This window comes from the organism of the source record quoted next, unplaced genomic scaffold, assembly GCF_019419815.1.
Source record: "Pyrus x bretschneideri cultivar Hongxiangsu unplaced genomic scaffold, Pyrus_bretschneideri_v1 Contig3, whole genome shotgun sequence".
Taxonomy (NCBI): domain Eukaryota; kingdom Viridiplantae; phylum Streptophyta; class Magnoliopsida; order Rosales; family Rosaceae; genus Pyrus; species Pyrus x bretschneideri.
Genome location: NW_025999612.1, coordinates 154,482 through 226,570, shown reverse-complemented (window position 1 = coordinate 226,570; position 72,089 = coordinate 154,482). Strand labels below are relative to the sequence as shown.

Genomic DNA, 72,089 nt, shown 5'->3' with positions numbered 1-72,089 from the left:
CCTACATGACTAGATAGCTTGACCCCAACAATGCCGTGGACACTCCAATGGAATGCCGTTGACATAATCAAAGATCAAGGACCTAACCATTAGACATCAATGATGCCTCAGGTCAAAGGACTACTTTGCATATTGCAACTATTAAGTTCTCACATGACATGTATGTTCGAACTCTCGTTTGATCGTTGTTCAGTGTACTCGATTACTCTTTCGAGCACCTATGTGTTTGCCTTAGTGTCTGATGTGAGAATTATACGCGCACAAATTAAACCCTCTTTTCGTCAATTGTAGTAAGTATGTAAGTAGGGATCGTTCTGGACCGGGGATTAGGAAGGATTGTTAATCTCTTGGAAACTGACTCAAAAACGTAAAAACAAGATAAAACATTAAACTAGACTCAAAGAATGTGAAACTAAACGTTAAAACACTAAGACAAACCAAAAGACTCAAAATGCTTTAAAAACACAAACTAAATTGATTTCTAACTAAATTGAACAATTAAGTAAAGGGGGATTGGATTTGGACGAATTTAAACTAAAAATGGAAACTTGGAAATAAAACAAATTGTAAATATGGATTTGACGGAAATGAATGGATGGGAAGCTAGCTAAGGGGTTCATCTCCACATATGTTATACTTGCATGCAAAACGATGTCTAATTGCTTTTCAATAAACCATGAATTCTCAACGCCCCGGGTTAATTAGGTCCGCTTAAATTAACCGTCAAGTTTTCCTTAAGTTAATGAATTGGATGATTGCATACGACAATCCAAAGCATTCCTCACAAGTTCCCTACATGAATTGCATAATAGAGATACAAGCAAGAATCATTAAGCATCATGAAAACTATAAGTGTTGACGAGGCATTCGTTACTATGATTGCATGAAACTTATGCCAAGAATATGTTTAACACGATTGTTTATAAGCAACCTCCACTACTTGTGAATATAAGTTCATAACTATTACGTGAAACTCACTTATATTCTAGCGTCAAATTCATGCATGAAAATTAAGCGTTCATTCTTAATAAACATACATAAATAGGTTATCAATCAAACAGTTAAACAAATTGAATTCACAACTTATGAAACGTAATTAAAAGTAATCAAATCATATTACAAACATAAACATGGTTTCGAATCACCCCCTAGCTAAAGGGGGTTTATTTCCTCATACGTACAAAACAAAGAGAATTGAAATTAAACATTGAAATCAAAGAAACGCCTAAACATTCCAACAACTCAATCTTGAATTGTATGAACGTTTAGGCCCTCTTATCTTCCTCTTTATTGTAGCATAAGGTCTAGGGATAGTTGGTTGGGGGGATGGAAGTGTTGGGAAATTATGGAAATGGATGAGGAGTGGTGGAAATGGAAGATGGTTTTTTTGGATTCTAAGGGAGAGAAACTCACGGCTAGGGAAGTGTTTATGGTGTGTTGTGTTGTGAATGAGATGATTTGAATGAATGGGAATGCAAGGGTATTTATAGGAGGAGTGGAGATGTATATGGCTATTTGTTTAAGGTGTTTGTGGTTGCAATGATGAAGAATTGCATGTGGAAATAAAAGGGAAAATGTGGTGAAATGATGAAGTAGGAAGGTGGAAATGCATGTGAGATGTTGGAAAGGAAATGGGAATATGAGTAGGCCATGGCATGGGAGTTGTTTTGTTGGTGTAAATGTGCCATGGTTGCAATGATGAAGAATAAAGGGTGCATGTGGGGTGAAATTGAATGAATGCAAAGTGAATGAATAATGAAATGAGTTAAAGAGGGAGAATGTGGTGAAATGATGAAGTAGGAAGGTGGAAATGCATGTGACTTGTTTGTGGAATAAAGAATGAATGGTGGAATGATGAAGAGTTGCATAAAGAATGCATGTAGGGTTAGCTAGGTTGGCTTTGTTTGGGTGCATGTGTGTTAATGGTGGTTTTGCATGTGAATTGATGGATTGTTTTTGATGGAATGGATGGTTCTTTGCATGGCTTTTGAAGTGATTGTGGGCTTTGGAATTGGAAGGAAATGCATGGCCTTGGGGTTGGTTTAAGAGAGAATGGGCTAGGCCCTTTGTTTTATGTCCAAAATGAATACAAGGCCTTCAAATTCGTCCAACACTTTGGCTCCAATCATATGCTATCCATTCCAAGCCCAATTTTGCTCCAAAATGCTCCAAAATGCATCTTTTTGCTTCCTTAGCCATATGAACCTAAAAACACACGAAAATGGCTTAAACTACTAAAACAACTATGAATTAACAACATAGATGCACGAAAACAAGCTAAGTAAGTCGCCTAAATATGCTCCTATCAGTGTCCAACACCAAATGACTTGAGACTAGTTCGTACTCACGCTTGAGTCGACATAACACATACTAACCTTAGCGGATTGTCAATGCCCAATTGGCAATCCTATGGCTAGGAACGTTTTAGGAATGAACATAAGAGAAATGTCTCGTTAATTTAACTAACTTAAATCACTTGTCTCTTAGATCAAATACATTCCTTGGATTCCCTTATTGCTTAAACAGAAGATACAATAAATAGTGATTAACAATAAGTTTTGCCCTTCATTAAACATATAAAAGTTTAATACATTAAGTATTCCAAAAAGCTATTACATCAAATGAGTGGCTTTGTGGGCATACTTCCAACAATCTCCCACTTGCACTCAAAGCCATCTTCCCATGTATCTAATACCCATCTTTTCCATATGACGGTCAAGCTGGATTTGAGACATTGGCTTTGTTAGTGGATCTGCTACGTTATCGGCTGAAGCAACTTTGAGGATGTTGACTTTCCCATATCTTCTAATGATATTAAAGCGCCTATCAAAATGCTTGTTCTTTTGATGTGCCCTGGGTTCCTTGGCTTGAGTTATCGCCCCATTATTATCACAGTACAAAGTTACTGGTGACGTAATGGTTGGAACCACTCCAAGTTCAGTGATGAACTTCTTCATCCAGAACGCTTCTTTGCCGGCTTCAGCTGCAGCGACATATTCAGCCTCTGTCGTGGAATCAGCAATTACACTTTGTTTCTTGCTTTTCCAGCTGACAGCCTCACCATTCAGAGTGAATACATATCCGGAGTTGGAACTTCTATCATCGACGTCAGATTGGAAATCTGCGTTTGTATAGCCTTCCACTCGCAACTCTGTCGCTCCTCCATAAACGAGGAACATGTCCTTAGTTCTTCTTAAGTACTTAAGGACCGTCTTGACAGCTGCCCAGTGTTCTGATCCTGGGTTAGATTGATATCGACTAGTAATGCTCACAGCATATGCGATATCAGGCCTTGTGCATATCATGGCATACATGAGACTTCCTATGGCAGAAGCATAAGGAATAGTATTCATTTGCCGTATCTCTTCAGGAGTCTTAGGTCCCATGGACTTAGAAAGGTGAATTCCATGTCTCACAGGAAGAAACTTTCTTAGATTGTTCCATCTGGAACCTACTTAGCACCTTATCAATGTACATAGATTGGGATAATCCAATTAATTTTCTGGATCTATCACGATAGAGCTTCATCCCAAGTACATAAGATGCATCTCCTAAATCTTTCATGTGGAAGGTTTTGGACAACCACACTTTTACAGAAGAAAGTACTGCAGTGTCATTCCCGAATAGTAATATGTCATCTACATATAACACTAAGAATACAACTGCTTCCCCAACGACTTTTTGATAAACACAATTGTCGTCTTCGTTTTGAGTAAAACCAAACGATTTGATTTCAGTATCAAAACGAATGTTCCAGCTCCTGGAGGCTTGCTTAAGTCCATAAATGGACCTCTGAAGCTTGCATACCTTAGTCTTTTCAGACTTGGACACGAAACCTTCAGGTTGAGCCATATAAAGCTCTTCCTCTAGGTAGCCGTTCAGAAAGGCTGTCTTCACGTCCATTTGCCAGATTTCATAATCATGGTACGCAGCTATAGCAAGCAAAATCCGAATGGACTTAATCATGGCTACAGGAGAGAAAGTTTCTTCATAGTCAATCCCTTCTCGTTGCCTGTAACCCTTGGCTACTAGTCTAGCCTTATAAGTCTCCACGTTCCCATCAACGCCTATCTTCCTCTTGAATACCCATTTATTTCCAACAGGTACTATACCTTCTGGAGGGTTTACAAGAGTCCAGACCTGATTTTGATACATGGAATCCATCTCGGATTTCATGGCCTCATGCCATCTCTTTGAATCAATGTCAGACATTGCTTCTTTGTAGTCCCTAGGGTCCTCCTTTGTGTCATTGTCACCCAGAAAGTACAATTCCGCAAAGTCATTGTCTAAGCCATACCTCTTAGGTGGCTTACTAACCCTTTCAGATCTACGTGGAGCTTGGGGTCCAGGAACAGGGTTGTCAATATGTCTTGTGCTTGTTTGTGTTTCATCTTTAATCTCATTAATTTCCATCGTTTTACTTATAGTTTCTTTGAGAACAAATTCGTCCTCTAGAAACTTAGCAGTTCTGGCGACAAAGACTTTCTGGCCGTCAGGATGGTAGAACTCATATCCCATAGTTTCTCTAGGATATCCCACAAAATAGCACCTTTCTGATCTCGCTTCAAGCTTAGTAGCTTCAAGCTTCTTGACATATGCTTCACAACCCCAAATCTTAATGTGATTAAGACTTGGCTTTCTTCCATGCCATATCTCATAGGGCGTTTGTGAAACTGATTTGGAAGGTACTCTATTAAGCAAGTAAGCTGCTCTATATAGAGCGTATCCCCAGAATGTTACTGGCAGATCAGCGAAACTCATCATGGAACGAACCATGTTCATCAAGGTTCGATTTCTCCTTTCAGAAACTCCATTAAGTTGTGGAGTTCCCGGTGGAGTCCACTGTGATTTTATTCCACACTCTTTGAGATAATCTAGGAATTCATTACTCAGATATTCACCCCCTCGATCTGATCTTAGGATTTTTATCTGTTTCCCAGTTTGCTTCTCAACTTCATTCTTGAATTCTTTGAACCTTTCAAAAGATTCTGACTTGTACTTTATAAGATACACATAGCCAAACCGAAAGTGATCGTCGGTGAATGTGATATAGTAGGAGAAACCTCCTCTCGACGTAGTAGACATAGGTCCACATACGTCAGTGTGGATTAACCCTAGAATTTCAGTGGCACGCTCTCCTTTCCCAGTGAATGGAGATTTGGTCATCTTCCCTTTCAAACAGCATTCACAAGTACCCATCTGGTCATTACCTAATGGGCGGACATATCCGTCTTTCGACATCTTGCAAAATCTTTTCAAGGTTCACATGTCCAAGTTTAAGATGCCACATCCTTTCTTGGTTAACTTCTTCTCTAGCCCTTTTGGGTTTTGAGGTATTCCCGCTTTCAATACAGTGCATCCCACTATTTGTCTCTAGGTGAAAAAGTCCCTCTATCATATTACCATGAGAGATAATACGACCGTTCAAGTATAAAGTGCAACTCATTTTGTCAAACAATACTGAGTGCCCATCTCGTAAAAGCTTAGAGATAGAAATCAAATTCTTTATACATGAAGGAAAATATAAACAATTTTTAAGTTCCAGGACTTCCCCAGAGGGTAGTGCCTATTGCTTTTGCAGAGATTTTAGCGCCGTTCCCAACTCGCACAACCATCTCCTCATTGCGTAGTGTCTTGCTCCCTGCTAGTCCCTGCATCGTATTACAGATATGTTGACTAGCGCCTGAATCAAATATCCAGGAATTGGAGCTCACTGTAAAAGCATGTTCTATGACCGAAATAGTCTCTTCAAAAGTTCGTGTCATAAGGCTCGCAATGCACACCCTGTATTTCTTCTTCCAACGTTCATCCTTTCCACAATGAAAGCATGTTCCTTTGGATTTCTTTGCCTTCTTCTTACGTAACCTTTTCCTTGTTTTTGCATTCTCACTCCCACTGTCCTTTTTGAAACCTTTTTCAAATTTACAGCACATGTCAATCATCTCGTTAAAAGTATGATCGAATCTATTCACTTTATAGTTTACAATAAACTTAGTGAAATCATCCGAGAGATATGCAAGGAAAAAGTCTTGGGCCATTTTGTCAAGTATAATGGTGGGTAGTATTTTAGGCATGTCGTTAACTACATAACATAACATAAATCGTATTAGATTGTTGATTAACTACTTGATTGGGTCTTGAATCAAATAGTACCACCCACTATTTTTGGCAAACTCCACATCCCTCAATGGAATTCGAGAGTTATATTGAACTCTTAGCGGGGCATGGGAGACTCACCATTACCAAGCCCACCTCACGATGATACGATGTTGGTTAGCAAAAATAATGATGAGAGAATAACGCTTTACTCATTTACAACGTTTGTAATTACCCATCTTGTTTGGCCTCTAGAGAATGTTGCCTCACGATGATACGATGTTGGCACTATTGCACTTAGTTAAGTTATTCCCACCATGCTTAGTTCGTGTAGGGGTTCAAGAATAACCTCACGATGATACGATGTTGGCTATCCTCGTTGCCTACACTTACCTCATCATATGTTTATGGACTCCTCCTGAGTGCAAGCATGCACTTTGTACTCCCCCATGATAGGGTGAAGCCGGTGTACAAGTCACAAACGATTGGAGCCCACCACGGTTGAAGGCCTACGAAGAAATGTTCAAAACATCTCTCGTTTATCAACTTAATATTCGTTTGTTGAGGGAGTAGTTTTGGGCTACATCAAAAACATTTTAATCATATTAAAAGAACATGGCCCTATCATAACTATTGGTCCAAGTTAATATGATTTAGTAGCATATAATACTCCCACTGTTTCGTTTGAAACAAGCGAGACTATATGGAACTACTAACGAACGCATTGCATCCTCATATGGACTATATAGTCATATTAGGTTTTAGGATGATTATGAACCGTTTGATTTGATCCAACACGAGCCTTGTGTTGGACCTTGGGTTTAAGGTAGATAGTTGTTGATTTTAGTTACGCGTTTAATCCAATTAAACCGTTATTTCCTATTAGGCGTTGGACCCAACTATTCCAATTTGCATACATATAAACAAAGAGGAATACATGAAATAATAAGAAGGGCTTATGCCCTTTTACAACACAAATAATGGGCTTATGCCCTTTACAACAAATTGAAGGACTTATGCCCAATACAACAACTTGAATTAATCAAATTACATTCAAATCTACATTACTTAAAAAACCCAAGCATTCATAATGTAAATCGGCCAATCACATAGCTCAATTATCGAGGCATTTGGTTCATAATCACCCTTTTCTTAATCAATCAAATTAACTAAGAAAGCAACTTTAAACAATTGGTTTTTGGATCCATAGAATTGATTTAAATGGAACTAAATATAATGAAAATCCAATTCTCATTAAAGAGACAAAACAATTTTTGTTCTCATTTTATTTGGGCCATTTTGCAAAAACACAAACTTTTGGACCAAAATACAAATACACAAAAGTATCAAAACTTTATATAATTGCACAAAAGTACCCCACTAGAGGGGTGGCCGGCCAAGGATAGAAACATTGAGATTTTTGATAAAAAAAAATTTTGTAAGTGGATTTTGGTGGGTGAGATTAAAGATGGTGGGGATGGTTTGAAAAGAAAATATATCTTTGATATAATTAAAGCCATTTAATCATTTCTTACCAACAATCATCACCCATCAACTAATATTCAAAAAATATATCTTTGACATAATTAAAGCCATTTAATCATTTCTCACCAATAATCATCACCCATCAACTAATAATCAAAACTTTATGTAAAACATAAAACTTTTGAATCAAAACTTCAAAACTTTTTGTTCTTGGTAAGAACTTCAAGAAATATGAAGAACATGCATGAAAACTCATAATAGCTCCATGGATGTTTTCTTTCACAAAAAACTCAAATTTTCACAACTCAAAAGAGGGTTAATATCCTAGGGTACTTAGGGGTTCCAAAAAGCACTTTAAAACCATTTTAACAAGCCTAACATGAACCCAAAAAATCACCCTTTGGATTTGGCCGAAAATCCCAAAATACTTGGCACCAAATTTTAGTTCCAATATTCATGCTTGTATGAACTACATCTACAACATTTGAGATGCTAAATTTTCAAACAAAATTTATATTCAAAGCAAGAACAAAGCTTGTAACATTTACAACATTTAAATCACATATTATGAAAAATCACAAAACCCAAAAGGATCCACCATAAACTAGGCCTAGGCTCTGATACCACTTGAAGGAAAAATTTTGTCCTAGCTAAGAACATGTAAGAACATTTGAAAACATATGCAAACTAATAACACTTTAAAGTAGGCATGCATTCAAAAACAATTCATAAAACCCATGACTTTCAAAGCCTAGTATATGGTGAACCATAAGACTCTTTAACAAAATTAAAGAGAATAAGAATTTAGAGATTCTTTACCCTTGAAGCTCATCCTTGATTGCACAAGGGATTCACCCAAGTGGAGGGCCTTCAAGTCACCTCCTTGCTCCTTGGATCTTCCTTGTGATTTCCTCCCTTTTAGTGCTCCTTTTCTTCTTTGAGGATTTGAGGATTTGTGCTCCAAAACACCAAAGGTTTGGTGTCTCTAAGTCTCCACACCAAAGATGTAGTGTGAAGATGAAATGGATGACTTAGGGAAGAAAAGATTGCTAGATGTTCCTCCCCTAAGTGGCCGGCCTCTATGTAGAAAATGAGAGAAAATGTTTCACCCAAATTCTATTAGAAAACCCTAATTAGAAACAAAGCTTTAAAGATGACTTTATACTTCATCTCTTAGGTTAGTGGCAAACTTGCAATTAAGCAAGTTCCCACTACCCTTGATATGGCCGGCCCTTCAAGTGTTATTGGGCTTAATTGCCCATTTTGTTTTAGTTGTCATACAACTTAAACATAATGGGCCTTGTGGACCAAAACGTTTTTGTGCCTCGAAGCCCAAAACTAACTTAAACGCCCAATACGAACGTTTCGTATAATTAATTAACTATTTAATTAATCTTGACCATTCTTCAATTAAACCATTTAATCGCTTATCCATTTCATATAATTTCTTCACTTATATCCTTACTCGGTGTACGATCCATTAGGTTCCAATTAGCGAGGTAGTGGGCGATGTTACTCTTAACGATCGATTGTGAATTGAAACCACATTTCAATTCTCCCTTAAAATTAGTGTTTGCTAATCTTTAGGGCTTCCACAAACCATGGGTGACGCCTAGCAGCATGTCATGGTTACCCAAGCTAAGTAGAAGTGGTTGGAGAACCTATCTAGTTACAACTACAATGCAATACGGTCCTTCTCTAATACAATACTCTTAATCACATTGTTTAAGTGATAGTTTGTTTCATGTCTACTATCCAATGTGATACTTCTCTATATGATTCAATTGAATAAGATTTGGAACAAGCTTCCTAAGTCATATTCATATGCTTTGGCCAAAGACTCTCGAATAATATCTTAGAGTATTCTCCTTCCACCATGGAAGGTTAGAGATCCCTTGTTGTGCATTCATATGCCTACATGACTAGATAGCTTGACCCCAACAATGCCGTGGACACTCCAATGGAATGCCGTTGACATAATCAAAGATCAAGGACCTAACCATTAGACATCAATGATGCCTCAGGTCAAAGGACTACTTTGCATATTGCAACTATTGAGTTCTCACATGACATGTATGTTCGAACTCTCGTTTGATCGTTGTTCAGTGTACTCGATTACTCTTTCGAGCACCTATGTGTTTGCCTTAGTGTCCAACACCAAATGACTTGAGACTAGTTCATACTCACGCTTGAGTCGACATAACACATACTAACCTTAGCGGATTGTCAATGCCCAATTGGCAATCCTATGGCTAGGAACGTTTTAGGAATGAACATAAGAGAAAGGTCTCGTTAATTTAACTAACTTAAATCACTTGTCTCTTAGATCAAATACATTCCTTGGATTCCCTTATTGCTTAAACACAAGATACAATAAATAGTGATTAACAATAAGTTTTGCCCTTCATTAAACATATAAAAGTTTAATACATTAAGTATTCCAAAAAGCTATTACATCAAATGAGTGGCTTTATGGGCATACTTCCAACATTGGAGCCATGCCATCACATTCAAGATGTTGGATTGTTGGAGCGTTTCTAGGTGTATTCTAGTCTTTGTTTTCAATGTTTAAATTTAATTATCTTTGCTTTGCGAAAATGAGGAACTAATTTCTTTTTAGCTAAAGGTGAATTCAAAGCCATGAACATATATGTGATATGAATTGATTTCCTCCAGTTATTGTTTTGTAAAACATAAATGCGATTTACTTATCTATTTGATTGATAACTTATTCTTGTATGTTGATTAAGGGTGCACACTTAGTTTGCATGCATGAATTTGATGCTAAAATATAAGGGAATTTCACCTAATAGTTATGAACTTATATTTATAAGTAGTGGAGGTTGCTAGTCACAATCATGTTAAGTAAATCCATGACAGAAGTATCATGCAGTTCATAGTTAAGAATGTTATGTCAATGTTTATGATTTTCACAAAGCTTAATAATCTTTGATTGTATCTCTATTATGATGTTCATGTAGGGAACTTGATAAGAATAATTTGGTTGCCGATGCGTATTCCATCCAATTCAATGAATTTAGGAAAATCTGAAAATTAATTTGTGCTTTTCACGATTAATTTGGGGCATTGTCATTCATGGTTTAAAGGAATAATAACTGGAAATCAATTTATATGCATATGTGTCATGTGTGGAGAAGGACCCTCTAGCTATCCATTCACCCATTTTAACACCCAATTTCGTCCAAAGTTGTTTAGAGTCTTTAATTTACTTGTCTTTACTTTAAATTCGTCAAAAACTCAATCTCCTTTTCTTTGTTGTGTCAAATTAGTTAGAATCTATTTAAATTGGTGTCTTTTTAGTGTTTTGAGTCAACATAAGTTAGAATTCGTCCAAATTACTCCTTAGGTCCTATTTTGAGTCAATTTAACTTAGTTTGTGTGTTTTGAGTCTATTTAGCTTGTTTTGAGTTGTTAGAGTCTAGTTTTCTATTTTTGAGTCTAGTTTAGTGTTTTAGAGTTTAAATTGTTTAGATTAGCATCCCTTTTAATCCCTGGCCTAGAACGATCCCTACTTACATATACTACAATTATAGGGTTTAATTTGTGTGTTATTATATATCACATCAACCACCACTTCCTGCACCTGTAAGTTTCTCGCCAATTAGAATCCTTCCAAGACCGCTAATGCCAACGCCTTCGCCATCGCAGCCTTAAAAGCATGCACCCATACACATTTCACCGCCATGCATTTGGAGTTTCAATCTCTAGCAATAACCCCAACTTGTCCACATATGGAATCCATTTTCCAACATGCATCAACATTCAACTTGATCCAATTAACAGGGGGAGGAGACCACAGAGAAGGGCAGAGCATAGCACGAGATAGCCCCGAGCTAGTCATGGCCATCAGACTCCGGGTATTAGAAGCCTCTTGAAAGATAACCAAAGCAGTAGCTATTGAGCGCAAGGTTCTAAAAGGAGAAAGAGATATCCCATTAAAAACAGCTTCATACCGTGACTTCCAAATGAACCAACATGAGAAGGTGACTTGAGCCAGAATATAGTCAAAATTCTCCTTACAACCCAAAAATTGATTGACAACCAAGCATAACCAATCAGACAAGGTGGTTATAGAGCTTCGATTAATTTAAAGATGAAGAGGATTCTGCAACCACACCTTGGTAGCCCATGAACACAGAAGGAGTACGTGCTCCATGGACTTATCACTCTCTGCATAAGTGGGACAAAGGGAGGACTCGGAGCATCGATGACAAAACAAGTTGAGTTTGGTGGCATAGGCATTCCGTAACGCCCTCCAAATGAAGTGCCGTATTTTTTGTAGTACCTTGCAACCCCAAATCCAAGCCTATACCCAAGAGTCAATACTTCAGGAAGAAGACGAGCGGTCATGATTATGTTGGGGTAGCTAGCTTTGACACCATCTATAACCTGATTTAACCGAATAAGAACCATGCCTTTCAAGAGGCCAAACAAGCTTATCCGGAGAGAAGCGAGGACCCACATGGATTCGAGAAATAGCCCCACAAACCATCTTTGGGACTAGATCTACAAGCAAGTCCAAATTCCACTCCCTAGTAACCAGATCAATTAGTTTTGCAACCCTATAGTCATTATTAGTATCCCCACTCATGGGAGGGATGGGATGCCCCTCTGTTAAGCCAGGGATCTAATTATCCAACCAAAAACGAACTTGCTGCCCTCCTATAATCTGCCAATTAACACCCTTTAGAATAACATCCTGACCATCTAAGAGACTCGCCCATGCCTATGCCCACGAGGCTTTACAACCTTTTTTAGCCTCTAGGAAAGAATCATTTGGGAAGTACCTGCCCTTCAAAACCTGAGCCCAAAGCGAATCGGGGTCATGAATCAACCGCCAACAAGCAAAGCAAGATTAAAATCTTTAAAATTACGAAATCCCATACCTCTCTCCTTCTTTGGCCTCCCCATGTCATTCCAATTGATCCAATGTAACCCATGGTCCTTATTAGCTCCTGCCTACCAGAACTTTGCCACAACCGCATCGATCTCTTTACATAGACCTTCCGGGAGCCGAAAAACACACATGGGGTACATAGGAATAGCTTAGACCACTGCTTTAATGAGGACTTCATTCCCCACTTGGGATAAGAACCGACGTTTCCAAACTGAAATTTTTTCTATAACCCGATCCTTTATATACTGAACAACCATCCGCTTCGACCTCCCCCAGATTGTGGGAATACCCAAGTAATTACCTGGGTCCTCCACCTTTGGCATATCTAAAATATTACAAAGCTCCGTCGCCAAAAGGGCTTGGATATTTGCTCCAAAATAAACAACTGATTTCTGGCAGTTAATTTGACCAAAAGCTCTGCAATACACATGAAGAATAGTGGAAAAGTTCCTACAATTCAGCTTGGAAGCCCTCATAAAAATGAGGGTATCATCCGCGAACAGAAGATGTGAGAGCACTGGCCCCAAAGTGAAAATTTGAATGCGCTCCAAATAACCTTGTTGAATCGCTTTTTTAATCACCAAGGAAAGAACTTCACTGGTAATGAGGAACAAGTAAGGGGAGAAGGGGTCCCCCTGCTGAAAACCCCTGGTGGGTTTAAAAGCTTTCCCTGGTCTATCATTAATCAAAATTGAGAACTCCACAGTCTTCACACAGTATATCACCATGTTTATCCATCTCCGGTGGAAGCCCAGATGCTCCATTACGGCCTCCAGAAAATCCCACTCCACCCGATCATAAGCCTTATTCATGTCAAGTTTGATCCCCATTTCAAATTTAGTCTTTGTCTTCTTTAGCTTCAAAAATTGGAAAATTCCATGAGCCAAGATAATATTGTCCTGGATTTGCCTGCCTTTGATGAACGTATTTTGACTTGGTGAGATAATATCATCTAGCAGGGGCCTCAATCGATTTGCCAAAATTTTTGAAAGTATTTTGTGATAATAATTACATAGACTAATAGATCTGAAATGACTAACAGCTTCCGGGTTAGGGACCTTTGGGATCAGAGCAATGTTGGTGAAATTGATTTGGGAAGGGCAGCCATCCCCCACTAAACACTCAGCCACGATACCATGGATCTCAGCAACAATAATATCCCAAAAAGAATGAAAGAATATGCCTTGAAAGCCATTAGGCCCAGGCGCTTTAGACCCACCCATGTTAAAAACTGCTTCTTTGATCTCCAAATCAGATATGGGACTACACAGTGTAGCATTTGTAGCTTCAGTAACCACCGAATCCAGACAGTTTAGAATGTCACCCCAATCATGTGGCTCCTCAGTTGTAAAAAGATTTTTAAAATGGTCATCAATCGTCCTTTGGACCCCTACAGGATCCATCTGCCAAATCCCCTCCTCATTCCGGATTCTAGAAATTTTGTTCCTACGACTCCTAATCACAGTAGACTGATGGAAAATGGTGGTATTCAAGTCACCGGCTTGCAGCCATCGAATTCTTGATTGAGCAACCCAATAGGTTTCTTCTTGGGCCTCAAGATGATTAAACGTTTCCATTACCTCACCAATTTCTCTATTGTTCACCTCCCAGTTTAGCTAGAGATGCCCAAGGTGAGAGTTCAACTTTTGAAGTTCAAGTTTTCTTCCCCTAAATTTGTCTGCACTCCACCTAAGAAGACCATTTCTAGTAGAGCACAATTTAGATTTCCACCCATCCAATCCCCTACCAACACCTTCCACATTCCAACATCTGGCAATCGTCTTTCTACATCCCTCATATGTACACCAGAAAGCCTCAAACTAGAACATCAGTTTAGATTTTTGAATCGACGGGTCAGTATTAAGAATCAGCGGGCTGTGGTCCGATGCCCTAACACTTTCATGAAGCATCACAGAATTTGGCCATTTACACTGCCAACTCCCGTTAATCAGCCGACGATCTAGTCTTTCCTGCATTAAGCTACCTGATAGGAGCATATTCATGCGACTTAAATGGCTTGTTCTCGTGCATTTACGTTATGTTTCTTTAGTTATTTTAGTCATTTATGCTTCTTTTGTGTGTTTTAAGGTTTTAGTGTCAAAGTATGCAAAAAGAAGCAATTTGGAGCATTCTAGAGCATTTTTGGGCCAAGATTGGATAGTGCAAGCATGGAGGCATGAGGATGGATGAATTTGAAAGGCTTGAATTCAGTTATGGAGTAGTTTGGGGCATTAAATGGATTGCATATGCTTAAAGCCATTCCACAACTTTTCCTAGCTGTTTTGCACATGCATTCCCTTCAAATAAATCAGCCACATGCACCCATAATCATTCAACCAATTTTGCACATGCATTCATCATCATGACCTAGTTGTCATTCCACTTTAATCCACATGCATTCCCTTCAAATAAATCAGCCACATGCACCCATAATCATTCAACCAACTTTGCACATGCATTCATCATCATAACCTAGCTGTCATTACCCTTTAATCACATGCATAAATCAGCCACATGCATCTCCCATCACCATTCCAGATTTCCACCAAGTTCCTAGCTGTCATATTCCCTCCTTTTCACATATAAATAAGCATCCATTGCAGCCACAATTCATTCATTCCCATTCATACACAATACATTCTTCCATTTCAGAAATTCCTTCATTCAAACACACATCCACACCATCAAACTATCCTTAGACCTTGTGCTACAACGAAGAGGAGGAGAAGAGTGCCTAAACGTTCATACAATTCAAGTTTGAGTTGTTGGAATGTTTAGGTGTTTCTTTTCCTCGATCACAATGTTTAATTTCAATTCTCTTTGTTTTGTACGTATGAGGAACTAAACCCCCCCTTGGCTAGGGGGGGATTCGAAATATATGTTTATGCTTGCATTTTGATTTGATTACTTCTAATTGCGTTTCATAAGTTGTGGATTCAATTTGTTTAACTGTTTGATTGATAACTTATTTACGTATGTTTATTGAGAGTACACGCTTAATTTTCATGCATGAATATGACGCTAGAATATAAGTGAGTTTCACCTAATAGTTACGAACTTATATTCACAAGTAGTAGAGGTTGCTTATAAACAATCGCGTTAAACGAATTCTTGGCATAAGTTTCATGCAATCATAGTAACGAATGCCTCGTCAACACTTATAATTTTCATAGAGCGTAATGATTCTTGCTTGTATCTCTATTATGCAATCATGTAGGGGACTTGTGGGGAATGTTTTGGGTTGTCGTATGCAATCATCCAATTCAATAACGTTAGGAAGATTTGAAGGTTAATTAGTGCATCACGGTTAACTTGGGGTGTTGAGCATCATGGTTTATTGAAAAGCAATTGGAAATCGTTTTATTATGCAAGTGTAACATGTGTGGAGATGAACCCCTTAGCTAGCCATCCCATCCATTCAATTCCATCACATTCATCTTTACAATCTGTTTTTAATTACAATCTGTGCATTTTAGTTAATTTCGTCAAAAACTCAATCCCCCTTTACTTTAGTGTCCAATATAGTTAGAAAGTGTCTTAGTTTGTTTTTCTAAGTGTTTTGATTCAAGTTATTACCCAAATTCGTCCAAAGTACTCAAAGTGCTCAAAACTGCCCAGAAAGTGTTTCTAAGGCAGTTTTGAGTGTTTTGGGTGCTGTTTGAGTCTTTTGGTTTGTTTTAGTGTTTTAAGTGTTTAGTTTTGCATTCTTTGAGTCTAGTTTAGTGTTAAAGTGTCTTAATTTGTGTTTTAAAGTGTTTTGAATCAACCTATAATCTTAAATTCGTCCAAATTTGTGTTTAAGGTTAGAAACTGCCTAGTTAGTGCTTTTAGGCAGTTTTGAGTCTTTTGAACCTGTTTTGAGTCCTTTGAGTCTTTGTGAACGTTTTTAACTTTGTTTTTATGTTTTTGAGTCAATTTAGAGGTTTTAGCAAGCCCTCCTAATCCCCGGTCTAGAACGATCCCTACTTGCATCCTTACTACAATTTGACAACAAGAGGGTTAATTTGTGTGCTTAACTATTTTCGCATCACTACCATTCCTTGTTCCTCTCCCCGTGTATTTTGGCCTCGAGAACCCAAGATCCAACAGCTCTAAATTGTTCATAAAAGATTGCAAAGGAGGAGTAGTCGTCCGATACCATTGGCTTCCCCCAGATTTTTCGTCCTTAGATAACATCTCATTAAAATCTCCTGCACAGATCCACGGGGCATCCGTCGGACTTAGTACCTCTGACATCCACTGCCAAAACTCGTTTTTCTCATTTCTATACGACGTTCCATAAACCCATGAGGCATGAAACCACCCCTCCTCTCCTGTTAGCCGCATCTTAGTGTGAATGAGATTCTTAGTCACCGATATCACATTCACCTCAATAAAGTTATCCCACCATAAACTCAAGCCACCTGTAGACCTAACCGGAGGTATATCCCAACCATTCACAAACCCCATTCTTCTTCGAACACCAGTTATTCTTTGGTTTTTCATTTTAGTCTCAAATAAAAACACCACAGAGGGTTGATGTCTTCTAATGAGCCTATGTAAGGCTCGAATTACCATTTCCGACCCTAGACCATGGTAGTTCCAGATCAAGTGTATCATGGTTGACTTGCGGCTGTTTTGGGTCAGCCACCGCCACCATCATTATGTGCTAATCTCTGTCTCCTTTTAGTTGTCTCATTTTCCACAATATCCTCAAGGTAATGCCATATATTTTTTATTTGCATCGGTACCTCCAGTAGATTTTCCTCCCCAATTACACCAATGTCACTAACCTGAACAACTGTCCACCCCCGAGGCTTAGCTTCCTAGGTTCTACTATCTCCCCTCACCACTCTCCCCCTTGTGTCAATTGTCTCCTTATCTATTTAAGCGTCCTTTGGGCTCTGCTGCTGCTTCCTTTGTTTGCACTTCTCTTCAATTGAACAAGTCCACTCATTCCACCTATTCCCTTGGAAGACTAGTTGTTTGCTACGTCCTTGTCAGATATGGGCTTACCATCGAATTTGTATGAACTTACTGTCTCCCACCGTTTGTCTTCCCGAGAGATTTTGTGGGCTAATCCCCTCAACATTATCTCTCATTCCAACTATCATCCTAGACCCCCCTCTGCTTCCACCCCCCGGGACTTATGCCCATTACTCTTCCAACCTGCATGTCACATCCCGGCCTAGGGCGGATCACTTCCCGGGTCCGCTTCACCATCGTAGCACAATATTGTCCGCTTTGGGCTTACCATTCCCTCACGGTTTTGTTTTTGGGAACTCACGAGCAACTTTCCAGTGGGTCACCCATCATGGGATTGCTCTAGCCCCCTTCTCGCTTAACTTTGGAATTCCTACAGAACCCGAAGCCAGTGAGCTCCCGAAAAGGCTCGTGCTAGGTAGAGATGGGAATATACATTTAAGGATCACTGCCCTGGGCGATGTGGGATGTCTCACTGCACCCATATCCCCACATCCCCTTCTCTTTGCAGTTGTAACCCCCACCCCCTGGTTTGTAAGCCACTATTAGGGACATTGAAAGTTTCCGTTTCCTCTATTCCGGGATGTTTAGTCAACCTCGGTATGCTCGGACTGAAGGAAGATTTGTGAAAAACATGTTCATTTAAGCAACATCAATAGCATGCAATTAACAATTAAAGGCGGAATCATGCTTGTATGCACTTAAAAACAAAACATTTACCCATGAAATTCAAAGCCTAGTAGATAGGTGAACCAAGACTCAACTCAAAACAAAGTGAGTTGAGAAATCAATACCTTTGTAGATTCCTCTTTGCACAAGCAAAGGCTAATCACCCAAAGAGAGGGCCTTCATTCCTTGCATTTTAGATCCATGGATTTGGATGGATGAAAAGGTTTCTCCAAGTTCCCAAAATTGAGAACCTCTAATTATTCATCACCAAGGCATAATGAAGAAGAAATGAGTGACCTTGGAGGAGTTTGATTGCTAGATGATCCCTCCAAGGTTGGCCGAAATTTTAGAGAGAAAGGAGAGCTTGTGTTCTCATCCTTTCCCCCAAAAATAACCCTTAATGAATTTTGGCTATTAAGTCATACTTATTCCTTAATTCATTTGAGTGGCAAACTTGTAAATAAGTCCAAAACCACTCCTTTGCTTCAATGGCCGGCCTAAGGGGATTTATTGGGCTATTTGGGCCTTTGTGAATCATTATTCATTAAGTTGTCATACAACTTAAGTCAATGGACTTGACGTTCGAAGCCCATTGGGCCTTAAGGTCCAAAACTATCCCGAGGTCTTTTAACGAACTTATTCGTTTGATTAATTAACATATTAATTAATCCTTGCCATTGGATAAATAATTAAACCATTTAATTATTCTTACTCATCTCCGTTGTTTCTTCAAACTCTACCTTACTCGGTGAACGATCCATTAGGTTCCTTTTAGCAAGGCAGTGGGCGATTAAAACTCTTTCTAATCGATTGTGAATTGAAACTTACTTTCAATTCTCCCGTTAGTGATAATACACTTTTAGGGCTTCCACAAACCATGGTTGACGCCTAGCAGCATGTCATGGTTACCCAAGCTAATCAGAAGAGGTGGATAACCTATTCAGTTTTAGGATTACAAATGCAATACGGTCTTTCTCTAATACAATACTCTTGACCACATTGTTTGGTTTGATAGTTTATTCATGTCTACTATCCAATGTGAGTCTTGTGCTTATATGATTACCTTGAATGTGATTTGGAACACATTCCTAAATCTCATTCATACTTTGGCCAAAGATTCAAAATCATATCATAGAGTATTCTCCCTCAAACAGTTTAAAGGTTAGAGATCCCTTGTTGCGCATTCACTTGCCTCCATGGCTAAGTGGCTTAACCCCAACGATGCCATGGACACCCTCATGATGGAGTGACTTTGACATAATCAAAGATTAAGGACCTAACCACAAGACAACTGTGATGCCTCAGGTCAAAAGACTAATTTGCATTATCCCAACCATGAGTTCTCATGTGACATGAATATGAGAACTCTTCGTTGATCGTGTTCAGTGAACTCATTCTCTATTGAGCACCTACGTACTTGTCTTGATGTCACACACACCAATGACTCGAGACTAGTCACTCTCCCTGAGAGAAGACATAGCACGTACTGATCTTAACGGACTGTCAATGCCCAATTGACAATCCTATGATCAGGAACGTTTAGGATGTGTCAACGAAAGAATGGTCTCATGAATCTAACTTCTTTAGATCGCATTCTTCCAATCACATATTCCTTGGACTTATCGTTTAAGCATATAACATTTATATGAGACGGCTCAAACAATAATCTTTGCCCTTTACATTTAAACTACATTAGTTTAACTTTCTGAAATGTCCGTAAAGTATCATCATATGATTGGTTTTAGGGCACATTTCCAACACGGACTGGTCAGATTAGTGGACATCCTTGTGGTTCTCCTCTTACCATCACCTTTTGTCACATTTCTGACCTTATTCAGAGTGTTGATTTCCTTACCAACCTGAGCTGGAACCCCTCTTTTTAGAAGTATCCACCATGATTCGAATCCTAAGAAATCCCCTAGCTTTGGTTAGGTCATCCATCTCTATTAGATCTCCACATTTATTTGCCAGACAGGATATGTTTCCATCAGAACATAAACTTGGTGGAATCCCTTTCATCTGCACCCAGAAAGGAACCATATGCATATGAATGTCCTCTATCGCAAGATTTTCCATCCATCTTTTCACAGACAGGTTTTGCTTCATCACTACCCACGGTACTAACTCTAAAATACGATTTGCTACACTTTCATCACGTACCAGCACCATATACAGGTTGTCTTGTACCCAGTTTATCTGTATTTCTCCAAACTCTTTCCATGCACTTTTCAGAATATTCCGAACACCCCATTTATTAACTGGTTTTTCCACTAGAACCTTTGCAATAAGCTTCACTCCTGACTCCATATTCGATAGCTCCAGGCCACTTTCCAATTACACAGCCAGCTCCTCCATTTTGATTGCCATCTTCTCACCAATTTTTGTTGTCTGATCTCTCTTTCTAGGTAGTTTACCTATCTGTTTTCTTCTTCTTTTTACCCAGTGATTGAGCCAATAACTCTGATTGTTTATGCAAACTGTATAGAAAAGAAATTGACTTATGCTCAGGTAGTTGGGGCCATAGTTAATGCTCTTCCTTTTAATAAATGCCAATTCGGCCCTGCTACCTTCATGGCCCCTCAATTTGCACAAAATATGTGTATCAAACCAAACCTCGACCCTCTGCCAATGACTCTGGTTACAATTGTAATATGCATAAGGTAGGAAACAAACTAACCTTAGGTTGGTGGAGGTATAATTAATGCATTTCTTCTTCTTAATTGCCAAAACAAACTCCCCTTCCACAGTCATAACCCCTAAATATGCACCAAATCAAAGATTTACACCATTCACCAACCCACAGACCTGCAGAAAGTAGTTGACCTCTCTTTGGTAAGGTCATAAATTCCGTTTGTTTCTTCAATTTCCTTCTGAGAGATCCGTAAATAACCCTCGTGAATCTAGGGTTAGAGGTCCCACCTAACCCACTAAACCGTTGTGCAAATTCATGATCTTCCCAGAGCATTAAAGGCCAGACACCCAAACCCCAATTCCGACCATACCAATTGTCAGTTGGCTTAGACGAGGGCATACCTCGATCTGGTTGCAAGTACAAAAAGAAAATTAGGATTGCACAGTCTAGGAAAAACCCTACCGCCTCCCACGACAATCCCATGTAATAATCAAGAAACTAGGGGGAAAAAGCACTCTGTGAAAGATTTCAAGATCTGATAACACACGCCTAGTAGCAGATCCAGAGAAAATAAAACCTAGATCGAAAACAAGGAATAGGAGATGTGATCGAGACCGGAGAATCACGGAGAAACCACTCTCACTTGGAAGAGAAACACTCTCACAGGGGAGAGAAAGTTTTTCAATGATGTTGTTGTCCCGTCTATTTTTTGATGTTGTACTTTTGGCATTGAATTGCTGGTGCAAACTTTAATATATATGGACTGTTGAGGAGTGAAAAGTAAGGAGTGCCCCTGTGGCCAGTCGGAATACCTGTCACCTAATATTATGGGATTTGGATCCTCTCCTAAGCAGAGGGTCCGAATCCTGCAGACCAAGAAACACCGACCATTGGATCAAAATCAAACGGTTACAATTATTATAACTTTTAGAGGGTCCTCTATTTGTAGTCGTTGGATTTTGATTCAACGATCCATGTTTCTTGGTTAGTAGGATTTGGACCCTCTGCTGATCCAAATCCAATATCATGTACGATAATATGTGTACCACACGACGAACAGATCGCAGCATCATACGAGGCATTTCTATGAGTTCTCAAAATGGAATGACATCGAAAAGAATTTTTACACAAATATTGATTGGGTGTATCTTCACATGCTTATTGTTATTCATGTTGACATGTTGGGGTCCCAAAAAATTCAAGCGACTAATTACCTATGTTCCTGCCCTTTGGGGGGAAGGCAGAGGAGTTTTTTTCTACAGTGCAGACGAGGTTGGTTAGTGCTATCTTATTGTATCAAACGACTGTAACATTAAATGAAGGGTACGGTACAAGCGGGTTGAAAATAACTCACTATAATATACACAGCGACACGTAAATAAAGATATTGATGCGGAATATCAAGCTAAAAATATTCTAGAGTGACAAAATTGACCTAAATGACAATGACTCAGCAAGTTATTCCACAAAGACATTCTCTGTGAACACCCCAAATTTTCTTCAGCATTTGAAAATAGACCTGTGCTTAGCACAAAAAGTTAAAGCAAGAGGACACAAAATAAGGGGGATGTATTCAATTAAGAATTTGAGAGACTTTAATGGATTTATAAATCCATGGATTTTTATGAAGTTTAATTGATTTGTAGAGATTCCATATAAAATTTTGATTCAATTCCCTCGAAATCTTATGGGGAGAGGTGAGATTTGTGGATGCTTAAAATACACTACAGAATCTCTTCAATTCTCTCTAATTCCTCAACTTTCTCAATTTTTTTAAAATCAATTTCTAATCGAATACACCTGGAATGTTATAAACTTCTTTAAAATCCTAATTGAATACACCCGTATTTCTAAGGATTTTAATAAATTATTTTAAAATTATAATTGAATACACCTTGAATTTCAGATAATCACTTAAAATCCTGATTGAATACCCCTAGATTTATTAAAAAAATTAAAATCCATTAAAATTCCAATTGAATACATCCCCCTAAAAGTAAAAGAAGGGGTGAGAGGAATACGTCCTTTTCTTATTCATTTATTTTTATTTAAATTTAAATAACGTTCAGAAAATTTTGAAATTTGATATTTGTATCAAATCATTTGATATTTGATAACCTTGTCAAATTTCACTATTTTATAAACAAAGGAACGTGCAAAAGCCAATTTCAAGTTTCATTACTAAAACCATAACCATACCTAGAAAGTGAAAATTTGATTCGAAAAATTGTGCCACAGTCCGTATAAGTGAATATAAGATCATGCAACTATATATTCTCATAAAGGTTTTTGTGTGTTTAAGTTTAACTAGTGAATAGCCACTTAATACTATGATCCAGTGGCATTGCTCTTCACTTGTAAGTGAGAGGTACCACATTATTATGGCTAGCCAATGTGAGGCTTAGCCCATTATCCGACTCCCTTAGTGTAAATAATATCGCCTTTTTTTCCAAAAAAAAAAAAAAAAAAAGTTTAACTAGTGAACAAGGAGACATCTCAAAACAAGTAAGAAAATTGTCCTAAGGTTGAATGACCCCAAATAATCCTCTAATCTGATCCTTCGTTTATGAGAAAACGGATTTGTGAACGAAGAATCAATTAAATTTCCGTGTTTGGCAATGTCATTTTCTCTTTTTTTTTTTTTTTTTTTTTTTGTCTAAAAGAATGGGGAAATGAAAATTTTCACGAAGTTTGAGTTCTACTTTCTTTTTCATGGAAAACCAAGACAAGCACAAATTAGGCTTTTAACAACGAACTCTTGTTAATTACTTTGTTTATGATCACTATGTATAATTTACAAATTCTGTGAATTTATAATTTAGTGATATAATTGTTGACCAAAAAAATAAGGATATATTTTGGAGAACTAAAAAGAAATTACTTAAAATTAACAACTCAATCATGAAAAAGAAAATAAAATGTCGTTATTGGTTACTTTCTTAACATTATTAAACAATTTTTTGTGCATTATTGGTTAGACTTTTACTTTTAACTCATTATGTCGTAGATTCAAATCTCGTCTCTTTTCTTTAGTCCGGATTAATGTATAATATCTTTTGTATTTCAAATAATTTATTTTTCTTGTGGAATAGTAACATGACCTTTATTAAGACACAGTCTAGATTAACTCGAACTTTGTTTTTGTTTTCTATAAAATTAGGAGAAAGTTTTGACATTAACATCAACTATATAGTGATATATCATTTTAATTAAAGATGAGATTCGACGGTCAGACGCTTTCATCCTGAATGTATGGTCCAATCAAAGCAAATACATAAAAATAAAAATAAATAAATAAATAAAAGGCTAGTCTTTTGATAAGGGACAGTGTTGGACACGTATTTCAACTTATTCGTGGGTCTTGCTATGCTTTCATCAAGTTCTAACAACGTGATGAAAGTGAATGCACCCTTTGTTTATTTAATATGTTGGTCAATAAAAGTCGCAAAACCTGACATTAATAATTCAATTACGGTCAAATGGTCAGTGATTAGTTCACCAATTCTTGCAGATGATGCTTTTGCAACAATGCAATTTCAAACTCTTCCGCTCTTTTCACACCCAGAATGCTTGTTTTTCATAGCTTGTTTTACGGTAAATTATATTTTATTCTTTTACATTTTCGCTCCACTTTAATACATACGTCTTTTAATGTTTTTTAATTTCATACTGTCTTAAGATTTTGTATCAATATCATATAAACGTTAAAAAATTTATTGTGTTAACCATTATGCATCCTATACAATGTATATAATTCGATATTAACATGATTCACTTCAGCTAAAGCTAGGTGCAACTTGCAACGCCACCACCACATACCATTACGACCATCATTACTAGCACATCTCCTAAATACAATCTCTCATTTATTTTAAGAATTCTACATACACATTAAATTTCGTATTTGAATTTCATTGTTCCTTTCGCCATTTGAATTTCTGTCATTTTCAAAATTCCTAAGTAATCTTAAATTTACTCATCCAAACCCAGTGTTTAAGGCAATTCCAAATTAGTTCCAATCTTTTAAAACATTCCAAATAATTACCTAACGTTTAAAAAAAAAATGACATCATTAGATCGCATGCGTTCATTACCGTGAATTGATAATGTCCTTAAAATTAAGTGATGACAAGGACAAATATTGAAGTTGATTTTCACTAACACATCATTTTTGGAGTTTTGAATTCCCAAATAGACCCCTTTTAGGCAAGATAAACACAATAAATGTATAGTTAAAAAGGATTGGTTTAAGGATCTAAAGCTCTATAGATGACATGAGAGTGAACTTTGCTTCAATACTTGTCTAAATCATCACGAATGTTGGAGAACTAATTTTCAAAATGTTATGTTGTTATCGTAAATGCTTAAAAGGTTGAGATCAATTTAGAATTATTTCTTAACGTTAGGTAATCCGTACTTAACACTTTTTGATATAAAAAAACTACGTCTTCAGCTATCTCTTATACATTATTAACTTTCATTATTCTAACAAATTATTAAGTTTACTTTGCTTCACATTTCTACTGAGCTTACTTGTGCTACAGATTAAGAACTAGTGGATCGCTCAAATTATATTTGGCTCATTTCAATAAAAGGAGAATACAAAAAAACTCAAATTAGGTATCATTTCTGTTCTATTTAAATAAAGAAAAAGAAATAGGGATAAAAATGATGCCAAACTTGCAGGCCAATAATATTCAGACCTCTAAATAAAATAAAAGAAGCTTGTGGAAGCAATGTGCATCGAGTTCTTCACCATATTTTTCAAATGCTCAAACAATTTAATAATTAGTTGTTCTTATCTAACCAAATTTCTTTAATATTTTCCTAGCATTTTGGTAACTTATTTATGCCTAATTTGAAAATGATGCGTTTTATGGTTTATTTGGAAATGTTTTTAAAATAACTGAAAGTGTCATAGAAAAAAAAAAAAAAATCAGGTTTCAAAAGCACTTTAACTTCAAATGCCTTTCCAAGATTAACATGCATTTAAGCTAAAGATTGGTATCAAAAACATCTTCGTAAAAAATATTTTCAGTTATTTTTAAAAGTATTTCTAAAGAATTTTTAATCTTTTAAATATTATTCACATAATCAATTGCGTTTGCTTGGTCAATGCTTGTGGTCCATATTCAAGTTAGTTTGATTGCGTGCTTCAAGTGTGATCACTTCCAAAAATTCTACAATTTCTAATCAATTTGCTTACACAATTTTGTAAAGAAAATATAAAAGAATTCAAGAACTCAAGCGAATATTATTATCATTTTTATTACAACAAAATTACAAGTTTATATTACACAGAAGAGATGTGAGTTTTAAATTAAAACGCATTGAGTTGAAGTAAAAGACTTTATTCACTGAGATAACCCATCACTTGCGAGTGCTAAGTAGAGTATAGAGATGATAAATCTCGGGAGAAAAATTCTAAAAGTTTTACCATCTCTACGAGATAATATATACTAGCCTTCATGCATGTGCTCATGTGTGTGCAGAAGACATTTTTTGAATCATGGCGTGATACTCGCAACTTATATGTTTTAAATGTATTTATATGCGTAAATTGATAAAAGGAAAGTCAAATATTTGAAGTAAATGAATAATTTTAGACCATGCTAGAAGAAATCCCTCATAAACCAATTAAAACAACTGAATTCACATAATGAAATCGGTCTCAATAGAATTTACATTAAGAATAGAAAAAATAATATTTAATAAACAATTGATTGAATCATATTATTACTAACATATTGTGAGGCTAAGCCCACATCATCTCCTTTAGTGTACATAATATCGTTTATTTTAAAAAAAATCCATTTGACAATTAATTTAATCACATTATTATCCGTGTGCGAAGTACCTTTTTTACAACCAACATTACATGCCTCTTAAGATGTTTTAAACGTGTTTAAAAATAGAGAAAATAATATTTAATAAATAACTGATTGAATCACATTATTGTTAGTCCATTGTAAGGCTAAGCCCACCCCCCTTTGCTTAGTGTAGATAATATCATTTGTTAAAAAAAAAAAACCAATCATTTGATAACTTATTTAATCACATTGTTATGCGCGTGCGAAAAACCTTTTTTATAACCAGCATTACATGCCTCTTAAGATGTTTTGAATGTGTTTAAAAATAAAGAAATTGAATCACATTATTGCTAACTTATTGTGAGGTACTAATTAAAAAAAAACACCAAAAAGTAAATTATTAAAGAAATATTGTTAAAATGACTAAAATGCTCCTACCTTATTTGATGTATTATTTTGGAATGCCTTTGAAGTTTTTTGTTTTGGGGGCATTTTTGTTCAAATATTTTTGTTGAAGCATGGTGACACCAAATCACTATTTACCTTTTGCATTCTCTTCATATATAACTAGCCTTCATACACGCGCTCACACGTGTGCAACAGGCAGTTTTTGAATTACGGCGTGTTACAGGCGATTTACATGTTTTAAATGTATTTATATGCGTAAATTGACAAAAGGAAAGTCAAATATTTGAAGTAAATGAATAATTATAGATCATGCTAGAAGAAACCCCTCATAAATCAATTAAAGCAGCTAAATTCACATAATAAAATTGGTCTCTATAGAATTTACATTAAGAATAGAGAAAATAATATTTAATAAACTATCATTGTGAGGCTAAGCCCACCCTCTCCTCCTTAGTGTAGATAATATCTTTTTTTTAAAAAAAAAAAACAATCATTTGATAATTAATTTAATCACATTATTATCTGCGTGCGAAAGATCTTCCTTATAACCGACATTACACAGCTCTTTAGATGTTTTGAACGTGTTTAAAAATAGAGAAATTGAATTACATTATTGCTAGCCTATTTGAGGTACTAATTATTATAAAAAAAAAAGCACTATTAAAATTACAAAATTACCCTTGTATTATTTTATGCATTTTTTTTTTGCTGCTTTTGATTTTTTTTTGGCTAAAGGGCATTTTGGCCATATTATTTTTTGTCAAAGCCGTGACCCCAAAGTGGGGCTCTGGCTTTATATATAAGAAGATGGATTTTAAAACATGTCACGAGGAAATAGAGAAACAAGCAGTGTTCTAAAAAACGCCTTAGGCGGCCGCCTTGGATCCGAGTCGATTTTGTGCAAAACGGGTGGAAAAATCGAGGTGGCTCTAGGCGGTGCTAGGCGGCTGGGTGGTTTTGTTTTTGTTCTTTTTTTTTTTTTTTTTTGGTTAAATTTGTTTAAGGTCTAAGTTCTAATTATACCTTGAAATTTTAATTTTATACAATAGGTGATTTATGTATCAACTTAGATTCCGGGATGCTAAAGATAAGTATCTTATAGTACTAAATTTCCTTATTTTCCATTTTATGTTGTTTTAAATTGTGAACTTGTTGTACATGTGTCATCCTACAATACTCCTCGCTATGGTTATATGGCATATATGCTTAATGTGTTTTTAAATTTTGGACTTGTTGGATACTCTTTTTGCATTTTATCATTCTTTTATTATTTTACCCATGGATTTCATACAAGTATAAATTTTTGTAAGTGTCAATATGCACTTATTTACAAGATATACAAGAAATTTACCTAAATCTGCCTAGGTCGCCTAGGCACCCGCCTAAGATGCCGCCTAGCCATCTAGGCGCTAGGCGCTAGCCTGCCGTCCGACTAGTGCCTAGCATTTTTTAGAACCTTGGAAACAAGTGAGAAGTCAGAGATGATGATGAATTAAAATAAAATTTCCAAGTATAGACCATTTACAAGTGGTTTTTGGAAATAATTATTTTTGTTCTTTAACATTTCTCATTTGTTTCCTTCTTCACTAACTTTTATTTTTATTTTTTTGACATTTTACATATCTTAATTAAAAACAAATAAAATAGGAAAAAGGGACCAAAATTACGCAAATGCATGTGAAATAAGATATTGTATTTATGTATTTATATATACAGGCCCTTTGATTAAAGGATTTTCATTTTTGGATAAAAATTGGTACTAGTTGTAGGTTCATTCTACATTGAGCTTCAATGATTAGAATAATTTATTTTATAAGTCTCGATTAAAAGATTATTTTTGCAAAAATTCAATTTAATTTGAAACCATTTGTTATTTAACTATCATAATAAAATTTTATTGTTTCTTATAAAACTTCTTAATATATGTATGTATGTATGTATGTATGTATGTATAGGAAGCCTTTAAGGGAAGGGATCCCTATTTTTCAAAAAAAAAAAAAAAATGGGGACATTCTCTTAACCATTAGATTTGGCTTTAATGAAATCCTGTGGTTGAGATTTTGTGGTATGTGATTTAATCTCAGCCACAGAATTTCATTAAAGTCAAATTTAATGATCAAGAGGGTGTCTCTATTTTTTTTTTGAAAAATGGGAATTCTTTCCCTTAAATGGCCTGTTTGTATATATGTGTGTGTATATATATATATATGCATCTGTATACTTATTGGTAATGCAAGTGTCGGGATAGGAAATAGGATAGGTAAAAGGGACCTTTTAAGTGGGCAATAGCAGGATTTAACTCCCTTGTCCAAAGACTTGAACAAGGTTTTCTAAAAGTCCCGGGGTGTTTCTGTAGGGCGTCAAAATCCAAATGGCTGTTGAAAACTTTGGTCTTATGCCAAAAAGTGGTGAGATTCCACTATTGCTCTAAAAAATTACTATTAATCTGATTAGGATAAGACACTAAACATACGAGATAAGGCTCCAACATGTGCAAGCAAGCAACCACTAACATCTAGTCCATTTATTTAAGGACGCACCATGCCCTTCAAGTACTCATTTGATTCCTTCTCAATTAAGCCCCCATTAACACACAATCGATTTCTATATGTGCATGCATCTACTTCAATCTGTCACTCCTTTTCTTTAATAAGATAAACATATTCATGATTTGTTTAGCTCATACAATGTACTATTTTGAGATAAAATGATAGTTCACTAACAACGATCAAGACTTCATATATGACAGACATGCTAAACGTGATTTTCAAAGAAAACTTGAATTGGAAAAAATGCATATTTAGAGATAAAACAAGAGGTCACACATGCCAAATTAAAGAAACACCACAATTTTATAATTGCAAACTCATTAGAAATACCATACAATTCCTCAACAAAAAAAGGCTCACATCCAGCAACATGAAAGGTAACACTTACTATGACTGAACCTTGAAGGACAGAATACTATCGTAAAGGCACCACGAGCAATTCCAATAAAATTTGAGCTTCCAACTCATCTTCCTTTGCCACACACACACACACACACACACACACACACACACACACACACAAAAGGTTCTCATTCGAAAGAACGAGAGAACGGACACAACCACAAAGACTCTTCGATAGAGTGAAAAAGTGACCACAATTAGGGATGGGAAATTTTGCCATAAACCGACATACCAACCGAACTGTACCAATCAGTTCATATTGGTATGGTGGAGTTTTAGCATATTTCATAATTGGTTCGCATTATACTAAACGGACTATTAATGGTATGGCTTTGGTTTGAGTTTTGTATACTGGCGGTATTACCATACCGACTGGTATTATATATAATTGATTCAAGAAAGATTTCACATACATTGGAGTGTCAATAACAATTCCCTCAAATAATTGATTCAAGGAAGTACGTTGGTTGCTGCTACTTCATTGCTATTGCATTATCAAAATTGAATGAGGATCCTCTCTAGATCCTCTTTGTGAGGATACTGGGAATTCTCCAATCACGTCTGTTCATCTTATATCGTGTGTTTAATTTTCATCAGGTACTATTTATATTCAATTTTAAATAAAAAAAAATTTACAATAATTTCTAATCGCACGATGTACAATGAACAGATGTAATTGGAGCATCCTGGAACCCTCACAAAGAGGATCTGAAGAGGATCCTCATTCATCAAAATTGCAAGTTATTTGTTTTTAGATTATAATCAAAAGGATCATAATCAAAATCAGACTTTTGACTTTGAGATTTTTGTTTTTGCATTGGTTTGCCGCGTTGGTTTTAGACAATTATTTGAGTTAGACTTTTGAGTTTGTGCACTAATAACCATTTGAATTATGTTTGCTGATATTGTTGTTGGCTTATTAAGTTATAATTTGATTTCCATTTTAAATTTTAAGTTATGATTATGTTGGTTCATCCATGAATTGAAAGATTGCAACAACATTTTTTTGCTTTCTATTTTTTTGTTTGTTCTTCTTCACAGTCAGTGTGTGGTCTTGGGGTGGTGTTTTGGTAGCTTGTTTTTATATAGTAATGATATTGCAGCCATTGGTTGTGCCATTTACCAACCAAACCAGTCAATACTTTCGACTGAATCAATTTTTGACAATCACAAATAGAACATTGGCCAGCAATAATTGATTTTCGGTAATTATGTATATGTGGTTGGCTGGTGGCACAAGGAATTTGGCTTGGTTTGTTCTTCTTCACAGTCAGTGTGTGGCCTTGGGGTGGTTTTTTTTAGCTTTTTATTTTTATTTATTTTTTATATAGTAATGATATTGCAGACCATGGGTTGTGCCATTTACCAACCAATAATTTTGGCTAAACCAATTTTGAGCAACTACAAAGAGACGGTTGGCTAGCGGTAACTGATTTTCTATAATTATGTATATGTGGCTGGTTGGTGGCACAAGAAATTTGTCACAGTTTAACCACTAGATGAAGATGGTTGTAAGAAATGAGAAGCAAAGAGGGGGTTAAGAAAAGGAAGAGACTAAGAGGCATTGTTGCCAACGCTTTAACCAACGACTGAGAGGTTTTTCTTTGGATGTGCCATCCACACATCATTTTTTACTTTTCATACACTTCTTGTTAATATCTGACATTTAATTTTCTTCAATTCATCCGATCTGACGGTTGAAAATTAGAAGGGTGTGTGAATATCACCTTTTTTATTTTTTTTTGGTGTGTGGGTCCAACGACTAGGGTTTTCCTTTTCTTTCATAAAATGTACTCTTCAAATTAATTGGATAGATTGGAGTATAATTATTTCTTATTACCTCTCTTAAGTTATGGCATAACAAGCTAGCTATTGATTTAATAATATTTTTCTTTTACAATACTAAAGGAGCGTCCATTAATCATTCTACCCAAAATTATGACATAACCATTTGAAGTAATCATATTCCAAGTTGGAAGCATGACATGATTATTGGTGAGAATTTTTATTAAACTCCAACACTAAAAGTTAATACGACTTATCAACAATAAAAATCCTAGCAAACAATAACGTAACACGCTTTATTTTCTAGAGAGACACGGTAAAAATATAACAAAAACCTCCTCAGCCACCAACTCTAACATTTGGCTTTGGGCTCAGTGGCAACCCCTTATTCTCCCATTTCTCTCCTATTCTTTCCATTTTTGGTTACTCTGAACTTAATTTGTCTTAGTTTTTTCTTTGAGTTTTGTCTCAATTTTGTCTGCGAGCTTATGGGCTTCATGCCTCTTCCTCTCATTTCTTCCATTTTTCTGTCATCTCCCCACTCCCATTGAAACCTGTATATACAACCTCCCCCTCATTTCTCTCCCTAGACAACGTTATATTCTTCACTCCTCCATTTATCATTATCTCATGTTTTGATGTCCTTCACCCATCAAAAGCTACCGTTCTCCACAGGTTTTCGACCGCTGCCTTTTGCACCTCTGACTCAATGTGTGTCTTCATGACTCATCCTTGGTTGCACACTATGGTGTTGTGTGTAAAACATTAAGTGCATTTCGCATTATTTCGTTGAATTATAGGAGAGCTTTTCACTTGGGTGGTTTGTGCACCCCCATTTTCTGTTACGAAATTCAAGTTGTCTGGTTCTTGTTTGTTCCTTTTTGGTGGTATTGCGGCAGGCTTCTTGTAAATTTTTATGTGACTTAATTGCAATAATGATCTCCGAACTTTACTTCTGGTTTAAATTTAGTTCATGAACTCTCATACTAGTTTTTTTGGTCCTTGAATTTTAACAATGTTTTGCACCATTGGTTACTTTCACTAATGCAGTCTTTTTTCAATTAGATCTAGGGGTATATTAGGAACTTCAATTTAAAACTTCAAAAAACAATAGAAGAAGCTAAAAACAAATGAAAATTTATAAATTAATATCTAAAATTTAAAACAAAATGAAATTTGAACTATAAAAATACAAAATGAAATGGTTGGACTTTAGCAACTTGTAAATATTAGGCAATGCGATTTCAAAGTTCGTAGGAGATCGAACTGTGACTGGACATAAACAAATAACACACTAACTACAAAAACAAATTCCTATGATTTCAATTTTCTTACACAAAAAAAAATATTATTAGTTTTTAATTAGTTTCTTTTTCTTTCTCATTTCTCATATTTTAAATTCATTTTTAGTGACTTTTGATAAAGTTTCTAATATACCCCTATATTTAACAAAAAATAGACGACATTTGTGAAAAGACCAATTGTACAACACATTGTTAAATTGAGGGCTAAAGACACTAATATGAGAGTTTAGAGACTAAAATTAAACTAGGGGTAAAGCTCAAGGACTATTGGTACAATTACGCCTTTTTATGTTAAATGAATTGTTACTTTGACAAAATTTTTAATATCAAAAGATCGCTTTTCTCGATCATATCATAAAGTGTCAGGCGAGTTATGTTTTGAATGTAACACCTAGGTGTTGAGCGTTTCCCTTGAGTCGTGACAAAAATGGAAATGCATTTTTAAGAAATACGAAACTGTTTCTTTACAAGGGCAATCTTCGTGTGGAGCGTGAAAATTCTAAATTTCTATTGATTTTTAATACCATGCAAAGAAACTTTGAAGACTTATTTAAAAGAAAAAAAAAACTAAGTTTACTGGTAAAGATATGCACAAATGAGCTAAATATTTTCAAGATGACTACTTCAATTCTCAAGGGTGAGCTAGACATGACAAAGAAGTCATGCACAGTGATCTCCCAAAAAACAAAAAAATTATGCACAATGTTCTGTTTATTTATTATTTTGAGTATAACAATATATTTTACACTAAATGAATGAGGGAGTTCGGCTAAACTATATAATAGACAACCTAATTTGGTATTGAATTATTATCCATGAAATTCGAACATAAAATCTCTTACTTACAAATAAAGAAGAAGATCATCAAACCGTATTGAATGACATCTGTTATTTACTCTTTTACACATGTTTTTCTATCTCTCTCACAAGCCCTAGTTTCATTGTTGACGGTGAATGAAATTGTGGAGGTAGCAAAAGTATGTGGAATGCTTGAATGAAAATGAGTGAGATTTTCATCTTATTCCTTTATGATATTTGCTTAGTTATTTGTAAATTTTTTTTTATATTTTCTCACTTGCACCAGATTTTTCTTGCCATAACTCAAAAAGTTGATGCCTGCAGAAGCCCACCCCACCCCATCTTTTGCCCTTTTCAGTTTCTTTCTTCATGCCTTGGCAACCTAATTTTACTTTTCCATTCACCTAAACAACTATAAAAATAATAACAACAATTATTACCACATTTCACTTTTGCCCATATTTCAAGCAAAATATATGCTTAAAAAAAGGAAGAATAAGAAAATCCCCCTACCCACTACCATTTTTTATTTTATAATATTATTTCTCACCGGATTCCAACCATAACAAAAAATTAATATTCTAAATAAATCATTACTTATTCAAAATGGCCATTTAATTTAATATTTTCTCCCTTTTTTATTTTTATTTTTTTCATTTCATTTTTTTAATCTCAATTCGGACAGTCTTAGGAAAGTTAGGCACCCAACAAGCTGAAAAACATAAAACAAGCTTTCTTACTATTATCTCAAACATTTTTCCATTCAATTCACAAAACCAGAAAATCAAAGAGCTCAAAAGATCAAATCTTTTTCCTCTCACTGTACGAATAAAATCCAAAATTTTTTTCCTTTGAGCTCTTTTTTTCAAGCCAACTTTGCTTTTTAAATAAAAGAGCTTTGAGTAAAACTAAACCTTCAGACTTTTGCAGCTAATTTTTTTCCCCTGTAATTGTTTTTTTTTTTCTGGTAGTTTTTATTTTTTCTGTGTTCAAAGCTCAGGAAGGAAGCTTCACAGTCTGTTGTTTTTATTTAATTTTTTTTTCTTCATCTGGGTTTCTGTTCCGAGTATATTTTCTGGTTCTGGTTTTCAAAATTTGAATCAGTGAGCTATTTTAGATTAGTAAAGTAAAAATGGGTTTTTGTTAAAAAGCTCGAAAGATACAATTTTTTGGGGTTTAAGTGTTAACTATGGAAGGTAGGGAAGGTGTGAATAGTAGTGGGGTTACAGTTGTGGGATCAGATGCTCCATCAGACTACCATGTCGCTCCAAGGTCCGAAAACCCGACCCACAACGCCGGATCAACACCTCAGGCGCCGGTTGCTCCGCCACAGGCGGCGGCAGGGTCTATGCCGATGAAGAAGAAGAGAGGGAGGCCAAGGAAGTATGGACCGGACGGGAGTGTCACCATGGCTCTGTCACCGAAGCCCATATCGTCCTCTGCACCGCCGCCGCCGCCGGTGATCGATTTCTCGGCGGAGAAGCGTGGGAAAGTGAAGCCAAGCTCAGTGAGCAAGACCAAGTACGAGGTGGAGAATTTAGGTAGTGAAAGAACAATTTTTTTGGACATACCCTTTTGAGTTTGAGTGATTTTATGCTTGTTTTTTTGGCTAAAGTCGAGATTTTTAAGGTTGGTTTTGTGTTGTTTGTATGTTTGATTGGGTGAGATTTACTCTAATTAGAGGGTGTAGATTTGGGGTTTATGAGATGCTTGTTGGGTAGATGTGGGACCTCTGATTGGATGCCCTTCTCATTTGAGATCTTGGTGTGTGTGTGTGGGTGGTGGTTCTGAAAAGATTAGTGTTTTTGTGGGTTGGTGGTGGAATGAAGGAATCTTCTTGTTCTGGCTGCCCTTTGGAAGGGCACCTCTCTCTCACCTTTTTGAGGAAGAAAATGATGCCAGGTCCCAATTTATGTACATGCTAAAGTCTGCAAGTGATGGTGAACAGACATGGAACTGAAACATGTCTTCAACTTGCTGACAGATCTAAACTAGGAAACAATAACAACCTCATCCTTTTATATATGTCTTGTCCATGTTGAAGATCTAATTCTGGTTTTATTTTGTTGTTTCATAGGTTTCTCAGAATGTAATCGTAGTTAGTTACTATTGGTCTTCGTTGTTCGACTACATCTAGATTGCTGTCAGTCAGCTCTCATAGTATTCTGAATGATTTTCTACAACATGAATGGTGGAATCTTTGTTGTGATCGATACTTGCATGTGTTGTCATCTGCTGGCTGCAATGCATGAATGTCTGCATGAAAATTTGAAATCCCAGCTACCAATCATTTGCAGAGATGTGTTATTTGGAATTTGAGTAATATTTGGCTGTTAAATTTGACAAGATAATTATTCAGTTTATATTTTTTATTTATTTATTTATTTTTATATTCAGATTATATTGTATTTTTCAAATTAATTTGGGACTGACATTTAACATTTTGGCAATACTTTTAGTGAATTAATTTCATCAATGCATTATTATTCTCTTATCATTATTTTTCTTTATCCTTTCGGATAATGTACTAAGTGTTTACTCTTCCACTTGTACAAGAATCCTAGGTCATTACATTATTATTGCTTTAGTACGGTGGAAATCTGCTTCTCAGCAATTATTCTGGCTTTCTTTTTTTCTCTTCTTGATATAAGAATAGTTATGCTGAATTATACAAGAAGATAGATTGAATTGAATGCTGTAAATGTTGATTTAGCATAATGGTGTACTCAACTTAATTTTTATAAAAAAAAATTAGCTTTGCTCTACGGGAATAATTGAATCCTTCTGACAAATAGTTTTCATATGTTGGTCTGTGTTAATTATAAGGGAATCAAGTGATAGTTAATTATGGGAATGCAAATGCATATGATTTCTTTCTGACGTGAATGGCAATGCTTGTAAATGATGCATAAAATCATATGTTGGTCTGTGTTTGTATCTGTAATTTATGAAGGTATAAAGATGACAACTTCTGCAGATATTAACAAAGTTATGCAATCACAGCTGTGGAAGCTTGGAAAATCATACTGGAACTGTAACATAACTACTCCTCCCTTGTAAATGGCTGCAATGAGCTCTTTAAGTCTAATATAACACCAACAAACTGCAGATGGAAGTATTTGGATGATATTACTTGGATTTAATGTGATAGTTTTATTTTTTGTAGTTCTCTTGGCTTATATAAAAAAAGTATGTAAGCATAATAAGAAAGTTTTCCTAATATGTTTTGTGGTGGTTGATCATAGTCATTGTTCACTGAGATACGCAGTTCTCTTTGTTATCTTTTATTTGTTTATTTATTTATGGAACCCATGAATTTATTATGGCTCTTGAAATGATCTACATTACTTTGCCTTTGATTTATGGAACAAGTACCTTGATGCGAACTGCATTTGTAAAAAACTCTTTGACAAAGTTGAGAGCTCCTTGTGAGGTGGCTAATCCTGTTATTGTTCTATGTTTTGCAGGTGAATGGGTTGCATGCTCAGTCGGTGCTAATTTTACGCCCCATATCATCACTGTTAACTCCGGCGAGGTAATTAATTGACTGTAATAATTATGTTTGTCATAACCTGCATTGCTAGAACCTTCATGATGTCCCTGGTTGGTCTAGGTGAAAATGTTACACAAGTTAAATAGACGGAGATGGCCGTGAGTATTAGATTTTGGTAGCTATTATTTGGTTCTTTCACTAATTGGTGGCCTGTTTTACACTTTCAAATCTTGTAGTAACTTCTTTAGGAGTGTTTGGTTCTCAATCAGTATTTTTAGCACTTAAGTTGACTTTTCCTGTAACAACTCTGGTTGTCTTAGGATGTCATGATGAAGATTATATCCTTTTCTCAACAAGGTCCTCGAGCTATATGTGTGCTCTCTGCTAATGGTGTTATTTCAAGTGTGACTCTTCGTCAGCCTGATTCTTCTGGTGGTACATTGACATATGAGGTGATGCATCATACCCTTATTGTGATGATATCTCTGTTTCCCTTGGATCAGTAATGTGGCATTTTTTAAGTATTCTGGAATGGATAATCTATTAACATAATTTTTTTAGTATCTGATATTTTTTTCTCACAACTTTCTACTATGTGTACCATAAGCGTAAATTTAATTAGTTTTTGTAGTTGATCTCTTTTCTATTACTGATTATATTGAGTGGTATACTCATTCTCTGATTCCGCCTTACTTGGAACGAGTATTGTTTGAGACTTAAAAAGTTGGTGACTTTTTTGTTATTGATAATGCTTAATCCTCACAGAACATGCAAATGAAATAAGCAATAAAGACTAAATCCGGTTTTTATGTGTCCTTTTAAGAAGGGAGCATTTTCGTTGTTAGCCTGTTTTCATTTACTTTTCATGTTGTACTGTGAACAGTGAGGCTTATACTGTTAGTTGGTATGTAGTTAAATCCCTAAATTGAGCCAACTGTTCTGTTCTTTTCTTGGGGCCAAGTGATTTTCTACACTTCTAATATTATTGATCGAAGAAAATTTTAGCGTCTCTGCTGACAAGAGTTGTCATAATAAATGAAGATGAATGCTTATGCCTTTAATCAAAATTTTGGTATCGGAACAGTCGGTCTGGAAGAATTGTGCCTTTCCACCATTGTTGTCAAACTCATTACCTTCACAATCACATAAATTTCAACATTTTCCTCTTATGCAGCCCTGTTTACTGATAATTTGATTTAATGATTGCTTTTTGTTGAACTTTCCCAAACCGCAGGCTTGGTTTGTTTTTACCTCTCTTTTATATTGTTAAATGTTCTTTTGCTAACCACGGGTGGAATCCTCTTCTCTTTGCATTCTTGTTCTTGCAGGGCCGTTTCGAGATATTGTCTTTGTCTGGTTCATTTATGCCAAATGAAACGGGAGGGACAAGAAGCAGATCAGGTGGGATGAGCGTTTCTTTGGCAAGTCCAGATGGGCGTGTTGTAGGTGGTGGAGTGGCCGGTCTGTTAGTAGCTGCAAGTCCTGTGCAGGTATGGCTTATTCTATTTCCAAATTTCTACAGCATTTTCATGAGAAAAAAAAGGGCAGGTGGTTACGAGCTACTTTTTAATGACAACAAAGCAGGATCTGAAATTTCGTTCTTAAATTAAATCAGGTTGTAGTAGGCAGTTTTCTATCGGGAAACCAGCATGAGCAGAAGCCCAAGAAGCAGAAACACGATTACATCTCTAATGCAACACCAACTATGGCTGTTCCTATTTCAAGCGCTGAACCAAAACCAAACTTCTCATCCTCAACTTCCTTCCGTGGAGATAATTGGTCTTCACTGCCATCGGATTCAAAAAACAAGACTGACATTAATGTATCGTTGCCAGGAGGCGTAATGTGAAGAGTGTGCTTTTAATTGCAATATGAGGTTTGTCACTGACCACATTGGCAATTAAGCTCCCTAGTCCCAACCGTTGGATCTCTCACCTGTACTTGTTTGTTGTCTGTAAACTTGTTGACTGCTAGTACCGTCGTGGGGGTTTCCCCCGTTTGAGGTGTTATTTAATTTAGCCACGTAGGTAGTCTTCTAGCGCTGCTTAGGTTGCCTGTTGTGACATCTAGAGTAGCTTGATCATGTAATATTAGCGTCCGAATCTGCCGTGGATTGATGTAATGTGATTTAAAACTTGTTTGAGACTTATTACCTCATCTTTCTCGTCTGTTTGATTTTGTTGGTTCAACTCCGTAAAATTCAGCTTTCCTTCCCTTGATACGGAAAAATGATGAAATTTTTGGGGCTTTCCAGCTTATCGCCCGACTTTCTTAGTCTTCCTTATCACTGGTTATATACAAATCTCTCTCACTAAGTGCGTGTGCAGACGACCAAACTTAGCATAATCACATACATTGTATCATGTAACTTGATATTTGAATGCTGCTGTACCAGAACCATAGTTGCCGCCGGCGGTGTGGTCACTGCCGTACCAGTGCCGCGGTTGCCGCCACTACCAAAATCTTTGCTTTTAGGCTCTAGGCTCTAGGTTAACTGATTCTGCTGCCAATTTTGGGTTAAAATTTACGATTGCTGCATAAAACAGTAAGTTGATTGAGTTTGGAGTTTTTGTTTACAAAGATTTCATGTCTCTTTCTGTTTTAATCACATCCCAGCAGCAAGAAAAGTCCCAACTCAACTCAAGTCAGCTGTCGTCAACATCAAGAAATCATCATTGGGATTTATAAAAGACTTAACAACAATAAATAATTCAGATTGAAGCAGCCACTCACTGTCATTTCTAACTAATCAGTCCATTTCTTTGGCACCTCTATTTGTATGTAGAGGTAAATGATTACCTCACACTTGTTTTTCTCAAAGGAATATTAAGGAGAATCTTTGAAAGTGAGACTTTTTGTAAATTCTCTGCCACCTTACAGTTTAACGTTAATTACGGTATCAACATTATAAATATTGTGTCAAAAACATGAGGTGGTAGACAGAGCCAGCCTTGAAGATGTGCAAGTGGTGCCCTTGCATAGGGCCCCATTCGAAAAGCCCGGAACATGATTTTATTTTACTTGTATATATGGTATATATATCTAAATTTGCGAGGATATAACAATTTCTTCTCCTAGTGCAATTGTCTTCTATGTCTTATTTATGTACCATGAACCGCGTTTGACTCTACCCAGTAGTGTTTTATTTAATTATTTGGGTATTTAAAAGCATGAGTTGTGTTTTATTTTATTTATTTTTTGTTATTTAAAGCATGGCGTTTATTTTAACTTCTTTTGTGTTTAAGCATGGCATTTATTTTGTGTTTTATTTTAATTTTTTGGATATTTAAAAGGATGAGTTGTGCTTTATTTTAAATTTATTTTGTTATTTAAAGCATGGTGTTTCGAACCCCAAAAATATAGGGGATGTAAATAGGTACCTAGTCACCACACTAAGGTTTTTTTTTTGTTTTTTGTTTTTTACATCATCTCAATTATATGGGGTCATAATTAAAATGTAAAAGAAAACATAGCAACCAAAATGTTAGATCTTCTAAAGGCTTTTTTTTTCGGGTATGTAAATGTAAGGAGTTTTGAACACAAAAACATAGGGCTGCAAATAGCTACCTAACCACAACACCATTTATTTTTATTTTTATTTTTTCTCAATTCATACATAATCATAAAATTAAAATGTAAAAGAAAACACATCAATCAAAATTCTATACTTTTTAAGGGCCTCATTTGGAGTCTCGCACAGGATCCTTAAAATCTCAGAGCTTGCTTTGATGGCAGAAAGTTCATGAAGATTCCACTTTTTAGAGTGTCTCCTTAGTATTTCTCTTTTTCTTATCTACTTATTTATGTTTATTCAAAGTATAAGCACAAACGCGCACATGTATATTATCATGAGTAATTATATTTGTAAGTTGTTATGCTGTTTAATTGTATTTAATGAATGATAAATAACTTAAAGCTTCCCTATGCCAAAAAAAAAATTCATGAATCAAAACAAGACGAGGTCAAAAACATATTTCTTAGTGAGTCATCTCTGCTTTTGTAATATTTTATCATCTTGTCCACTTCATTTAAATCATCCCCGAATACTGCTCAGTTTCCTCATTCTATCAATTTTCACGCAGAAATCAAAATTTTGCCACTTAATATTAAGACACAAGTATTTTTCTTCATCTGCAAGTAAGAGGTTTTAGGTTTGATTCACGCTAAAGACGAATTTGAACCACATTATTACTAACCCATTGTGAGGCTTAAAAAATCTTAGTTGAGTTCAATGTCTAGGTTTTTTGGTCTGTTTTGGTCAATAGCCTAACAGTTAATTGTGAGGTTTATTTTGTGGAAATCTGAATTGCCACAAAGATTCCCAGAAGTTGAGTTGTGTATTTAAATCCAAACGCACAAGTAATCAGATGCATGCATGCTACCTCAAAATATCTTGTTTGAGATTACTTTGTAAGAAGCATTCATTTTTTAAGAGCTTTCACTAAAAACACTATTTTATTTATTTATTTATTTTTACACCAAGTGCTTAAAAGCAATTGGAAGTAAAAGCAATTCCACCGTTGCTAGGCCTTCTTAAGCAATAAGAAACTAAATCCCCTTAAATGAACATTAAATGTCTATAATGATTAGTAAGTTCCAAGTGCATATTCACATCTAAATTGAATAGCCGAGACAATTAATATTAAAATATTAATATTTTTTATTTTATAAAATAATAAAAGATAGCCATATTTTTAATTTCAAATGATAATAAAAGATTGGTTGAAAGTATTTGAAAATATTGGAATGTAGTGTAAAGTGGAAGAACAAGGTTAGGTATTTATAGAAAAAAAAATTATAATTTTTTAATAATTTAAATCACGATAACATCTGCCTTGCGTCACATAAGCCAGGCACTAGACCGATGAATTATTGCCTAACTTCTCCATCAGACTCGCCTGGAGCTCAATTGCCTAACTGTGCATGAAGGTTTTGCGGAGGGGTAGGAGTGGATTGGATTGCCCATCAACAAGGCTATCAGCTCCCATTGGAGATGCTCTAAAAAATATGCCTCGATACTTCTACTAAAGCGCTTCTCTAACTCAAAAACACTTTTAACTTTATTTACAAAACACAATTTAAAACGTTTTCGATTGTCAAAAACACTTTTAGTCATTCCATAAGCGTTCACAAACAGACCCTAAAGTTATGCACAATCAAAAGTGTTTTGATTTACAAGATTGCACAATCTATTAAAACCTGTTAAACTAATGATCATGTTGACTTTGGTTCCCCAAATACACTCTAATTTTGTATTGTCTTTATTAATTTTAGAGGTATTTGTCGGTTTGCCTCCCAAACTTGTATAGAGTTGTTACCCCCTTAAACTTTTGTAATTAGCCAATTTTTCCTGAACTTTAACTTTAACCGATTACCCCTAAAATTTTATAAATAGCCAATTACTCCTCTAGTTTTAGGTTTTAAAATTTTCCATTCTTTTTGCCCCATAAAGTTGTCATGTATTATCTGCAGCTCAAAGTGGATGGAAAATTGCACGAAATTTTTTACAATCTAGCATAAAGGGGGAAATTGGCTATTTATAAAAGTTTAGTGGGTAATCGGCTAAAATTAAAGTTCAAGGGAGAAATTGACTAATTAGAAAATTTTAGGGGGATCATTGACTAAAATTAAAGTTTAGAGGAAAAATTGATAGCTTTATACAAGTTCGGAGGGCAAATCCACAAGTATGCCTTAATTTTATTTGCCCAAATTACACCAAATTTTGAAAAATGGGTGAATTTGGACAATGACTTCTCTTCTAGGTGGGTTCAGTCCAAATTGGAAATGGAAACCCATGAAGAAAGCCGCCTGTTTTTTTGAGCAAGAAAACTCAGAAAAAATAGTGCTTAGTTTTGATTACTAAACAACATAAACTAGCTAAATTTCAATGTCATATTTGAAGTATACAAATAATATACTCCATCAAACTTTCCGGGAAGATCTGCAGACCTATAAATTACATATATTCTGAGGGGAAACTTCAGAATTCAACTATCAATATCCCATCTGTTTGTAAAACCCAGAGCTTGATAGACGTTAAGCGGATTAGGTGGATATTATATATATATATTATAAATAAATGTGCTTATACTTAAAAATACATAATTTCATTAGATACATAAAATGTAAAATAGAATGACACAGATTATAAAGTATTAGAACATAATGAAAACATGGAGAACAAGCATATAATGTGTGTTCATCTAAGTATTCAATAAATCTCTTACAATTTATTGAAAAAAATGCAAAATGAAAGTAATTTATTTTCTGTCTAAGTGAGAGTCGCGACCTAGGTGGGTCTGGATGGGTTAGGTGGGTTTGGACAGGCTAGATAGGCACCTAATCGGGGTTTCACTAATTTTGAAATCCAAAATAAAAAATAACAAAACCCACAAACAATAAAGATTTCCATAACACATTCCCTCCCACTTTCTTCAACTTCCCATCTTCGCAAATCCAAAACACCTAATTAAAGAAAAAAGTAATTAGTTGCAGAAATGGAGATAATGACCGAGTTAGAGAGAGAAAGAGACAAACTGGAAGGGTGTGGAAATATGGTTGTCGAAGCTTCATTGGCTGGAAAAATGGAACTTTCCAACCAAAACGGAAAATTTGGTACAAAAGTCATATCTTTAAGGATCGAACACTGATGCAAACAAGCTCACTTCGAAAATTCACTCTCGACTTCCCTCTCTTCAAAATCGGAGCTCAACCTAGAAACCCAAAGGTCGCAAAGCTCTCTCAGCATGCCTCTCTTCCAAATGACAAAAATGATGAAATAAGCTGAGGGTTTTTAGTATTTATATGTGGGTTGATAGGAGCATATTTATGCGCCTTAGTTAGCTAGTTCTTATGCATTTTTGTTATGTTTTATTCGTTAAAGTAGTCTTTTAAGCTACTTTCATGTGTTTTCAGGTTTAAAGGACATATTACATGAAATGATGCAATTGGGAGCTTTTGGAGCAAAACTGAGCTGGAATGTGGTGTATGCAAATGGAGCACGAGGAATGAACGAGGTTGAAGGTCAAAGGAGCTTAAGAAATGAAGAAATGAAAGTGAAGAGCAAGGAAGTCGGAATTGGTAACCAAAGTTTCTAAAGTTGGAAGTTTCTATTCTTGGAGGTTTCCATTGTCGTGAGTTTCTATTCTTGGCTTTGGGCTTTTAGATGACCTAAACCCTAACCTTAGCCCATTTTAGAGCCATTGCCGTGGGCTTTAGCCCAAGTCCTTTCCCTTGCCATGCAAGGGGGGGCATTTTAGGCCCAAATCCATGCATTAAGCCCTTCACCCTAATTGGCCCAAATCCATGCATTAAGCCCTTCACCCTAATTCTTCCTCCTAATTAGTGCATCCCACCATTCCATTCCATAATTTCCATTAGTGCATCCCACCATTCCATTCACACTTAAATGCCCATTATCCCATTTTTTTTAGCTTTTAATTCCACACCATCCCATTATCCTTTACATCCACTAAACCATGCATCCACATTCACCTAAATAAACCCTAAATTACATCCACTAAACCATCCATCCACCATAATTCCCACCATCCACACCTTTTCCCATCCACCAAATACCTTAAACAAACATCCATTAACACCCATTCTCTTCCTATAAATACCCATTCATTCCATTCACCAAATCATCTCATTTTCCATTGTAATACACAAACACTTCCCCTTCTCCATCTTCTCCATTTCCACTCCATTCCACACTTCCATCCCCCCAACCAACCTATCCTTAAACCTTGTGCTACAACAACGAGGAAGAGAAGAGTGCCTAAACGTTCATACAATTCAAGTTTGAGTTGTTGGAATGTTTAGGTGTTTCTTTGATTTCAAAGTTTCATTTTAATTCTCTTTGTTTTGTACGTATAAGGAATGGAAGAGAAGAGTGCTTAAACGTTCATACAATTCAAGTTTTGAGTTGTTGGAATGTTTAGGTGTTTCTTTGATTTCAAAGGTATGAGGAACTAATCCCCCTTTAGCTAGGGGGTGATTCGAAACTATGTTTATATTTGCAATATGAATTGATTAACTTTCGTTGGAATTTCATAAGTTGTGGATTCAATTTGTTTAACCGTTTGATTGATAACTTATTTATGAATGTTTATTAAGAATGCGCGCTTAATTTTCATGCATAAATATGACGCTAGAATATAAGTGATTTTCACCTAATCGTTATGAACTTATATTCACAAGTAGTGGAGGTTGCTTATAAACAATCGCGTTAAATGAATTCTTGGCACGAGTTTCATGCTCATCATAGTAACGAATGCCTCGTCAACACTTATAGTTTTCATAATACTTAATGATCTTTGATTGTATCTTTATTGTGCTGTTCACGTAAAGGACTTTTGGAGAATGTTGTGAATTGCGTTGCGCAAACCCATCCAATTCATTAACTTAAGGAAAACTTGACGGTTAATTTAAGCGGACCTAATTAATCCGGAGTGTTGAGTTTCATAATTTATCGAAAGACCAACTGAAAATCAAAGTGTATGCAAGTGTGACATGTGTGGAGAAGAACCTTCTAGCTAGCATTCATTCCATATTTCATCACATTCATATTTAAATTCTGCCTTTAAATTACAATTTGTGCATTTAATTTATTTTCGTCAAAATCTCAATCCCCCTTTACCTTAGTGTCTAATTTAGTTAGAAAGTATCTTACTTTGCGTTTATAAGTGTTTTGTATTCTTTGAGTCTTTTGATTTGTTTTAGTGTTTTTATTGTTTAGTTTTGCATTCTTTGAGTCTAGTTTAGTGTTTAAAACTTTATTTTACGTTTTTGAGTCAGTTTCCAAGTGATTTTGCAATCCCTCCTAATCCCCGGTTAAGAACGATCCCTACTTATTCATATACTACAATTGTCACAAGAGGGTTTTAATTTGCGTGCTTACTTAGTTTGCATCAAATTTTTGGCGCCGTTGCCGGGGATTAGCAACTTTGCTAATCCCTTGGATTGTTTTATTTTTGTTTGTTTTTATTTTTCCAGATTCCTAAATTTGTTTTGTTTCTTGTTTTAGGTACTAGTTCATGACTCGGAGTTCTCATCCGATTCGTGAACATATCCTGGAGTGATTGGGTTCTTCGTCCAGCTGCAAGACGTAAAAGAAAGCGCTACTTGGGAGGCAACCCAATACAGTAAATAAAACTTTTGCTTGTTCATTGATTTTTTCGATAAATTACAATTGTATCTAAACATGGCAGAAAGATGGAGCCTTTACAAAGGTTGTGTACGTGAGGCCCCACTACGTGGCAACACTCTCGGAGCAAGAGGCATCGGAGCAGGAGGCATCGAAACAGGAGGTCTCGGAGCAGAAGGCATTGGAGCAAGAGGCATCGGAGCGGAAGGCATAGGAGCGGGAGGCACCGAAGATAGATCATTCAAGGCCCCAAACCTTGGTGGAACGCTGGATGACCCAGGAAAGAGGTGCCTCTGGAAGAAAGCTGCAAACCTTTGACGGTCATCAAGCTCGTCAAGTTTCCTCTTCATGCCTGACGAATAATTGTTGGCAAGCACGTGCAAACTTCGGTTCTCGTACTTAAGCTGTTTGATCTCCTGCTTAAGACTTTCCACCTCCGCCATCAAGGATTCAACTTGTCCGGAGCGAGCAAGAAGGCGTTGGCCCATGTTGGACACAGAGCCAGTGCACTGAACACTCAGAGCCAGGGATTCTTGAACGGCCAACTCATCGGACCGTCCTGAAAGCAGCTGACTGTCTTTGGGAGTGAGGAGGTTCCGAGCCACTATCGTAGCCGTTGTGGGATCCGTCATCATAGAGTCCTCATCTGTAAGAGGGCCATGGGAAGATAAGAAAGACGGGCACCATACCTTACCCTGACGAGACGCGACTGGATCACTGCTTAGACTCAAATCTAAGCAAAGGTTCGATGGGTTGGATGAGCTAGCCATTATTCACGAAGTTAAAAGAGAAGGGGTGGACATAGTAGATTTTCAAAAGGGCCGGAGACGAGTTTCAAGAATGGAAAATCTTCAGAGTGTGTAAGTTGGCGGTGATCGATAACTCTATAAAAAGCCAAGGCAACGCGTCCACCAATTCAAAATGCCTCGGCTTTTCAGAAATCGCGTTCAACACGTGGAGGCCATCATCGCAACTACACGTCTTTAGCCGACAAGCGCAAAGTTCGGCGACGCTTTATCTGCTTTTCAAAAAACGCGTGCAGCTTTATCGAAGAGGTGTCTTCAAAGATCGAAGAGTCGTCACTATTCCAAAAAGCCGGATTTGCGGGATCAAAATGTTTGTCGACAACGGTAAAAGAACAGTATCACCACTTGCTATTGAATTCCCTATATATGTCGACCTTCATTTTTTTTTTTTGGCAAGACAGAACTGAAGAAAATGCCCAACTCTTTCTCACCTCTGAAGGCACACTCTCACCAAAGCCTTTCGAAATACTCTATTCTTTCTTCTTCCCCAAAGATGATACCAGATGCCTGGAGTACAGATGACCCAGGAGGAAACAGCACCACAAATACATGTGTTGATTCATTCACCGCTTCTTCAAAAGCAAAGGTATCTCATATCATCAAGGGCAAAAGCAAAGGTATCTCATATCATGCTCTTTCCCTGTCTTTTCCTTTGTCCTTGATATTACTTGCATGGCAAAGTGAAAGAAGCAATCAGCCGGCACTTGGAGTCTATCTGGACTCTATTCCCTGGTTGCTTACCTAGCTTTGCTGAGCTATCCTCTAACCCTCTTCAATACGAATTGGAGAGATTGAACAAAGAAACAGATAAAAGGAGGAAGCTCAGACCTTCGGGGGAGACCAAAGGAAGCCTGCTACCCAGTTCAAGAGTAGCACAAAGGAAAATCAACGATGGGAGCAGCGCATTTCAAGAGTAAGCCTGTGGAATCACTCAAGATGAAGCCTCACTGCAATCACCAAGGAGAAGATGGAATTTACACTCCATAACCAGATTTGCATCTCTAAAACTCTTCTCTTTGTTAGATACATTCTGCCATGTTTAGTATGTTTAGTTGTTGTTTTATATGTTTTCTTTTGTTTGGTGTGTTTTAAGCTTAAAACATTGAGGACAATGTTTGATTTAAGTGTGGGGGGGGGGGGGGGGGTAACTAAGTATGTTGATGCAAATTTGTTGGATTTTATCACCCATAACTTCAAGTGTTGTTCCTTGCTGTTTTAAAATGTTTTTAAACTGTTTTAGTGTGTTTTGACTTAAAAATTCGAAAATCCCATAAAAATTTGAAAAATTGTTTTGAAAAACCCAAAAAGAGTTGTTTTAAAGTTGTTTTTGTGTGTTTGTGTCGTAGGGTACCTTCCAACGCAATGATGAGGATTTGGTTTTTAATTGCATGACGGTTAAAGAAAGTTACAAACATGGATGGACGTTTGATATACTCTTTGGTTTATGCTTGGTTGTCGTTATAGTTTACAAATTCACATGTAATCACAAATGATAAAAATTAGTTTTTGTAACATGCTTGAAGGAATGAGCTCAAACTAACACTACATCCCTGTGAGACTTGAGCTTAAACGTTTATTTGGAGAGTTAAAATCTGTGCATTCTTTGTTTTCTAAAGTCGTTGCATGATCTCATTATTCTTTGCTTGGTTGCTACTTAGAAGGCGTTTCATCACTTAGTTCCAAATGCTAGAACTCATGCCCATTTCATTCAAAGCATGTCATTGATTTGCATAACACGTATTCAAGATGAAGTTGTGTAGTGAACACCATAGCCAAATTGCCATATTTCCCTTTTCATTTGTTTTATAGGATTTAACACCGTTGAGCCTTGTATAGCCTACTTTCTTTGTTAACCCACATTATCTTCACCTAGCCTAGATTAGGACCATCCGTACCCTTGTTCTTGAAGCATAGTAAGCATGAATGAATTCCCTTTGATTAATGTGTGCAGAAAATAAGTGTGGGGGAAAGTGTATTCATGTGAGTTTTTGTGCCATAGGCACGGTAAAAAAAAAAAAAAAAAAAAAAAAAAAAAAAAAAGAAAAGAAGAAAAGTATTGGTTGTTGAAGTAAAGGCCCAAAACAATGAATTAGGCCCTAAGAGTTGTTTGAGTTTCCCCTATTTGTCTAAAAGTTGATTTTTGCATTCTAAGGGAATTCTAGGTCTTAATTTCATTGCTTTACTTGCTATTGCTTAAAGAACTTTTGTTTATCCCTACCTTTCCTTGTTAGCCAACACCCCAAGCCCCGTTACAACCCTCTACTTCTATCTTGAGTGTTGTGCATTTCAATTGTGGAGTTTGAATTTGGTATGAGCATATGGTGTCACTGGTTCTCGCATCTAAGTAGTAGCATTCTATTCATGAGATCATATCTAAACATGCTTCTTAACTCTAGAAATTGCATTCGTTGTGAAACATATATGTGAGCATTCGTTTTCATATCTACATCAATCTTCTCACATATGACTAGTTTAGGGTGTGGAGTTAGAAAATCTGAGTGAAAATAGAGTGTATATCCTGTAAGGAATTGAGGGAATTCTCTAAGGCATGTTACTACATTCAAAGCATTGTTTTAATTGATTACTTGTGAACAAGTGAGTAGTGGCTTTAATTAAGTATGTGCTTGTGTAAAGAGGACTCAAATCTGTAGGGATAACGATCTTTAACATGTCATGTGCATTGGAAATCCCTGAGGCGAACATTGGAAGGTTTAGTTTTTGGTTTTGGTTAGTTTGTTTCGTTTTGTTTTTCTTTCTTTTGTTTGTTTTGCTCGAGGACTAGCAAAAGCTAAGTGTGGGGGAATTTGATAGGAGCATATTTATGCGCCTTAGTTAGCTAGTTCTTATGCATTTTTGTTATGTTTTATTCGTTAAAGTAGTCTTTTAAGCTACTTTCATGTGTTTTCAGGTTTAAAGGACATATTACATGAAATGATGCAATTGGGAGCTTTTGGAGCAAAACTGAGCTGGAATGTGGTGTATGCAAATGGAGCACGAGGAATGAACGAGGTTGAAGGTCAAAGGAGCTTAAGAAATGAAGAAATGAAAGTGAAGAGCAAGGAAGTCGGAATTGGTAACCAAAGTTTCTAAAGTTGGAAGTTTCTATTCTTGGAGGTTTCCATTGTCGTGAGTTTCTATTCTTGGCTTTGGGCTTTTAGATGACCTAAACCCTAACCTTAGCCCATTTTAGAGCCATTGCCGTGGGCTTTAGCCCAAGTCCTTTCCCTTGCCATGCAAGGGGGGGCATTTTAGGCCCAAATCCATGCATTAAGCCCTTCACCCTAATTGGCCCAAATCCATGCATTAAGCCCTTCACCCTAATTCTTCCTCCTAATTAGTGCATCCCACCATTCCATTCCATAATTTCCATTAGTGCATTCCACCATTCCATTCCATAATTTCCATTAGTGCATCCCACCATTCCATTCACACTTAAATGCCCATTATCCCATTTTTTTTAGCTTTTAATTCCACACCATCCCATTATCCTTTACATCCACTAAACCATGCATCCACATTCACCTAAATAAACCCTAAATTACATCCACTAAACCATCCATCCACCATAATTCCCACCATCCACACCTTTTCCCATCCACCAAATACCTTAAACAAACATCCATTAACACCCATTCTCTTCCTATAAATACCCATTCATTCCATTCACCAAATCATCTCATTTTCCATTGTAATACACAAACACTTCCCCTTCTCCATCTTCTCCATTTCCACTCCATTCCACACTTCCATCCCCCCAACCAACCTATCCTTAAACCTTGTGCTACAACAACGAGGAAGAGAAGAGTGCCTAAACGTTCATACAATTCAAGTTTGAGTTGTTGGAATGTTTAGGTGTTTCTTTGATTTCAAAGTTTCATTTTAATTCTCTTTGTTTTGTACGTATAAGGAATGGAAGAGAAGAGTGCTTAAACGTTCATACAATTCAAGTTTTGAGTTGTTGGAATGTTTAGGTGTTTCTTTGATTTCAAAGGTATGAGGAACTAATCCCCCTTTAGCTAGGGGGTGATTCGAAACTATGTTTATATTTGCAATATGAATTGATTAACTTTCGTTGGAATTTCATAAGTTGTGGATTCAATTTGTTTAACCGTTTGATTGATAACTTATTTATGAATGTTTATTAAGAATGCGCGCTTAATTTTCATGCATAAATATGACGCTAGAATATAAGTGATTTTCACCTAATCGTTATGAACTTATATTCACAAGTAGTGGAGGTTGCTTATAAACAATCGCGTTAAATGAATTCTTGGCACGAGTTTCATGCTCATCATAGTAACGAATGCCTCGTCAACACTTATAGTTTTCATAATACTTAATGATCTTTGATTGTATCTTTATTGTGCTGTTCACGTAAAGGACTTTTGGAGAATGTTGTGAATTGCGTTGCGCAAACCCATCCAATTCATTAACTTAAGGAAAACTTGACGGTTAATTTAAGCGGACCTAATTAATCCGGAGTGTTGAGTTTCATAATTTATCGAAAGACCAACTGAAAATCAAAGTGTATGCAAGTGTGACATGTGTGGAGAAGAACCTTCTAGCTAGCATTCATTCCATATTTCATCACATTCATATTTAAATTCTGCCTTTAAATTACAATTTGTGCATTTAATTTATTTTCGTCAAAATCTCAATCCCCCTTTACCTTAGTGTCTAATTTAGTTAGAAAGTATCTTACTTTGCGTTTATAAGTGTTTTGTATTCTTTGAGTCTTTTGATTTGTTTTAGTGTTTTTATTGTTTAGTTTTGCATTCTTTGAGTCTAGTTTAGTGTTTAAAACTTTATTTTACGTTTTTGAGTCAGTTTCCAAGTGATTTTGCAATCCCTCCTAATCCCCGGTTAAGAACGATCCCTACTTATTCATATACTACAATTGTCACAAGAGGGTTTTAATTTGTGTGCTTACTTAGTTTGCATCATGGGTATTTTAGTAATTTCGGTTTTATGCATGGTGTGCATGACCGGTTTGTCCAATTATGTCCCAGGATTAAGAAAATGTCATATTTCCAGTTATTTCCCTAAAAATTAAAATGTAAAAGAAAATATATCAACCAAAATTTTATACTTTTTAATGACCTCCCTTGGAATCTCGCACATGGTCCTTAAAATCTCAAGGTCGGCTCTGGTGGTAGAAAATCCATGAAGAGTCCACTTTTGAGAATGTCTCCTAAGCATTTCACTTTTTCTTATCTGCTTATCTATGTTTTGAAGGAAAAATTTTGTCCTAGCTAAGAACATGTAAGAACATTTGAATACATATGCAAACTAATAACTCTTTAAAGTAGGCATGCATTCAAAAACAATTCATAAAACCCATGACTTTCAAAGCCTAGTATATGGTGAACCATAAGACTCTTTAACAAAATTAAAGAGAATAAGAATTTAGAGATTCTTTACCCTTGAAGCTCATCCTTGATTACACAAGGGATTCACCCAAGTGGAGGGCCTTCAAGTCACCTCCTTGCTCCTTGAATCTTCCTTGTGATTTCCTCCCTTTTAGTGCTCCTTTTCTTCTTTGAGGATTTGAGGATTTGTTCTCCAAAACACCAAAAGTTTAGTGTCTCTAAGTCTCCACACCAAAGATGTTGTGTGAAGATGAAATGGATGACTTAGGTAAGAAAGATTGCTAGATGTTCCTCACCTAAGGTAATGAGAGAATAGGTTTCACCCAAATTCAATTAGAAAACCCCTTAGGGTGAAATGGCTATAAAGATGTATTTATACCACCTCACAATGGAGTGGCAAACTTGCAATTAAGCCAAGTTCACTACCCTTAAGGTTATGGCCGGCCATTTAATGTTTTTGGGCTTAATTGCCCATTTTGTTTTAGTTGTCATACAACTTAAACATAATGGGCCTTGTGGGCCAAAACGTTTTTGTGCCCCAAAGCCCAAAACTAACTTAAACGCCCAATACGAACGTTTCGTATAATTAATTAACTATTTAATTAATCTTGACCATTCTTCAATTAAACCATTTAATTGCTTATCCATTTCATATAATTTCTTCACTTATATCTTTACTCGGTGTACGATCCATTAGGTTCCAATTAGCGAGGTAGTGGGCGATGTTACTCTTAACGATCGATTGTGAATTGAAACCACATTTCAATTCTCCCTTAAATTAGTGTTTGCTAATCTTTAGGGCTTCCACAAACCATGGGTGACGCCTAGCAGCATGTCATGGTTACCCAAGCTAAGTAGAAGTGGTTGGAGAACCTATCCAGTTACAACTACAATGCAATACGGTCCTTCTCTAATACAATACTCTTAATCACATTGTTTAAGTGATAGTTTGTTTCATGTCTACTATCCAATGTGATACTTCTCTATATGATTCAATCGAATAAGATTTGGAACATCTTCCTTAGTCATATTCATATGCTTTGGCCAAAGACTCTCGAATCATATCTTAGAGTATTCTCCTTCCATCATGGAAGGTTAGAGATCCCTTGTTGTACATTCATATGCCTACATGACTAGATAGCTTGACCCCAACAATGCCGTGGACACTCCAATGGAATGCCGTTGACATAATCAAAGATCAAGGACCTAACCATTAGACATCAATGATGCCTCAGGTCAAAGGACTACTTTGCATATTGCAACTATTGAGTTCTCACATGACATGTATGTTCGAACTCTTGTTTGATCGTAGTTCAGTGTACTCGATTACTCTTTCGAGCACCTATGTGTTTGCCTTAGTGTCCAACACTAAATGACTTGAGACTAGTTCATACTCACGCTTTGAGTCGACATAACACATACTAACCTTAGCGGATTGTCAATGCCCAATTGGCAATCCTATGGCTAGGAACGTTTTAGGAATGAACATAAGAGAAAGGTCTCGTTAATTTAACTAACTTAAATCACTTGTCTCTTAGATCAAATACATTCCTTGGATTCCCTTATTGCTTAAACACAAGATACTATAAATAGTGATTAACAATAAGCTTTGCCCTTCTATTAAACATATAAAAGTTTAACACAATAAGTATTCCAAAAAGCTATTACATCAAATGAGTGGCTTTGTGGGCATACTTCCAACAATCTCCCACTTTCACTCAAAGCCATCCTCCCATGTATCTAATACCCATCTTTTCCATATGGCGGTCAAGTTGGATTTGAGACATTGGCTTCGTTAGTGGATCTGCTACGTTATCGGCCGAAGCAACTTTGAGGATGTTGACTTTCCCCTCGGCAGCATATCTTCTAATGATATTGAAGCGCCTATCAAAATGCTTGTTCTTTTGATGTGCCCTGGGTTCCTTGGCTTGAGCTATCGCCCCATTATTATCACAGTACAAAGTTACTGGTGACGTAATGGTTGGAACCACTGCAAGTTCAGTGATGAACTTCTGCATCCAGAACGCTTCTTTGCCGGCTTCAGCTGCAGCGACATATTCAGCCTCTGTCGTGGAATCAGCAATTACACTTTGTTTCTTGCTTTTCCAGCTGACAGCCCCACCATTCAGAGTGAATACATATCCGGAGTTGGAACTTCTATCATCGACGTCAGATTGGAAATCTGCGTCTGTATAGCCTTCCACTCTCGCAACTATGATGCTCCTCCATAAACGAGGAACATGTCCTTAGTTCTTCTTAAGTACTTAAGGACCGTCTTGACAGCTGCCCAGTGTTCTGATCCTGGGTTAGATTGATATCGACTAGTAATGCTCACAGCATATGCGATATCAGGCCTTGTGCATATCATGGCATACATGAGACTTCCTATGGCGGAAGCATAAGGAATAATATTCATTTGCCGTATCTCTTCAGGAGTTTTAGGTCCCATGGACTTAGAAAGGTGAATTCCATGTCTCACAGGAAGAAAACCTTTCTTAGATTGTTCCATCTGGAACCTACTTAGCACCTTATCAATGTACATAGATTGGGATAATCCAATTAATTTTCTGGATCTATCACGATAGAGCTTTATCCCAAGTACATAAGATGCATCTCCTAAATCTTTCATGTGGAAGGTTTTGGACAACCACACTTTTACAGAAGAAAGTACTGCAGTGTCATTCCCGAATAGTAATATGTCATCTACATATAACACTAGGAATACAACTGCTTCCCCAACGACTTTTTGATAAACACAATTGTCGTCTTCGTTTTGAGTAAAACCAAACGATTTGATTTCAGTATCAAAACGAATGTTCCAGCTCCTGGAGGCTTGCTTAAGTCCATAAATGGACCTCTGAAGCTTGCATACCTTAGTCTTTTCAGACTTGGACACGAAACCTTCGGGTTGAGCCATATAAAGCTCTTCCTCTAGGTAGCCGTTCAGAAAGGCTGTCTTCACGTCCATTTGCCAGATTTCATAATCATGGTACGCAGCTATAGCAAGCAAAATCCGAATGGACTTAATCATGGCTACAGGAGAGAAAGTTTCTTCATAGTCAATCCCTTCTCGTTGCCTGTAACCCTTGGCTACTAGTCTAGCCTTATAAGTCTCCACGTTCCCATCAACGCCTATCTTCCTCTTGAATACCCATTTATTTCCAACAGGTACTATACCTTCCGGAGGGTCTACAAGAGTCCAGACTTGATTTTGATACATGGAATCCATCTCGGATTTCATGGCCTCATGCCATCTCTTTGAATCAATGTCGAACATTGCTTCATTGTAGTCTCTAGGGTCCTCCTTTGTGTCATTGTCACCTAGAAGGTGCAATTCCGCAAAGTTATTGTCTAAGCCATACCTCCTAGGTTGCTTACTAACCCGTTCAGATCTACGTGGAGCTAGGGGTTCAGGAACAGGGTTGTCAACTTGTCGAGTGCTTGTTTGTGGTTCATCATTAATCTCATTAATTTCCTTCAATTCTATCTTGCTAGTTCCTTTAAGAACTAATTCATCCTCCATGAATATAGCAGTTCTGGCGACAAAGACTTTCTGGTCGTCAGGGTGATAGAATTCGTATCCATAGGTTTGTTTAGGATACCCCACAAAATAGCATTTAACGGATCTCGCTTCAAGCTTTCCAGCATCTTGTTTCTTAACGTATGCTGGACAACCCCAAATCTTAAGATGTTTAAGACTTGGCTTCTTTCCATACCATATCTCATATGGTGTTTGTGGAACAGATTTAGAAGGCACTGCATTTAGCAAATAAGCTGCTGTGTGTAGTGCATATCCTCAGAATGATATTGGTAGATCATCGGAACTCATCATAGAACGAACCATGTTCATCAAGGTTCGGTTTCTCCTCTCAGAAACTCCGTTATGTTGAGGAGTTCCTGGTGGAGTCCACTGTGATACAATTCCACACTCTTTGAGATAATCTAGGAATTCGTCACTCAGATATTCACCCCCTCGATCCGATCTTAGGGTCTTTATCTGTTTCCCAGTTTGCTTCTCAACTTCATTCTTGAATTCTTTGAACCTTTCAAAGGACTCTGACTTGTACTTCATAAGATACAAATAGCCAAACCGAGAGTGATCGTCGGTGAATGTGATATAGTAGGAGAAGCCTCCTCTCGACGTAGTAGACATAGGTCCACATACGTCAGTGTGGATTAACCCTAGAATTTCAGTGGCACGCTCTCCTTTCCCAGTGAATGGAGATTTGGTCATCTTCCCCAGTAGACAAGGTTCACAAGTTCCCATAAGGTCATTACCTAATGGGCTAAGATATCCATCTTTCGACATCTTGCGAATCTTATCCTGGTTTACATGTCCAAGTTTAAGATGCCAAAGTCTAACTTGGTTAACTTCTTCTCTAGCCCTTTTGGGTTTTGAGGTATTCCCGCTTTCAATACAGTGCATCCCACTATTCGTCTCTAGGTGAAAAAGTCCCTTTATCATATTACCATGAGAGATAATACGACCGTTCAAGTATAAAGTGCAACTCATTTTGTCAAACAATACTGAGTGCCCATCTCGTAAAAGCTTAGAGATAGAAATCAAATTCTTTATACATGAAGGAAAATATAAACAATTTTTAAGTTCCAGGACTTCCCCAGAGGGTAGGTTAAGCATGTAGGTGCCTATTGCTTTTGCAGAGATTTTGGTGCCGTTCCCAACTCGCACAACTATCTCCCCATTGCGCAGTGTCTTGCTCCCTACTAGTCCCTGCATCGTATTACAGATATGTTGACTAGCGCCTGAATCAAATATCCAGGAATTGGAGCTCACTGTAAAAGCACTTTCTATGACCGAAATAGTCTCTTCAAAAGTTCGTGTCATAAGGCTCGCAATGCGCACCCTGTATTTCTTCTTCCAACGTTCATCCCTTCCACAATGAAAGCATGTTCCTTTGGATTTCTTTGCCTTCTTCTTAAGAAACCTTTTCCTTGTTTTTGCATTCTTACTCCCACTGTCCTTTTTGAAACCTTTTTCAAATTTACAGCACATGTCAATCATCTCGTTAAAAGTATGATCGAATCTATTCACTTTATAGTTCACAATAAACTTAGTGAAATCATCTGAGAGATATGCAAGGAAAAAGTCTTGGGCCATTTTGTCAAGTATAATGGTGGGTAGTATTTTAGGCATGTCGTTAACTACATAACATAACAGAAATCGTATTAGATTGTTGATTAACTACTTGATTGGGTCTTGAATCAAATAGTACCACCCACTATTTTTGGCAAACTCCACATCCCTCAATGGAATTCGAGAGTTATTTTGAACTCTTAGCGGGTTATGGGAGACTCACCATTACCAAGCCCACCTCACGATTATACGATATCGGTTAGCAAAAATAATGATGAGAGAATAACACTTTACTCATTTACAACGTTTGTAATTACCCATCTAGTTTAGCCTCTAGAGAATGAATGCCTCAGAATTATATCATGTTGGCACCATTGCACTTAGTTAAGTTATTCCCACCATGCTTAGTTTATGTAGAGGTTTAAGCACAATCTCAGAATTATATCATGTTGGTCATACTCGTTGTCTACACTCACCTCATCATATGTTTATGGACTCCTCCTGAATGTAAGCCCATACTTTGTACCTCCCCATTATAGGGTGAAGCCGGTGCATGAGTCACAAACGATTGGAGCCCACCACGGTGGAAGGCCTACGAAGAAATGTTCAAAACATCTCTCGTTTATCAACTTAATATTCGTTTGAGGGAGTAGTTTTGGGCTACATCAAAACATTTTAATCATATTAAAAGAACATGGCCCTATCATAACTATTGGTCCAAGTTAATATGATTTAGTAGCATATAATACTCCCACTGTTTCGTTGAAACAAGCGAGACTATATGGAACTACTAACGAACGCATTGCATCCTCATATGGACTATATAGTCATATTAGGTTTTAGGATGATTATGAACCGTTTGATTTGATCCAACACGAGCCTTGTGTTGGACCTTGGGTTTAAGGTAGATAGTTGTTGATTTTAGTTACGCGTTTAATCCAATTAAACCGTTATTTCCTATTGGGCGTTGGACCCAACTATTCCAATTTGCATACATATAATCAAAGAGGAATACATGAAATAATAAGAAGGGCTTATGCCCTTTTACAACACAAATAATGGGCTTATGCCCTTTACAACAACTTGAACTAATCAAATTACATTCATATCTTCATTACTTAAAACCCAAGCATTCATAATGTAAATCGGCCAATCACATAGCTCAATTATCGAGGCCTTTGGTTCATAATCACCCTTTTCTTAATTAACTAAATTAACTAAGAAAGCAACTTTAAACAATTGGTTTTTGGATCCATAGAATTGATTTAAATGGAACTAAATATAATGAAAATCCAATTCTCATTAAAGAGACAAAACAATTTTTGTTCTCATTCTATTTGGGCCATTTTGCAAATACACAAACTTTTGGGCCAAAATACAAATACACAAAAGTATCAAAACTTTATTTAATTGCACAAAAGCACCCCACTAGAGGGGTGGCCGGCCATTCATAGATATATTGAGTTTTTGATACAATAAAATTTTGTAAGTGGATTTTGGTGGGTGAGATTAAAGATAGTGGGGATGGTTTGAAAAGAAAATATACCTTTGATATAATTAAAACCATTTAATCATTTCTTACCAACAAACATCATCCATTAACTAATATTCAAAAATATATCTTTGACATAATCATCACCCATCAACTAATAATCAAAACTTTATGTAAAACATAAAACTTTTGAATCACAACTTCAAAACTTTTTGTTCTTGATAAGAACTTCAAGAAATATGAAGAACATACATGAAAACTCATAATAGCTCCATGGATGTTTTCTTTCATCAAAACTCAAATTTTCACAACTCAAAAGAGGGTTATTATCCTAGGGTACTTAGGGGTTCCAAAAAGCACTTTAAAACCATTTTAACAAGCCTAACATGAACCCAAAAAATCACCCTTTGGATTTGGCCGAAATTCCCAAAACACTTGGCACCAACTTTTAGTTCCATTATTCATGCTTTAATGAAATACATCTACAACATTTGAGATGCTAAATTTTCAAGTAAAATTTATATTCAAAGCAAGAACAAAGCTTGTAACATTTACAACACTTAAATCACAAAATATGAAAACTCACAAAACCCAAAAGGATCCACCATAAACTAGGCCTAGGCTCTGATACCACTTGAAGGAAAAATTTTGTCCTAGCTAAGAACATGTAAGAACATTTGAATACATATGCAAACTAATAACTCTTTAAAGTAGGCATGCATTCAAAAACAATTCATAAAACCCATGACTTTCAAAGCCTAGTATATGGTGAACCATAAGACTCTTTAACAAAATTAAAGAGAATAAGAATTTAGAGATTCTTTACCCTTGAAGCTCATCCTTGATTACACAAGGGATTCACCCAAGTGGAGGGCCTTCAAGTCACCTCCTTGCTCCTTGAATCTTCCTTGTGATTTCCTCCCTTTTAGTGCTCCTTTTCTTCTTTGAGGATTTGAGGATTTGTTCTCCAAAACACCAAAAGTTTAGTGTCTCTAAGTCTCCACACCAAAGATGTTGTGTGAAGATGAAATGGATGACTTAGGTAAGAAAGATTGCTAGATGTTCCTCACCTAAGGTAATGAGAGAATAGGTTTCACCCAAATTCAATTAGAAAACCCCTTAGGGTGAAATGGCTATAAAGATGTATTTATACCACCTCACAATGGAGTGGCAAACTTGCAATTAAGCCAAGTTCACTACCCTTAAGGTTATTGATAGGAGCATATTTAGGCAACTTACTTAGCTTGTTTTCGTGCATCTATGTTGTTAATTCATAGTTGTTTTAGTAGTTTAAGCCATTTTCGTGTGTTTTTAGGTTCATATGGCTAAGGAAGCAAAAAGATGCATTTTGGAGCATTTTGGAGCAAAATTGGGCTTGGAATGGATAGCATATTTTTGGAGCCAAAGTGTTGGACGAATTTGAAAGCCTTGTATGCACTTTGGACATAAAACAAAGGGCCTAGCCCAATCAAACAATCCTTTGAGCCTTGCAAAACCTCTAGCCCAATCAACAAGCCTTAGCCACATGCATTCACATGCATCACAACCCCAAAACCACCAAAGAACTCCCCATCATTGCCATGCATTCCCCCTAATTCCATCCATCTTCCACACCTTTCCAACCTAGCCACATCCTTTAATCATCCCCCCTTTAAGTTATGATTTTATTTCCTAACCCTACATGCATTATTTATTAACTTTTCATCATGCATCCACATTCATTCCAACACAAAACACACACATGCACTTATTCTTTCATCATTGCACCACCAATTCACCCACATGCATTTCCAACCATTCACACCCCTTTAATCATTCTCCTAGCTATCATTCACATGCTCTCCCATCCATTCTCTCCCTATATGTTCCCTCACTCCTCCTATAAATACTCTTGCATTCCCATTCATTGAATAATCTCATTTCATACACAACACACCACAAACACTTCCATCTTCTCCCTAGCCGTGAGTTTCTCTCCATTTCCCTTCCATTTCTCCTCCATTTCTTCCATTTCCATAAATTCCCCAATCCATTCAACACACCAACAACATCCCTTAGTCCTTGTGCCACAATAAAGAGGAAGATAAGAGGGCCTAAACGTTCATACAATTCACGTTTGAGTTGTTGGAATGTTTACGCGTTTCTTTGATTTCAATGTTTAAATTCAATTCTCTTTGTTTTGTAATATGAGGAATGGAAGAGAAGAGTGCCTAAACGTTCATACAATTCAAGTTTGAGTTGTTGGAATGTTTAGGTGTTTCTTTGATTTCAAAGTTATGAGGAACTAAACCCCCTTTAGCTAGGGGGTGATTCGAAACTATGTTTATGTTTGCAATATGAATTGATTAACTTTCGTTGGAATTTCATAAGTTGTGAATTTAATTTGTTTAACTATTTGATTGATAACCTATTTATGTATGTTTATTGAGAGTCGACGCTTAATTTTCATGCATGAATTTGACGCTAGAATATAAGTAAGTTTCACGTAATAGTTATGAACTTATATTCACAAGTAGTGGAGGTTGCTTATAAACAATCGCGTTAAACAAATTCTTGGCATAAGTTTCATGCAATCATAGTAACGAATGCCTCGTCAACACTTATAGTTTTCATGATGCTTAATGATCTTTGATTGTATCTTTATTATGATGTCATGTAAGGAACTTTTGAAGAATGCTTTGGGTTGTCGTATGATGTCATCCAATTCATTAACTTAAGGAAAACTTGACGGTTAATTTAAGCGGACCTAATTAACCCGGGGTGTTGAGAAATCATAATTTATCGAAAGACCAACTGAGAATCAATCTTGTATGCAAGTGTAACATGTGTGGAGAAGAACCCCTTGGCTATTCCATCATCCATATTTTCATCTCATTCATATTTACGTTTTGCCTTTAATTACAATTCGTCCATTTAATTTAATCTCGTCCAAACACAATCCCCCCTTTACTTTATTGTCAAATTAGTTAGAAATCAATTTAGTTTGTGTTTTTAAAGAATTTTGAGTCTTTTGGTTTGTCTCAATGTTTTAACGTTTAGCTTCACATTCTTTGAGTCTAGTTTAGTGTTTTATATTGTTTTTACGTTTTTGAGTCAAATTCCAAGAGATTAACAATCCCTCCTAATCCCCGGTCCAGAACGATCCCTACTTACACACTTCACTACAATTGTCAAAAAGAGGGTTTAATTTGTGCGCGTATAATTCTCGCATCAAATTTTGGCGCCGTTGCCGGGGATTAGCAACTTTGCTAATCCCTTGGATTGTTTTATTTTCGTTTGTGTGTATATATTTTTAGTTTTATTTTGTTGATTTTAGAAGCACAACATGGCATTTGATAATGCTTATCTTTTGTCACAGCTCATGGAAAGGTCCCAAATGCAAAACGTTGATATAGTTGATCTTCAATCAAGGAATAACGTGTTTTCCAATACTTACAATTCGGATTGGAGTGATCATTCAACTTCTATGTGGTGGGAACCTCAAAATGTTCAACAAGAAAGATATTGGGAGCCACCTCATATTCAATATGCCCAACCAAACTCAAATTCGTCAATAGATTATAATCAAATTCTTAATGAATTAAACTCTTTGGTGCAGGGTTCACAAAATCAAGCTAAGGAGACTCACCAAGAAACATATTGGCAACCATATGAGGATTCATATGCACCACCACAGCCTTCCCCTCAATCTTCACATCCAAATTCAGGTATATCAAATTATTATAATGAAGTTATTCAACAACTGAATTCTGTGGAGCAGGGCAGGGAAGCTCAACCATTTCAACAAGACGCATTTTGGCGACCAATTGAGGATTTCTATCAAGCAAAAAAGTTGGCTGAGTGGAACAGTCAATTTAGGCAGAATGCAGAATGCATGGAACAAATTCAAGAACAAATGGTTGAAGATGAGCCCATGGATGAATTGCTACTGCTCGAAGAGGAGGAGGATGCACAAGGCACGGCAAGGGAAGAACAACCCTTGCCACAACCTCCCAATATTCCTACACCACCCCATTCAAGTAAGGTTGTTCCAAATTTAATTATTTCTAACTTTGTTCCCCCAAATGCACCCTTCCCTGGCAGGTTCATGCAATCCATGAAAGATGAGGGGAAGAAAGACATCTTGGACACCTTTCCAACAATTCACGAGGAAAAAGTGGTTGAGGAGCATCTTGAATTCATCAAGGAGGAAATTGGAGTGGATCACACAGCCACAACCTTCAAAATGTCCAATCTGAATGAAAACATCCCTTGTACATTTGTTGAATGTGCTGCGACTTTAGAGCCAATATTGCAGCCCATAGGTAAGCCACCAACTCAAAATCCAAAGTCGTTTTTGACTAATATGTTGTTGATGTCAATGATTAGGGCACCCACTCTTGAAATTCAACCATTGCCGGAACATTTCAAGTATCATCATCCATTCAATGATCAACTCCATGCCGTGGGTTCCATTAAGGCATGATTGTGTTCTTCGTCCGGCTACAAGACGTAAAAGAAAGCGCTACTTGGGAGGCAACCCAATACAGTGAATAAAACAAAGCTTTTTCATTAATTTTCGAGAAATTACAAATGTATCTAACAAATGGAGCTTCACAAAGGTTGTTTTTGTTTTTGTTTGCGTGAAGACCCACCACGAGGCAAAATTCTAGAAGCGGAAGGCATCGAAGTAGGAGGCATTGGAGCAAGAGGCATCGGAGCAAGAGACATCGGAGCAAGAGGCATAGGAGCAGAAGACATCGGATATAGAGCATTCCAGGCCCCAATACTTGGCGGAACGCTGGATGACCCAGGAAAAAGGTGCCCCTGGAAGAAAGACGCAAGCCGTTGACGGTCACTTTGCAACCGACCTTGAGATTCTAGCATCTCATCAAGCTTCCTCTTCATGCCTGATGAATAATTATTTGCAAGCATGTGCAAAGTTCTATTCTCGTGCTTAAGTTGTTTTATCTCTTGCTTCAGGTTCTCCACCTCCGCCATCAATGATTCAACCTGACGGGAGCGAGCAAGGAGGCGTTGGCCCATGTTTGACACAGAACCAGCGCACTGAACGCTGAGAGCCAGGGACTCTTGAACGGCCAACTCATCGGACCGTCCTGAAAGCAGCTGACTATCTCTGGGAGTGAGGAGGTTCCGAGCTACAATCGTAGCTGTTGTGGCGTCCTGCATCACGGAATCTTCACCTGTAAGAGGACCGTTAGAAGATAAGAAAGAAGGGCGCCATACGTTACCTTGAAACGGCACGCCCGTATCACTGCGGAGACTCAATTCTAAGCTAAGGTTCGATGGGTTTGCCATTTTTTTTTAAAAAGTGTTCAAAGAGAAGGGGTGGACGGAGTAAATTTTCAAAGGGCCGGAAACGAGTTTCAAGAATGGGAAATCTTCAGAGTGTGTAAGTTGGCGGTGATCGATAGCTCTATAAAAAGCCAAGGCAACGCGTCCACCGATTCAAAAAGCCGGAATTTGAGGCGTAAAGTTCGGCGACGCTCCCTCAGCTTTTCAGAAAACGCGTTCAACACGTGGAGGCCATCATCGCAGCTACACGTCTTTAGCCGACTAGCGTAAAGTTCGGCGACGCTTTCTCTGCTTTTCAGAAAGCGCCTGCTCAGAAATCGAAGAGGCGTCTTCAAAGATCGAAGAGTCGTCACTATTTCAAAAAGCCAGATTTGCGGGATCAAAACGTTTGTCGACAAGGGTAAGAGAACAGTACCACAACTTGCTATCCCTATATTTGTCGACTTTCATCTTTTATGGCAAGGCAAACCTGAAGAAAATGCCCAACTCTTTCTCACCTCTGAGGGCGCACTCCCAGCAAAGCCTTTCGAAACACTCACTTCTTTCTTCTTCCCCAAAGATGATACCAGATGCCTGGAGTACAGATGACCCAGGAGGAAACAGCACCCCAAATACATGTGCTGATTCATTCACCGCTTCTTCAAAAGTAAAGGTATCTCATATCATCAAGGGCAAAAGCAAAGGTATCTCATATCATGCTCTTTCCCTGTCTTTTCCTTTGTCCTTGATATTACTTGCATGGCAAAGTGAAAGAAGCAATCAGCCGGCACTTGGAGTCTATCTGGACTCTATTCCCTGGTTGCTTACCTAGCTTTGCTGAGCTATCCTCTAACCCTCTTCAATACGAATTGGAGAGATTGAACAAAGAAACAGATAAGAGGAGGAAGCTCAGACCTTCGGGGGAGACCAAAGGAAGCCTGCTGCCCAGTTCAAGAGTAGCACAAAGGAAAATCAACGATGGGAGCAGCGCAGTTCAAGAGTAAGCCTGTGGAATCACAAATATCCAAGCCTCACTGCAATCACCAAGGAGAAGATGGAACGAACACTCCATAATCAGATTTGCATCTCTAAACTCTTCTCTTTGTTAGATACATTCTGCCATGTTTAGTATGTTTAATTGTTGTTTATATGTTTGTTTGTGTTTAGTGTGGTTTTTAACATTGAGGACAATGTTTGATTTAAGTGTGGGGGAGTTACTAAAGTGTTTTGATGCAAATTCGTAAGGTTTTATCCACCATAACTTCAAATGTTGTTTCTTGCTGTTTTTAAGTATGTTTAGTGTGTTTTGACTTAAAAATTCAAAAATCACATAAAAATTTGAAAAACATGTTTTGAAAAGCCTAAAAAGAGTGTTTTGAGTCGTTTTTGTGTCGTAGGTCACCTTCCAACACAATGATAAGGATTTGGTTTCTAATTGCATGACTATTGAAAAGAGTTATAAACATGGAGAAAAGTTTGATTTACTCTTGGTATATGCTTGGTTATGGTTATAATGTATGACTTCACATGCAATCATAAAAGAAAAAAATTAGTTATGTAACATGCTTGAAGGAAGGAACTCAAACAAACGCTACAATCCTGAGAGACTTGAGCCTATAACGTTCTTTGGAGAGTATAATATGTGATTTCTTGTTTTCCAAAGTTGTTGCATGATCTCATTATTCTTTGCTTGGTTACTACTTAGAAGGCGTTTCATCATATAGTTCCAAATGCTAGAACTCATGCTCATTTCATTCAAAGCATGTTATTGATTTACATAACATATTCAAGATGGAGTTGTGTAATTGCCACCATAGCCAAATAGCCTCACTTCCCATATTTCGTATATGTTGTAAGTTTTACCCCCGTTGAGCCATGTTAGCCCATGTTCTTTGTTAACCCACTTTATCCTCACCTAACCTAGAATATGACCGTCCTTACCCTTGTTCTTGAAGCATAGTAAGCAATGAATTCCTTTTGATTAAGGTATTGCAGAAAATAAGTGTGGGGGAAAGAGTGTTTATGTGAGTTGATGTGCCATAGGCACGGCCAAAAAGAAAAAAAAAAAAAAAAAAAAAGTTGAAAATTATTGTTGGTTGAAGTAAGGGCCCAAAACAATAAATTAGGCCCTAAGAGTTGTTGAATCTCCCCCTTATGTCTAAAAGTTGATTTCTGCATGCCAAGTGAATTCTAAATCTTAATTTCATTACTTTGCTTGCTATTGTTTAAAGAACTTTTGTTTATCCCTACCTTTCCTTGTGAGCCAATATCCCAAGCCCCGTTACAACCCTTGACTTCTATCTTGAGTGTTGTGCATTTCAATTGTGGAGTTTGAATTTGGTATGAGCATATGGTGTCACTGGTTCTCGCGTCTAAGTAGTAGCATTCCATTCATGAGATCATATCTAAACATGCTTATTAACTCCAGAAATTGCGTTCTTTGTGATACATATATGTGAGTGTTCGTTTTCATGTTTACATCAATCTTCTCACATATGACTAGATTAGGGTGTGTAGTTAGAAAATCTGAGTGAAAATCGAGTGCATATCTTGTAAGGAATTGAGCAAATTCTCTAAGGCATGTTACTACATTCAAAACATGGTTTTAAATGCTTAATTGTGAAATAGTATGTGGTGACTATGATTAAGAATGTACTTAAGTGTGAAGATGACTAAAATCTGTGGGAATGATGATTTTTAACATGTCATGTGCATTGGAAATCCCTAAGACGGTTGTTGGAAGGTTTAGGTTGTGTTTTACTTGTTTAGTGTCGTTTTGTTTGTTTGTTATTATTTTGTTTTGCTCGAGGACTAGCAAAAACTAAGTGTGGGGGAATTTGATAGGAGCATATTTAGGCAACTTACTTAGCTTGTTTTCGTGCATCTATGTTGTTAATTCATAGTTGTTTTAGTAGTTTAAGCCATTTTCGTGTGTTTTTAGGTTCATATGGCTAAGGAAGCAAAAAGATGCATTTTGGAGCATTTTGGAGCAAAATTGGGCTTGGAATGGATAGCATATTTTTGGAGCCAAAGTGTTGGACGAATTTGAAAGCCTTGTATGCACTTTGGACATAAAACAAAGGGCCTAGCCCAATCAAACAATCCTTTGAGCCTTGCAAAACCTCTAGCCCAATCAACAAGCCTTAGCCACATGCATTCACATGCATCACAACCCCAAAACCACCAAAGAACTCCCCATCATTGCCATGCATTCCCCCTAATTCCATCCATCTTCCACACCTTTCCAACCTAGCCACATCCTTTAATCATCCCCCCTTTAAGTTATGATTTTATTTCCTAACCCTACATGCATTATTTATTAACTTTTCATCATGCATCCACATTCATTCCAACACAAAACACACACATGCACTTATTCTTTCATCATTGCACCACCAATTCACCCACATGCATTTCCAACCATTCACACCCCTTTAATCATTCTCCTAGCTATCATTCACATGCTCTCCCATCCATTCTCTCCCTATATGTTCCCTCACTCCTCCTATAAATACTCTTGCATTCCCATTCATTGAATAATCTCATTTCATACACAACACACCACAAACACTTCCATCTTCTCCCTAGCCGTGAGTTTCTCTCCATTTCCCTTCCATTTCTCCTCCATTTCTTCCATTTCCATAAATTCCCCAATCCATTCAACACACCAACAACATCCCTTAGTCCTTGTGCCACAATAAAGAGGAAGATAAGAGGGCCTAAACGTTCATACAATTCACGTTTGAGTTGTTGGAATGTTTACGCGTTTCTTTGATTTCAATGTTTAAATTCAATTCTCTTTGTTTTGTAATATGAGGAATGGAAGAGAAGAGTGCCTAAACGTTCATACAATTCAAGTTTGAGTTGTTGGAATGTTTAGGTGTTTCTTTGATTTCAAAGTTATGAGGAACTAAACCCCCTTTAGCTAGGGGGTGATTCGAAACTATGTTTATGTTTGCAATATGAATTGATTAACTTTCGTTGGAATTTCATAAGTTGTGAATTTAATTTGTTTAACTATTTGATTGATAACCTATTTATGTATGTTTATTGAGAGTCGACGCTTAATTTTCATGCATGAATTTGACGCTAGAATATAAGTAAGTTTCACGTAATAGTTATGAACTTATATTCACAAGTAGTGGAGGTTGCTTATAAACAATCGCGTTAAACAAATTCTTGGCATAAGTTTCATGCAATCATAGTAACGAATGCCTCGTCAACACTTATAGTTTTCATGATGCTTAATGATCTTTGATTGTATCTTTATTATGATGTCATGTAAGGAACTTTTGAAGAATGCTTTGGGTTGTCGTATGATGTCATCCAATTCATTAACTTAAGGAAAACTTGACGGTTAATTTAAGCGGACCTAATTAACCCGGGGTGTTGAGAAATCATAATTTATCGAAAGACCAACTGAGAATCAATCTTGTATGCAAGTGTAACATGTGTGGAGAAGAACCCCTTGGCTATTCCATCATCCATATTTTCATCTCATTCATATTTACGTTTTGCCTTTAATTACAATTCGTCCATTTAATTTAATCTCGTCCAAACACAATCCCCCCTTTACTTTATTGTCAAATTAGTTAGAAATCAATTTAGTTTGTGTTTTTAAAGAATTTTGAGTCTTTTGGTTTGTCTCAATGTTTTAACGTTTAGCTTCACATTCTTTGAGTCTAGTTTAGTGTTTTATATTGTTTTTACGTTTTTGAGTCAAATTCCAAGAGATTAACAATCCCTCCTAATCCCCGGTCCAGAACGATCCCTACTTACACACTTCACTACAATTGTCAAAAAGAGGGTTTAATTTGTGCGCGTATAATTCTCGCATCAGTTATGGCCGGCCATTTAATGTTTTTGGGCTTAATTGCCCATTTTGTTTTAGTTGTCATACAACTTAAACATAATGGGCCTTGTGGGCCAAAACGTTTTTGTGCCCCGAAGCCCAAAACTAACTTAAACGCCCAATACGAACGTTTCGTATAATTAATTAACTATTTAATTAATCTTGACCATTCTTCAATTAAACCATTTAATTGCTTATCCATTTCATATAATTTCTTCACTTATATCTTTACTCGGTGTACGATCCATTAGGTTCCAATTAGCGAGGTAGTGGGCGATGTTACTCTTAACGATCGATTGTGAATTGAAACCACATTTCAATTCTCCCTTAAATTAGTGTTTGCTAATCTTTATGGCTTCCACAAACCATGGGTGACGCCTAGCAGCATGTCATGGTTACCCAAGCTAAGTAGAAGTGGTTGGAGAACCTATCCAGTTACAACTACAATGCAATACGGTCCTTCTCTAATACAATACTCTTAATCACATTGTTTAAGTGATAGTTTGTTTCATGTCTACTATCCAATGTGATACTTCTCTATATGATTCAATCGAATAAGATTTGGAACATCTTCCTTAGTCATATTCATATGCTTTGGCCAAAGACTCTCGAATCATATCTTAGAGTATTCTCCTTCCATCATGGAAGGTTAGAGATCCCTTGTTGTACATTCATATGCCTACATGACTAGATAGCTTGACCCCAACAATGCCGTGGACACTCCAATGGAATGCCGTTGACATAATCAAAGATCAAGGACCTAACCATTAGACATCAATGATGCCTCAGGTCAAAGGACTACTTTGCATATTGCAACTATTGAGTTCTCACATGACATGTATGTTCGAACTCTTGTTTGATCGTAGTTCAGTGTACTCGATTACTCTTTCGAGCACCTATGTGTTTGCCTTAGTGTCCAACACTAAATGACTTGAGACTAGTTCATACTCACGCTTTGAGTCGACATAACACATACTAACCTTAGCGGATTGTCAATGCCCAATTGGCAATCCTATGGCTAGGAACGTTTTAGGAATGAACATAAGAGAAAGGTCTCGTTAATTTAACTAACTTAAATCACTTGTCTCTTAGATCAAATACATTCCTTGGATTCCCTTATTGCTTAAACACAAGATACTATAAATAGTGATTAACAATAAGCTTTGCCCTTCTATTAAACATATAAAAGTTTAACACAATAAGTATTCCAAAAAGCTATTACATCAAATGAGTGGCTTTGTGGGCATACTTCCAACATGTTTATTAAAAGTATCAGCAGAAAATGAGTATACGGATGAATCTATATTATCGTAAGTAATTATATTTGTGGGTTACTACGCTGTTTTATTTTTATTTAATCAATGATAAATAACTTAAAGTTTTTTCCATGCAAAAAATAAAAAATCAAAATTCATGAATCAAAACAAGACGAGGTCAAAAACATATTTCTTAATGAGTCATCTCTTCTTTATGTAATATTTTATCAACCTGTCCACTTCATTCAAATTATCCCCAAATGATGAGGATCCTCTTCGGATCTTCTTTGTGGGGATCTTAGGGATGCCTACATTCTAACCGTTCATCATACATTATACGGCTAGTTTTCGTTAGTACCTATTTGTGTTTAATTGTAAATAATAAAATTCAAACGATCCTTACATCCTCACAATTTGGATCCGGATGGGATCCAAATCCATCCCCAAATACTGCTTCGTTTCCTTCACGTAGAAATAAAAATAAATAGAAATCTTGATTGTGGTCAAGGATCCAAATCCATCCCCAAATACTGCTTAGTTTCCTCATTCTGTCAAGTTTCACGCAGAAATAAAAATAAATAGAAATCTTGATTGTGGTCAATGTCTAGGTTTATTGGTTTGTTTTGGTGAGTTGTGTTTTAAATCCAAACGCACAAGTTATCAGGCACATGCATGCATGCCACCTCAACATGTCTTGTTTGAGATTACTTTGCAGGAAGCACTTATTTTTTAATACCTTTCGTTAAAAACACTAACCTTTTTTTTTTTTTTTTTTTTTTTGTTTTTTTGTTTTTTGTTTTTTTTTTGATAAATTGGATAATATTAATCCAGGCAAAGATACCAAGGGGGCGTTTGTTTGCCCTCACTTAGTTGGACTAGACTGGACTGGACTAGCTATTAGTCCAATACTGTGTTTGTTCCATGCTGGGACTAACATTAATGAGACTAAAGGGGACTAGCATGGACAAAACCCTTCACTAAGAGGTCTTAGCGAGACCCCCCCAATAACCATGGGACTAGCTAAGACTATCCTCTCTTTCTCGTCCTCGTCATGCTCAACGACCACTCTCGACAGACTCCTCGTCATCTCCGGTCACCTAGATCAATCATTAACTTTCCGACTCTCTTTCAGATCCATTTCACAACCAACTTTCATACAAAATATACCAAATTGAAGCTGGGAGTGACAAGATTACGATTTTACCTGAATTGAGGCCAAAATGTGGTCGAATGTGGTTGGAAAATGGCCTGGAAGTCTCGCCCTGTTTGGGCTTCTTCAAATCCATGACAGATTCGAGCATTCAAAGCTAAGATCTCGGTCCAGGGATGGTGATGAATTTTTTGGCGGTGCTAACTTCATCCAATTTAACGAGGAAATGGTAGGAAAAAATGAAGAAAAAAATAAGATCATAATAAAATATTAATAATTTATATATTAAATAATATAATATTATAATTTGTTATTATCCAGCTTCTTAGTCCAATA

General features: G+C 36.6%; 1 protein-coding gene across 1 annotated transcript; it reads left to right on the top strand.

Annotated features, from left to right (window-relative positions):
• The first annotated feature begins 34,523 nt into the window (after window positions 1-34,523).
• LOC103931916 (AT-hook motif nuclear-localized protein 1-like) lies at window positions 34,524-39,463 on the top strand. The gene is made up of 5 exons (XM_009341444.3): window positions 34,524-35,359; window positions 37,286-37,353; window positions 37,632-37,763; window positions 38,640-38,801; window positions 38,927-39,463. The coding sequence occupies exons 1-5, from the start codon at window positions 35,008-35,010 to the stop codon at window positions 39,158-39,160; spliced, it is 948 nt and encodes a 315-aa protein (XP_009339719.2). The 5' UTR covers window positions 34,524-35,007; the 3' UTR covers window positions 39,161-39,463.
• The last annotated feature ends 32,626 nt before the right edge of the window (window positions 39,464-72,089 follow it).

Bases quoted from the DNA above. Each gene is read 5' to 3' on its own strand.
- LOC103931916 (XM_009341444.3), top strand. From the start codon at position 35,008: ATGGAAGGTAGGGAAGGTGTGAATAGTAGTGGGGTTACAGTTGTGGGA. The intron at 35,360-37,285 runs GTAGTGAAAGAA...TATGTTTTGCAG, and splicing joins GTACGAGGTGGAGAATTTAG to GTGAATGGGTTGCATGCTCA. The intron at 37,354-37,631 runs GTAATTAATTGA...TGGTTGTCTTAG, and splicing joins TCACTGTTAACTCCGGCGAG to GATGTCATGATGAAGATTAT.